This window comes from Armigeres subalbatus, chromosome 3 (genome assembly GCF_024139115.2).
Source record: "Armigeres subalbatus isolate Guangzhou_Male chromosome 3, GZ_Asu_2, whole genome shotgun sequence".
Taxonomy (NCBI): domain Eukaryota; kingdom Metazoa; phylum Arthropoda; class Insecta; order Diptera; family Culicidae; genus Armigeres; species Armigeres subalbatus.
In genome coordinates, this window is record NC_085141.1 from 245595334 (window position 1) to 245660533 (window position 65200).

At 40.7% G+C, this 65200-nt stretch overlaps 1 protein-coding gene and 1 pseudogene across 3 annotated transcripts; both read right to left on the minus strand.

The window, feature by feature from the left end:
* Positions 1-6792: 6792 nt before the first annotated feature.
* LOC134222840 (protein argonaute-2) lies at positions 6793-48465 on the minus strand. Of its 3 annotated transcripts, XM_062701989.1 has the most exons (9): positions 48325-48465; positions 48006-48125; positions 47396-47524; positions 46346-46441; positions 37585-37674; positions 32182-32812; positions 22630-23796; positions 7340-8097; positions 6793-7277 (listed from the first exon to the last, which is right to left on the minus strand). In XM_062701989.1, exons 1-9 carry the CDS (start codon positions 48456-48458, stop codon positions 7184-7186), a joined length of 3219 nt encoding a protein of 1072 aa, XP_062557973.1. In that variant the 5' UTR covers positions 48459-48465; the 3' UTR covers positions 6793-7183. The 3 variants fall into 3 exon arrangements, with proteins under 3 accessions (XP_062557973.1, XP_062557974.1, XP_062557975.1); XM_062701990.1 differs by lacking the exon at positions 47396-47524; XM_062701991.1 differs by lacking the exons at positions 47396-47524; positions 48006-48125 and having other exon boundaries at positions 48325-48455.
* A 7108-nt stretch (positions 48466-55573) lies between these two features.
* Positions 55574-65200, minus strand: part of LOC134222385 (mini-chromosome maintenance complex-binding protein-like) — an 11090-nt pseudogene continuing 1463 nt past the window's right edge.

The window sequence follows — 65200 nt, forward strand, 5'->3', positions numbered from 1 at the left end:
AGATAAAGGTTTGAATTTTTAGTCGCGAACAAAAACTATATGTAGGGGGAAAGACGGCTTTGTCAGGTTTTGTTCTATTATTAGGGGGGGTTTTGTCGACCAAATTTTATGAAATTTGGCCACAACATTCTTTGATATGCAAAGAATTTTTAGGCCAAATTTGAGCATAATCAGTTGTGGTGCCTAAGTCCGGCACTGGGCGAGAGATTAGAAGAAAGGGCAATACGGGCCTGGATATGGGGGATTAAAAGAAAGGGATATAAATAAACATATATTGTTGGATATTATCTGAGAAACAGATTGTGTTTTATTGTCCGTATTTTAGAGAGAACTTCTCGACTGCGGTTACCACATTTGGCGACGAGGGTGAGCGTGCCGTGGGAGAATAAAGGTAAGACCGAGGGAAAGACATTTTAAATAGGGAAAACGGGGAAATTTTATTTGTTTGATTATGGCGTGAATTGAGGTTATGTTTTTGTTTGGTTCTCAGGAGTATACACTAAACTACACCTGTAGTAGCTGCTGTATCGCAGCGGAAACGAAGGCTACCAGATTAGCTACAAGAGCGGTAGAGTCGATACTACACTACCAAAGTGTAGTAGCTGTAAAGAACAGCGATAAAAGCCACCAGAGAGCGGCGGCTGCCTGTCAACGAGTTGTAGGTCATTTGAAAGTGACGGCTCGGAAGCAAAACTATCTACTGAAACGTAGAGCCTATTAAGAGCAGTGAGTTTGATACCATTTCGAAGTGGCTGTTTTATCCAACACAAATCAGATTGGAAGCAAAGGCTTTACTGACTGTCAGTGAAAGAAATAATAATATTGACAAATTGTAACCGATTGGTAAGTTGATTGAAATCACGATGCAAATAATAATAATAAATAAAAAGAGGAAACTTTTAGGATCTCTAAAACATTTCCGGCGATGGAAAAGTAGGATATTCCGCAGTTCAAATTTAAGTCCCTCTCAAGAAATATCGTACGTCTTCTTCTTCTTTTTGGCATTACATCCCCACACTACTGGGACAGAGCCGCCTCGCAGCTTAGTGTTCATTAAGCACTTCCACAGTTGTTAACTGCGAGGTTTCTAAGCCAGGTTACCATTTTTGCATTCGTATATCATGAGGCTAACACGATGATACTTTTATGCCCAGGGAAGTCGAGATAATTTCCAATCCGAAAATTGCCTAGACCGGCACCGGGAATCGAACCCAGCCACCCTCAGCATGGTCTTGCTTTATAGCCGCGCGTTTTACCTCACGGCTAAGGAGGGCCCCACAATATCGTACGTATCGTACGTGATGAGTGGATAAAGTATAAAAGGAACTTCGGCTACATACTATCCGCCACCAATGAGACGAACAAGACACGCATACGAAACATTCTACTAGCGAAGGGCGGACCAGACCTCCAGGAGGTATTCGCATCAATACCGGGTGCCGAGCCGATGTAGAAGAAGATGCAGAGAAATCGATTGATCCGTACGCTGTTGCATTAGAGAAATTAGATTCGTACTTTTCACCGAAGCAACACGGTACGTTCGAACGGAACTATAGTCGTTACAAAGAAGTTGAGATTATGCACAAGATCACGGCTAAAGAAACGGTTACAAGGTTGAACAGCATCTTCACTCGTTTAGGTTACCCACGAACGATTACGTTAGACAATGCAAAACAATTTGTTGGCATTGGACTCGAGGAATACAGCCGGAAGCATGGTATACACTTGAACCACTCGACACTATATTGGCCCCAGGAAAATGGGCTGGTAGAAAGGCAGAATAGGTCACTACTAAAACGGCTGCAAATCAGCAAGGCCCTAGGTAGGAATTGGGTCCAAGATCTACAAGAGTACTTAGTGATGTACTACACCACACCGCATTCAACGACAGGCCGCACTCCAACCGAACTCCTCTACGGCAGGACAATCAGATCCAAAATCCCAGCTTTTTAGGACATCGAGACGGCGCCATCTTTTTCGGATGTTGCAGACAGAGATCGTTTGTTAAATGAAAAGGGGAAGGAAAATGAGGATATACGTAGAAGAGCACGGAAATCGTCGATTGATATCGGAGACACCGTATTGATGCAGAACCACTTGCCTGGCAATAAGCTCCAAACAACATTTTGTCAAAAAGAGTACAAGGTAGTAGATCGTTCCGGACCACGAGTAACAATTGAGGATTTGGAAAGCGGGAAATCGTTCGACCGAATCGTTTCCCATTTAAAGAAAGTACCAGAATCAGCACAAGTTTCTACAGACGTTACAGAAACTCCAAAGGATGATATTCAGCGAGCTATGATCCATGAAGTAAGTGACAACACTTCAGAGGAGGATTTCGCCGGTTTCGAAAATGAGGCAGCATTTTGGAGAGAACTTCTCGACTGTGGTTACCACATCAGTCATAAAAAAAACCCCTGACAATAATAGAACAAAACCTGCCAAAGCCGTCTTTCCCCCTATTTGATTTACGCTTTTTTAGTCTACTCTGTGTTTCGCCTTTGTTTTATTTAAATCCTTATCTAGTGCTCCTTTCCCAGAAGCTTGTTTCATGCTCCTTTCCTTGCATTTCCTGTTCCTTCCTTTTCCTTCCATTTCCTTTTCCATCAAGTAAATTATGAAAAAGAAATTTCCAAATTAGGGGAGCATGCTGATGATACCTGATACCTTGAAACGTTATGACCCCGGGAGTTCTTGCTGTCCCATAAAGGGACTAGCCCAGACTCCAAGCTGCTGGTCTGACCAACGGCACCTTCCGGGGTGGGCGCAAAAGGCCTCTTTTCTCCCAGGTCCTAGGGCGTGCGAGTGTGAGAAGTTTTCGAATAGTGAACAATGTAAATAGAATTTATTGTTTACAGTTTACCTTTATAGTTTATTTAGCGATATGGGCGGCGATGGCAGCGGTGGCACTTTCGCAGATGGCGTTAGGCACTGGCGCATCATGTAGCCGGATGGTCGTCGAATGACCCAGCGGCGTCCGAGAGGCGTTGTTTGTCCACGATCTTATGGCCGAGGTAAATTGCGGAATTTTCATCCGTTGACGGAAGCCGATAACACGGCATTAGTTGACAGGATGCGTGAGAAAACCTGGGACGAACAATAGGTGTCGTTGTCAGGACGCCATATGACAAAATGGCGTTCGTGACGTGCTACCGCCCGTCGGTTCGGACGAGAAAGTACCTTCAGGAATACGTAGAAGTCCCGGCACCTATGGGCAGGATGTTAGTAGGCTCGGTGGTTCTCTCGGTGGCTTGTACACTACGCACCGCTCACTAGAAGTCGTCTGCCGACCGGATAGCTTTGGTCCACGGAAGTCGTCTCGCAACCCCGGAAACGAATGGTAATTCCTGGCAGTATTCGCTCCGGAGGTGCACTTAGGCAAGCGGATAACTATTGGCAACAGGACGCCGACTTGCAAGATGGTTCTTGTGTTATTAGAACCTACAGATGCGTCGAAAAGGCGCAATCACGACACACGCACGTAGCTGGATTTGCACTTAGTTCGTTCCCGAACGTCACAATATTGGACTTATCTTCAAATTCCGAGTTTCACGAGGAATGAAATAAACTTCAAAGATGCGAATTGGCTGTAGGTTCTTAGTATCTCGTACCTCGACTGATCGCTTTCTTCCTTTCTTGCCTTCTTCATCGAAGTCCTGGAGCTCATATTTTTGGTAACCGTATTCATTTCCCAACCACTTTGCCAAAATCCACCGCTTTGATTCATCACCTACCCGTTTTGAAATGACGGTTAGACTCTAACTTGACAAATGATTTCCCAGCATTTCAACACCACACACAAAGTGTTACCATTCGGTTATTACCTGTATCAGTTTGGATTTCGAAAAGGTAAAGGAACAAACGATTGTCCAGCGTTGCTCTCTTCAGATATACAGCTGGCCTTTGCGCACAAGGAGCAATTGGCTTCAATATTCTTGGATATTAAGGGCGCTTTTGATTCCGTTTCCATAGAAGTACTGTCAGACATTCTGCACAGTAGTGGATTACCCGTTATTTTAAATAATTTCTTGTACAATTTGTTGTCAGAAAAAAAACAAACGAACTTCACACTCGGCACTCTGACAACATACCGAAATAGCTACATGGGCCTTTCCCAAGGTTCGTGTTTAAGTCCCTTACTTTATAACTTCTATGTTAGAAATATTGACAATTGCTGGGAAGGACAATGCACGCTCAGACAACTTATGCAGATGATGCCGTGGTCTCTCTAAGAGGTCCATATGGAGACCATTGCAAAGTACCCTAAATAATTTGATTGTTTGTGCCAGACATTTAGGGCTCGAGTTTTCACCGCAAAAAACTCAGTTGGTTGTGTTCACTAAGAAGCGGTACCCTGCTCAACTGAAACTCAAGCTGTTGAATGATGACATCAATCAATCTTTATCTTCAATTTTGAGTATTTGATAAAAAAAATGCCGTTCCAAAGCACCGTTATTGAGAGCTCTCAGTTAGAATACTCCTCAAATGTGGAACAAGTAACACACTTGTTCTAGATAACTTAAAATGCTTGAACTGACTTGTCGTTCAAGATTCCCCAGAGTTTATCTAAACTACATATCGTCAGATCTTTGTCTTCCGTGTTATAATCCACCTCGAGTTCATTTCACCAACGACAGTTCCTCAATTGAATACGATCTGCCCATTAAACACGCTATTCAAGGAATACCAGATTATCTTCGACAAATATCTATTCCCTCCCTTTTTTCAGAAATATATGAACATGTCAATTGCAACAACAGATATTTCACTGATGGTTCTCGCAACAACGGATCCACTGGCTTCGGTGTTTTCAATGACTTCAATAACTTCAACCACCTTCCGAAAACTTCAGGAACCGTATTCGGTTTATGTTGCTGAGCTGGGAGCAATTAACTTCGCTTTGGGGATAATTTCCAATCAGCCCGTAGACCATTATTTCATCTTCTCGGATAGTCTTAGTTCTATCGAGGCACTCCGGTCGATGAAACCTGTTAAACACGCATCTTACTTTCTTGCAAACATAAGAGAGCAGATGCGTGTTTTGGTCGAAAGATCATTCAAGATTACCTTTGTTTGGGTCCCTTCTCACTGCTCAATCTACGGCAATGAGAAGGCAGACTCGCTGGCAAAGGGGGGCGCACAGGAAGGTAAGGTTTAAGGGCCGATGCCCACGTAGCGATTTTTCAACGCTGCGAGCACGTGGCGTTGAAAAAACGCAGGTGTGCATCGGTGCAGCGACGCTGCGTTACCGCTTTTTCCCGATGCACACATGCGTCATTTTAACGCCGTGTGCACGTAGCGTTGAAAATACGCTACGTGGGCATCGGGCCTAAGATAGACAATATTCTCCAGCAACGAGTTATTCCCATTAGTCCGTCAGAGTACTCTCCAAAGTTGACAAAGAAATTGGCCACACAACGAACTTGGACTTCATTCGCGTAATGTCGAGACTTATGTCCAATCACTATTCACTAAACGCACATTCGTACAGAATAAACCTTGTCGATAGCAACTTATGTATGTTATGATGACATCGATCACGTAGTTTGGTTCTGCTCGGGAAATGACGCCTCCAGAGGGCAATTATTGGATACCCTTGTGTTGTGGCCCGAGGTAAACAACCCTTCAGGGAAGTTCGAGGTGTTTTGGGAGATCGTGATGTTGTCTATATGCAGGCCATTCTTCTTCTTCTTCTTATTGGCATTACATCCCCACACTGGGACAGAGCCGCCTCACAGCTTAGTGTTCATTAAGCACTTCCACAGTTATTAACTGTGAGGTTTCTAAGCCAGGTTACCATTTTTGCACCATATATCATGAGGCTGACACGATGATACTTTTATACCCAGGGAAGTCGAGACAATTTCCAATCCGAAAATTGTCTAGACCGGCACCGGGAATCGAACCCAGCGAATATAAAATATCTAGTTTGAATTTTCCACCTGAAAATTAGTTCGGGTCCAGTTCGGGCTTAAGACTGCAAAAAATGTCGGGTTCGGGTTTGATAAGATTTTTCATTCCGGGTTCGGGTCGGGTCCGGGTTTGAAAGGAATTTCCGAATCGGTTTCGGGTCGGGTTCGGGTATACAAAATGTGAAACCCGACCATCTCTAGACGACACGCCACATCGTCCCGGACGCCAAATGCTCGGATGAGAAGCTGAAATTTCCTGATCCTAAATCCTAAGCCCCGTCCATCCTTAAACTTTGTAAACTAACCTCGAGTCACCACGAGTACGCTGGCTTCTATCCCTCTCTTACTAACTGTACAATAAAATGATATTGATTGTATATATCACATGGCATGGTTATACACGCCTGTGCCTACCAAATAAACGAACTTGGAAAAAAAAATAATAATTTGGTTGCAAGGGCGATAACAGCGGAATCTAATCGCGTTAAAAGAATCGACTTCAAAACTATCAATCTTAAATTAACAACAAGAAAACTCTTCTGAAAAACACACAAACTTTAAAAAAATATATTTAAAAAATCCTTATCAAGGCCGCTAGTTGATAGCCATTTAGTACAGAGGTGGCGAATGAAAAAATGTCACACTTCCAACATTTTCTATAGAAAAGTTTACCAAATGGCACATAGAATAGATTTTGTTCCTGTGGTATTCTGTGTTCTCCAAAGTTTGATCAACTGACTACATTCAGTCCTAGGAATTCAAACTTCATGCGGCGCATCTCCTTGGCAATTTATACCTGTGTCACTTCAATCATACGTAAATCAATTTCTAAGGTACAGAAAGAATAAAAGAATTTTCACAAAAAAGAGAACACGAAACATTGTTTCTTTGGCGGAACCACATTAATCAACATAAATGTATTTTATTTAATCTGAGTTCGTTCATCAATAAATATACGCACTCAACATGTATATTCAATTTCTTGGTGTTTAGTCAGAGCGTTCTAAGAAGCAAAATATAAAGAGATAATTATAGCAATTCTTAAATAAAATTATAGTAGCAAACTGTGCTAGCGATTATTTCCTTAGAATAAAAAGAAATCGTTCTGACTTAACAATGATCAAACTAATTCTTTATTATTGGCGATATATTTTTTATGAAGATTGATGAGATTCCTGTTATATATTGTTTATTTTTGTAACATATTTGATTAAACATAAAATGAATTAGTATGTAGTTATAAATGACAATTTTTTTTTCTTTAGATATTTTTACACAAAGAACATTGGATGACCATCCTGGATTTCGGACTTAATTTGCATATTCTCGTACTCTCTCACCAAATTGGTCATATTCAAATTGCGACTGAAGGAAGAAAACATATCATGTTAGAATCGAACAACGTATCCGTATTACAATCTACTCACTCTTTAATGTAGACACGTCCTCTGTAGGCGGCAAGATGGGCGTAATAAGTCGGGGCCGGGTAGGACACGGCTCGGTTGCAGCGCGTGAACATATGACATAGATAGTAAGTCAGTGCCTGCAGCTGATCTGGATTACAATTTTCATCATCGTAGAGGACGCAGTATTTCGTTGGTTTAGCCACGCCTTGAACGGCAGCATGTGACACCAGGAAAAATTGGTACTGATTAGGAGTGGTGATATATTTGTCAACAATAGTTCCTGGGGGCACGTTATTGTTGCGGCCCTCGGTGGGACATTTATCGGTAGGGAAGAAACGAGCATGGTGCCGTTTTTGGACAACAATGAAGGTTATGTTTGGTTTATAATTCGGTGCCACGCTGGCCGCCGCTGCCTGCATTGCACGGAGTTCAACGGTCAGTACCTCCTGAAATTGGCCTTCCGAAACGCCGTCACGATAATACATGATCAGTTCAGGAAGTTTCTGATTCTGCTGTTTGAATTGTCGCAGCTGTTTGACCACGATATTTTGCAAATCCCGGATCATCTCGTCTTTGGCGTTTTGTAGGCGGTAGCAGCAATTGAAGCGGAACCCTTCGAGATCATACGAGGCTGCCACACCAACGACACTCGGAATGTTGGTCTGCTCTGGGGAGGGGTGGGTAACGTCTGCACCGATATACATTACGGTCTTCCGTGCGATCGGAGGCTTGTAGCTACTTGCCAGCACGTGGTTTGAACCGTTCGTCTTAGCATTGATCTGTTAAAAAAAAACACGCCATGGATGGAAATAACGAAAGATTTAATTATAATGTTATGAAGAAAATGGAGATGTTGGGAGAGATGCTAAAATACGGCACTGGCGTGACGCTTTTCGAGTGAAGCAAAATATATTCTGATAAACTTCCCGCACAATTATTGAACAGTTTAGCAAAAAAAAATCACAAACAATTTGGATTATAATTCAGTTTATTGTCTTATATTAATATTAATAATATTGTTTAGAGTTCGAAAATCTAATTCTAGATGGAAAACCATATCATCAACATCAGTTTTGTTGTTAAACAGTTATTGACAAAATGATTGTAATCGATGAAATATTTCATTGTTTTCACATGAGTTGATCTTGTTATGCCTGGTAGAACAGGTTTAACCACATCGTCGAACGAAAGCCGCCTTCAACCACCCATAGTCAGGGCTGGTAGCGATGAATGCCGTTCAAAATAGTGACTTTAGTTACCAACGATGACGAAAAAGTGATCAAATAGTTACTTTCAATTGCAGAAAAAGTGACCAAATAGTGACTTTTGTATAAAGTTTTGAACCGGTATAGAGCTACAAGTTGCATTAGCATTGTTAGGCATAATTCGTAGATTGAAAACTAGTGTTTTATTTTTGAAATCCTTATCTAGAATGCTATCTGAAATCAAGAGAAGGCAAAAACAACATAAGCATGAGGATTACTGGTAATGACCACGCCCATCTTCATCGTGAGGAGAAAGAGGATGGAAGCAAGAGGTCAGTGACTGCGACACTCTCATAAGTACCACGCAGTGGGATATTGAGGATGATATTCGTTGGATTTGCCAGAAACTAGCAATGTGACCATGATACCTCATATTAAGTAACACGCCACGAGAAGGAAACTACCCGGCGTCAAGGGAACTGGTAGTGAATAACAAGTTGCGTCTCGAAATTATGCTTATAATTACAACAACTTTTGTTGTTAAATACGACCTCGAAGTTTTCTTTTTCTAACAGCCAAATCATGATAGAAAATGATCTAATTAATACCTAGACGATGAACAATTTGGACTCAGAAAGCTTATAAATTTTTGGTAGGACCATTTGTTTGAAAAATATAAAGTAATTAAAATAATAAAATACGATATCAACTGTTATCAAACTATGGTTTAATAACAAATTGAAATGAAGTTTTTTTAGATTTTGAGATTTTGAGCTCGTCGTGACATTCTGAGAAAAAAAAAATTGAAAATCCAATAAAACGATAGTCTCTTATTAGATCCAATCCAGAAATTCTAATAAACTTGAATTTCTAAATGGCAGACTTTAGTATTATAGTTATTTTAAAATGGGTGGCCAAATAATTTCGAGTTATTTTTTTTAATCTAAACAACCATTTAACAATCATAATGTACTTTCTGTCATCGACGCCCTTATCGCTCATTATTCTCCCTGACGTTGAGAAACATCAAACATCATTGTCATGTGATGAAACTGAGATTGTTCACTATCTTTGTCACCGGAGGGTATTACCGCTCACCATACGTGGTTCTGGTTCCAATAATCCTCAATTCTGTACACTGAAAACCAAAACTACCCAAAAATGGGTTGTTTGCACTCAAAACCGTGGTTTGGGCCAATAACCCAAATTTGAGTAAAATGGCTTTTCTGACAATAGGTAGTTTGCCTTTAATCCCATGTAAACAACTTACCCAAAGCTGAGTTTAATTTATCCAAAGCGGACCTTTATCAACCCAAAATAGAGAATATTGAATTTACTCAAATTTGGGTTATTGGGCTGAGCAACCTCGGTGAGGTGTTTGCATCTTGCTCTAGTTTTGATAGCAATCATGGGAAAAAAAGGGAAAACTACCCAAATTTGGGTAAATTTTTTCTGCCATATTCTCAATAGTGCGTATATTGAACTCAAAGTTTGGGTTGATTTATCTGTCCGTGTACTCTTTACTTAGGTTAGCCAAATTTCATTCGTGAAGAAAAAGATCATAGTTGACATGAATCGAAAATAACCTCACGATTTCCACAACACTCTTAGAACCTCTTTGATGCATATTTCCCAAATTAACTATATTACTACTACACTGCCCAAGTAACCATTAAGCCGTTAAAATCGACTTCATTTCGGCTCTATAGCCGCAATAAAACCCTTTCAGCAGAGCTAATAAGACCTAAAATATTCTTTAGTGCTGCTCAAAAGCCGCTTTTGGCGAATTATTTGGCTGGTATAGTGCTTGCCCCTACCTATTTTTTCACGCCTATGCCAAAATGTCAAAATTTTTAGACGAGTTGGAACGGAACGAAAAAAAAAAAATGAAATGGAAAATACTTGTTTTCACATTCTGATGCGTTCTTTCTCTTTTATTCCTATTGGGGATTCAAATTTTTTGCTAATTTAATTTAACTCCGGACTTGAACGCTTGGAGCTGTGTATGATGCTTTTTGTTTAGGTTGATCGCTTACTTTACCATGTGATCCAACACGGATCTGCATGGATGTATTGTTTGGAAGGGATAAAAAGCAGAAGGATTTCATCTGCCTCTGCATCAAGGGCGAGAAAGCATTGAAAATGACGGAGGAAAATAATACATTGAGTAATTAATTATAGACGGATTTGTTTGTATTTAAAAACCCCACAGCTCATGAAACATTTTCTTGTATTTTCCATGCAATATGATGCGTCTTGGCTGCAGATTATTATTCATCATCGTAACAATATTGAAAAGCAAACACGACTGATCTCAAGAAAAAATGTTTCTAATGCGAGTAAAAGAGACAGGTTATGAAATTCTAGGTGTGATTGTTATTGATTATACTAAAACGTCATAGATAGTAGCTCTAACTTGGCAATAATAATTCCCTTATTCGGCTTGAATCCACAGGGCTTATATCAAAGCGTTATATACCGATATACGGCTTCTTTTGATGCTCGAAGTTTATACGGCTGATTAGCATTTGAAAATCGTATATACAGCTTATTGGCACTGAAATGTTGTTATATGGTTTATATAAGGTTTATTAAAGTGCTTAATGGTTACCTGGGTGAGGAAAGTGTGCATATTGAACATAAATGCCCGGCACATAGAATATGACCAGTTACTTTTGCACATGTGAAATATGTGCATACATATTGAATTCTCGTCTGTACCATTATCATAACTTTTATGTGCGATGGTATTGAAAGATATTCGATGCCTTATGAGTTTGAAGATGCTGCTGAGAAGCTTTTATCTATAAGATAAACTAATAAAATTCGTAACGCTTGATTTGGGATAGCGGAAAAAACAAACTGTATTCATAATTTCAATTTATTATCATGAGCAATTTCAGATTAAAATGTTTTTTTTTTCACATATATGTCACATAATATCACATAATACACTCGAATCGAAAAAAAAATGCGAAAAACTGAAGATGCATTATGTAGATTCGGCATTGCCAATAAGTGAGCAGGTTCCGTGGTTAAAGCGTCATGATTTTGAGTCCGGTCCGAGTTCCTGGTTGGACTGCAAACAAACTCTGTTGGGGTTAAGTAACATGCGGAAGACATTGCGATAGATCACGTTTCGAAAACACGCTTCTAGTTCAACAATAATGGTTATTCGTGCGAACTGGATACAAGAGATTTTAGACCAGTGACTGCATAAAGTATATTCAAAGAGTCACTCACCTTATAACGATGAAAAATGTTAGATTTGTGAATATTTCAGACAGTTTTTCCTTCCCCCAAGTTGGTTTCTTTGTTTTCACTCGTGATTGGAATCTTGGTGGGAAGCTAATTTATGTGCGGGAATTTATAACCTAATTTTATTAACCATTGCACATAAAATTACTAAGATCCAATAATGCAAATAAATGGGTTCTCACATACTTCGTAAGAACTGCATTTGAATTGGGAAACCTGCGGCTATTTTGAATTCTATGCGGTTTTCGCACATATTATTTATCAATCAATTAATTTGAGTGTAGATTCACATTTGATTTGATTGATAATAATAGGTACAAATGATTTTCATTTTGAACTATTTTACAGCAGGCAATGCAAAAATAGTGACTTTAGTGACTTTTGGATGCAAATAGTAACTTTTTAGTGACTAGACTCAAAATAGTGACCAAGTCACTAAAAAGTGACTCGCTACCAGGCCTGCATAGTTTCCACAAGCTGGTTTTACATAAGTCATGTATAGCAAATAATGGTTTATATGACCGTGAAAAATCAAAAATGTTTATTTGTTTATTTATTAAAATAATTCAACTGACAATGAATGTCTAAATGAATATTAGTTAAACTAATTGGTTACGGTCAGCGGTACGGAAAAAGTCTAGTAACCGATGACGAAACACGTCAACTGATGAATTAAAGTCAAAAATATCGAAGAATTCGTTGAAGCGGCGACTGATGAATCGAATTGGTTCGTGTAGTGCATAGTTGCTAGTCTGTGGTTCTAGAAGCAAAAATAGACGTTGACGAAGAGGTCTTTCAGGTGCATATAGACATATGCCTCCTCGCTCGCATCTGTAAAAACGTGAAGGCCCACCGGCCCAATATCAACAGCAGGGAATCCTGGAAAATAGGCCCTAGGTAGTCTCATCTGACCAACATTTTCAAACAACTTCGTCCATCGAAGCCAGCGCGTACCAGGGCTGGTAGCGACTGAAGCCACTCAAAATAGTGATTTTAGGGACCAAATAGTGACTTTCAGTTGCAGAAAAAGTGACCAAATAGTGACTTCCAATTTCAGTTGCAAGTTCGATGAGACGAAATCAGGCGTTTTTGGGTCGAAGGAGAATATTTTTTTCGTAATTTGTGGCAGAAAACATCTTTCACTCACCACTCTTTTCTCTTAGAACGAACTCAGAAGAGAAACGAAAATCTTACTCGCTAACTTTTATCTACTTAGTGACTAAGTAAATTTGTATTGCCCTCTCTTTTAAACCCACGGAAATTTTACTCAATATCTGTAAAAAGCAGGACAATTCAAAACTATGAGTAGTCTGCAAGCAAAAAAAATGTTTACGCGACTGGAAGTGAGCGAAATATGGGTATCACTCTTAACACCTGTTTTTCTTTTCTGAAAATTATTTTTAGGCTGAAATCTGCGTAAATGAGCATTCTCTTCTCGTGAGAATGAGTGAAAATTTCGATCATTGGATTAGCTGAACACCTACTTAAGAAAGATGCAGAGAACTCTAAGATTTGTCATAGGTGAAATGGATGTTTTTTTAATTTTTAGTGCGACAGGAACAACAGTACGAATAGTTTTAGTAGAAAACGATTCAAAAATTATGGAGATTCATGTACAACGAGCCTGGGATTGAACCCTCGACCTCCTGCTTGTAATGAGGAACATGCTCTCTGAACTTTTAAATATTTTTACTCCAAAATACGCAGGTTTTCCGACTTGCTGTGCGTATTCATGAATGATTTTTGCTATGGAATTGGATAGCGCATGTAATCTTCAAAATTGATGATCGCCTTTCTATGATATCTATGATACTCAATAAATATTTTTTTAGAGCAAACCCTTCATCACATCTGTAAAATCTACAAAAAAAATAGCCGCTTGAGAAAAAATTAAACTTTCTTGAATTTTTTAAACAAAATTTTATATGGATGCCCAATAAGGGAAGTCTGCTCAAATTGAGGCAACAACTTAAAATCCAAATATCCTGAAATTGTGGTAGAATGTTCTATCAGCGAAGATCATTTAGCATATTTATGACTTTATGCTGTGAAAAATGATAGCATTTGGTCATTATTAGGAGAAGTTGTTCAAATTTTGCATGGCCACTAAAAACATCTTTAGGAGGAACAAAACACAGTAAATAAGGTTGTTAATTAAGAAAAAAACTCGCAACATTACAATCATATGTCTACGAGGATCTATTATAAAAAATTGCTATAACAATACTACTTTAGTTCTTGGTAAAACAATGTAGAATCAAGTCTTCCCACCATCCCCTACTGCATAAAGTTTGAGTAAAAAAAACTCGAAATCGACAGGTCTCCTGCTTGCATGATTGTATACCAATTAATAAATTGTGACGTAAAACACCTTCAATTAGCTACTGGTGAAATGCTCATAAGAGCAGCGAGTTAAATTGCTGGTGAAGTTACAGAGTGATCATTTTTCCAAGGTCCGTAATTTCATTTCCGCCATGAACAAAGCATCTTCCAATGGATACACAAAACCTTATAAAAAATCTTAGTCAATAGTTTCAAAATAGTTGAAAATAGTGACTTTTTGCGAGAAAAAGTGACTTTAGTGACTTGAGGTCGAAAAAAGAGACTTTTTAGTGACTAGCCCGAAAAAAGTGACCAAGTCACTAAAAAGTGACCCGCTACCAGGCCTGGCGTACGGACAACTTCGTCAACCTCGTCATCCCACTTCGTCTGGCTACGCCAAGTGTCTTGGATAATCATGCGTCCCTGGATTGTGATGTGCGACAAGATTCCTTGAGAATCAAAGAGGCTCATTACGCAGCGCAAAATGTTACGCTTCGTCAGTGCTATCGCCTCCAGCTGAAGTTCGGTGGAAAAGGCGAGGACGTCTTCTTTCGGCAGCCATAGGAGCCCCAGAACTCGTTCCGCTCCGCTCTCTGCATCAATGTTGATAGCATTCGGTTGGGATTGCTTAGGTTCCCCAACCCGTCGCAAAAGTGCATCGGAAGTAGAGTGCCAGTTTCGGATCTCGAATCCACCACGTATGTGAATCTCTTTTACATCGAGCGCTACTTTGATTGCTTCCGCTTCTGTGTCGAAACTGTCGAGGTAGTCGTCGACATAGTGCTTCTCTATGATCGCTTTAGCTGCCTCAGGAAACTCCACTTCGTTCCTTCGCGTTCAGGTTCTTGATGAATTGGGCTTGAAAGGGAGAACATGTAGCTCCAAAGCTACCTACATCCATAACGAATGTTTTAACTGGTTCCGAGTGGTGTTGCCGATACAAAAACCGCTGGCTTTGCGCATCTTGGTTTCGAATTCTGAACTGATGAAACATTTGTTTCAGGTCTCCGCAAACTGCAACAGGTCGCTCACGGAATTTGCAAAGCACCGAAGCGAGGGGAGTTAATAGATCCGGTCCCTTAAGGAGCATGGTGTTCAATGAAATATCCCCGACCTTCGCCGCAGCATTCCAAACAAGTCTAATTTTACCCGACTTTTTGGGGTTTCTAACAGCACCCAATGGTAAGTGCCACACCCTGCGAGGGTCCGTTGATTCCATTTCCGTCGGCGTCACTTCATGGATGTAGTTGCATTCCAAATACTCGGTGATTTGCCGCTGTACGTTCGCCCGCAGTTCTGGGTCTCTATCCATCCTTCTTTCAAAACATTCTAAGCGACGTTTTGCCATGGGAAAACTATTGGGGAAATTCACACGGTCGTACCGCCACAGCAGCCCCGTCTCGAACCTAGTGCCTACGCGCTTCGTTGTTGTTTCCAAAATCTGACGGGCTCGGTGGTCCTCTTTGGATTCCGGACCCTTGACCGCTGAGATACCAATGCTCTCCACCGTGAAGTGTTGCTTGACGAGATCATGCAGTTCTTGGTCCGCTTGTTGATAACTTTGACATTCGCCAACGTGCAGCGTGAAGTTCCTTTTTTTGTCCCTCAGCGGTGTACCCGTAAATTGACCAGCCAAGGCGAGTCTTGCTGGCTAAAGGATCACCTAGCCTACCCTCACGCAAGTTCAGTGTTGCAATCAAGCTGGCATTATTGGAACCGATAAGGATCCCAGGTGTGGCTGCTTCGTAGCTACTGACTAGTAGGCCCCGAAGATAGGTGTACTGTCGTGCCAAATCTGCATAGTTCAAAGTTTGCTTCGGAAGATTGAGGCTAGCGACCGTCCTTGCATCGTACAGTGTGAACAGTTCGCTTTTTCCGTCTCCAGAGACCTCCAAACGAATCCGTTGAGACTTGGGTTCCTGTCGGGTTACGTTGCTGGTCCGTGTTAGACAAGGGGAAGTGGTTCGCCGTCATCGATGCCTAATCGGTCAGCAATTGATTGTTCGACCAGAGTCATGTCCGATCCGTCATCCAGGAACGCGAAAGTTTCTACACATTTACCCTTCCACACCAACTTAACGGGAAGGATTCGAAATATTGTAGATTTTTTGGTAGCATGATGTGCATTCAGTCCGTCCCTAGGGGTCTCGCATTGCTTCACTGACGTCTGTTCTTCTTTGCGTGGTGATTGATGCTTAGGTGCTCCAGAATGCAGCAGCCGATGGTGTCGTTGCTGACAGCCATCCACGCCACAGTGAGCTTGCAGTTTGCAAGGGCGTCGTCCGTGCTTTCCCAGACACGTGCAACAGAGGTGGTGATTTTGGACGATCTTCCAGCGGCTTTCAGGCTCCCACATCTTAAACGTTGCGCAATCTTTCACCTTGTGGCTGCTTCCGTTACACGCCAGACACAACAACTCTTTGGACTCCTTCCTTTTCAGTTCGTCTTCTTGGTTGCCTCCCTTCTTGGATAGTTCGCTGGCTAGGTGAGCATTGAGAAAATTTTTCTCTCTTCCACGATCCGACCTGCTCGGACGCGACTGCTTACATTCCGTTGTGATGGTGACATCCGAAGCAGCAGTCACCAGCATAGACATATAGCCAGCGAATGTGCGCAAATCAACCGCCGCAAACTGTTGTTTGTATAGCGCCCAATTCAGACGCTGTTGCGCCGGAATCTTCTCTACCAGTTCCCGTATAAGAACTGTGTTACACAGGTGTGCCACTTGCCCAGAAGCTTCAACATGGTTATAAAGGTTCTGGACCGCCATCCTGAATGTACTCAGCATTTCCAACTTGTCCGCCCTTGGAGTTGGAGTATCGCGAACCTTATGCAGTAGCGTTTGGATGATCAGCTCAGGTCTGCCGTATAGCATGTACAAAGTAGAGATTACTTACGGGACACAAGCTGGTAGAAGCAAACGGCTTTCACCGATTCGAATGCCTTACCCTGCAGCGCACGTTGGAGTCGGGCCAAATTCTCCACATCGGAATAGCCGCACGCATTTGTGGAGTTCACGTACGCACTATAGACTAATGGCCAATCTTCTGGATCTCCTCGGAATGGCGGGAGATCCTTTGGCATGATCTGTCTCCCCATCAACTGATGCTGCGAAGGGCCCACCAGATACGATATCGGAGGTGCATGAGTGAAATTTACTGGAGAATGCCCCCCTAAGGAGGCTTGTGGAAAAAGCGGCCTAGGTTGTATTCTGGGAATGTGAGTGCTTATTGCTGACGCACCGTAAGGTTGTGCCTGCGGTATCGAAGCCGTTGGGATGGTAGGGCAGGCAGTAACCACATTTGTCATATTATCATTCGCCACCCTGGGCATCGAAGGAACTTGAGTGCTAATTGTAAATGCACTCGTTTGATGAAAGTTGTTCACACCAAGCGGCGGGTACCCAGACAACTGCGGAGTAGCAATTGTTGTAAGCGAAATTGGCTGAACCGGACCCGTAAGACTATTGGCCGAACTACTCAGCCCGCCAAGAAATATTGAGGACAGCGACGGATCGAATACACTTCGGTTGAAAGAACCCGCAGTTGTCGGGGTGGAACTGTCGTTGAGCACAGGTAGGACTGATGCTGCTACCTGTCCCATCGCACTCGCTGGTGTGATTGACAGATTATTCATCTCGCCGACCATCTCTCCCAGCCAGTCACCAACCTTTCCGATTCCTACCGCAGCAGACTGCTCGTTGAAAGCATTTGATGCCTCACTGCTTAATACTCCCTGCATAGCGTTTTCCGTGATCCGTACTAACATCGCCTTCTTCCGTTCCATTTCTTTTTTTTCATTTCTTCCATGTGCTGCTCAAGCATTATCCGTTGATCTCTGATCCATTGCAGGCTCGCACGCGCCTGTTCCGACAACAAAGACTGGACTGAACTAGTTGCATGTACTGCGACTGGATTTGTAACAGGAGGTTGGAATCCGGAGGGCCCAGCAATTACGGGCGGTAACGATGGGAGTGCTGTCGATGACACGTTGTACGACGCTGCCGTGAAAGCCAGTGGAAATTCCGAATTAATTGAAAATGGCACCGTGCTTGACGATGGGGTCATCGCCGGTAACGATCCAGTGGCTCCCGAGGACACGGTGGTAACAGTGATCGATTTGTCGCCGGCTCCTAGTTCGCCGATCCGTGTGGACGATGGCAGAGCCGAGCATCCAGCGCACATCCAGCTTTCGTTGACCACGGCTGAGGTCACTCCTACGCATCGGTAGTGGAACCATTCCTCACATACCGCGCAGAATACCATGTCGTCTACATTGTTCGACCTCCGGCAGATTTTGCAATCATTTCGCTCTGTCTCTGGCATCTTTCCGGGAAGTGGAATAGTGGGTACCCAAATCCGATTATTATGGGTAAATCTTTGAGATTTTGTTCGGACAAGAGTGAAATCCTTCGTAGCAACCACCGATTGAGTGTTTGTAGCTCAAAGATTTAGTTTCACCCCGACGAAAGTTTATCCGATACAAATTTACCGAGCCGAATTAATGGGTTGTATTCCACTAAGTATTCTTAATTTTCTATTACAAATCGCTTCTAGAGTCTCCTAACGACAGTAGCTCGTGTAACACTGTAATACCTGTGGTAGAGCTTGCTTCTAGCAGATACGGTCACTTATAGTAGTCCAAACTAAATTAACTATTGTTGAAAAACACGTTTCAGTGGTTTTGCCTAGTAATTTCTTCCCCTATTTAGCGGTACACAAACCAAAGACACTGTATCATTACGGGTGACGGTGACGTTCGAGGCTTGACACTTGTAGACAGGATTGGACTGCCGAGGAGTTGTTACTGATGATCCCGCCAGTGCTGCCAGTGGACGTAACACCTACAATAAGGCAAAAGAGTAGATGTCTTCTTATTTAAAAGCACGCGTTTGCCCGGAATAAGTCTAAAGAATAGACGACCTCTTCTTTAAAAGTACGCATTTACCCTGGATAATGCAAAAAGAGTAGATGACTCCTTCTTTAAAAGTATGCATTTTCCCAGAATAATGAAAAAGAGTAGATGACTTCTTCTTTTAAAGTTCGGATTCGCCCGGAATAAGGCGAAAGAGTAGATGACTTCTTTAAAAATACGCATTCGCCCGGAATAAGACAAAAAAGTAGATCATCCCATTTTTTAAAGTACGCATTTGCCCGGAAAAAGGCAACATAGTAAATGACCTCTTCTTCAAAAGCACGCCTTTCCCGGACAGAATACTAAATGACCCATTTTTCTAAAAAACGCAAAAGTCAAAGCGTATATGATTTCTTTTCTAGTCATACGATGGAATAAGATAAATGAGCAGATGATTCCATCTGTGCTATGCATGCATTCGGTTGGAAGAATTCTAATGAGTAGATCATTCCATTGGAAGCATGCATTTGCAAAAAACTTCAAAGATCACATTTTTCAGGAATGAGGCAAATTAGCATATTAGGTATTTCTTCATTTAAATCCATTTACATTGAAATTTACCCGGAATCAGGCCCAAAACGTAAATCACGCATATGCCCAGAATAAGGCAATAATACAGATGTAAATTGAGCTTCTTCTTAGAGTAGTTATAAATCTTTAATTTTTAATTCCAAATGGTCCTAACATCATTATGACTATTTTTCTTTATTATGCCAAAACGGTCGTTATGCCAAATGGCCCATGGCTATTCAACTCGTTATGCCAAATGGCATTATGCCATTTGAGATAGCCCCGATATCAGGTCCCACACTTTTCAGCTATTTTTTACATGTTTTATACTACGAAAAACCATTTTTTTTAAATCAACTTTATCCCGGCTAGATTGGCAAAATACAATACACCCAGGTTTTTTTTTACACGGTTGGAATTCATTAATTTCTCGGTAAACCTGAACTTTCACTGGTTTTTAAATACCCCCTGAATTTTCTTTGATTTTTTGTGAATTATTTGGTTGGGTTAACTCATTGTTTCGTTGACGCTAAAGGTCTCAAACGACTAAAACCAAACCGTGTAAAAAAAAACCTGGGTGTACCCATATGTGCGACATCAAAATCCACAATTACAAGTAAGAAAAGTACTGCCCCCTACTCGCATATCAGTCCCATACCGCTTTAAACTATCAATTACATTTTTTATTTATTTATTTAAGGCCTACATCAACAGACTACTTATGTCCTAATGATGGTAATAAAAAAAAAAAGATTTAAGATATAAGTATACATATCGTCAAAAACCTAAAAAATGGACACAAACACTAAAACAGCTATCTATTGCGAAGTGAAAAATTCTTTGAATCTTCGACGCAGCGTCTGACGAGGCAGGTTGAAGTCGAATATTGTAGAAACCCTGTTGAATATACGCTGTAATCCTTCAATACTACCGTTCATACTGTAGTTAGTCCGACGAAATGGCATTCTTAACATAGCGTTATTGCGAAGTGTTCTCGGCTGTACGTTAATATTAATCTGTTCCAAAATGTCACTACAATCTATTCGGCCTTGCAAAACGTCTGCAACAAGTACAGCTCGAGCGGTGTTACGGCGTTCTCTTAGCGGCTCCAGATCGATAAGCCGACAGCGGCTTTCATAACTTGGCAGGCGTAATGGATCTCTCCACGGTAGTCTACGCAGAGCAAATCGTAGGAAGCGTCGTTGCACGGACTCAATTCGTTCGGCACCGTTCGTATAATTGGGATTCCAAACGGCGGAGCAATACTCCAGTATCGACCGCACCAGTGAGCAATACAAAGACTTTAGACAGTAAATGTCAGAAAATTCTTTACCCATCCGAAAGATGAAGCCCAGGGTTTTGGAAGCCTTACCTACAACGTATGAGATATGCATTTTGTACGTCAGCTGGGAATCCAAAATTACGCCCAAGTCTTTGACATGACTCAGACGTTCTATGCTGGTATTCAAAAGCGTGTAGTCGAATCTAACGGGATTTTTAATCCGAGAAAAAGTGATCATCGAGCATTTTGCCGGATTGACTATCATACGGTTGACGTTACACCAATTGGCAAAGGATTCTAACTGATGTTGAAGGAAATAGCAATCTTCGATGGATTGGATTTGCAAGAATATTTTCAGGTCATCAGCATACGATAGGCGGGGAACTTCGAGTACAAAATTCACGTCATTGAAATATAGTAGGAAGACTAACGGACCCAAATGACTTCCTTGGGGTATTCCCGATGTAGCCACGAAGGAATCAGACCTGCAGTCGCCGATAGCAACCGTTAGTTGGCGGCCGGATAGATATGATCGGAACCATTCCAATAGAGTGCCATTTACTCCTAACTTGTCTAATTTGGCGATAGCAATGCAGTGGTTTAACTTATCAAAAGCAGCTGACAGATCTGTGTAGATGACATCTGTTTGAGCTCTTTTCGTCATGCTGTTCGTGATGAAAGATGTAAGGCACAATAAATTAGTACTAGTGGAGCGACCGGCTATGAATCCATGCTGAGTTTCAGACAGATACTGCTTGCTGTGAGAAAGCAGAGGATCCATCACAACGAGTTCGAACAGTTTTGATATTGCACTCAGCGAAGTTATTCCTCGATAATTGTCCACGTCACGTTTGTTCCCTTTCTTGTGCACAGGAAACATTTGTGCAATCTTCCAACATGAAGGAAAGATGCCACTGGATAAGGAAAGCCGAAACAGGAGGAGCAACAAATACTGCAAACTGGAAATGTGTCTTTTCAGGAAATTGAACGGAATACCATCAGGACCAGGTTTGATCGATGACTTTAGTTTTGATGCAGCAGAGGAGATCATTTCTTCGCTGATGTCGATAACACCTAGTACATGGCCATATAGGGGAACATTGTCTGCTGCGTGATGTACTTCGTTGTCGGTAAGCTGTTCATCGGTAAAAACGTCAACAAATTTTAGCGAAAACAGTCTGCAGATCTCCTGCAGTGATGATACAGTTTCGCCCTTAAATGTCATAGAGGAAGGTAGGCCAGATTCCCCGCGTTGCTTGTTGACATGATTCCAAAACAGTTTAGGATGCGTTTTGAGATTGGTTTGGATCTTACTTTGATATCGGGAATAGCATATACGACTGACCCGTTTATAGGCGTTGTTGAGTCTGACGTAGTGATCCTTTAAGGAAAACGTGCGGTATTTAGTGTATTTCCTTAAGGCGGCTCTCTTGGCAGTTTTAAGTTTGGGACCGCTTGTTCGCATAATGATATAATAGCCATTGAAGTTCCAAATCGCATTTCCCATATAAGACTTTTTTTTAATTTAATTAATTGAAACATCATCGGATCTTGTTGAAATTTTGCTGAGTTGTTTATCACTCGATAGAACCCCTAGAAACAATTTAGTTTTATTGAATCATTGTTTGATTTCGTGCAATCAGGTCATGTAAAATCTTATTGGGCCAGTTATGCGGGTACTTTCAGTTTGGAACGCTCATTTTTTCACTACATGGTACATGGTCGTAATTTTTAATATGATTTATGGAATTACATTATAAATGAGCATTGGATTAAATCAAAAGTGATGAAAAGTCAAATGGGACTTAAGCCAAACTCACCTTAAGCCAAATGTTGCTAATCGTGCTCGGATCTCCTCGTTTCCTGTCTAGAGTGAAGCTCTTGATACACTGGGTAAACAGTCCAACGCACAGTTCGGCCTTCTGTTTAACTTTTGCGTAGACGTCTCCGTCCCTACCTGGATTAGGAATTATTACAAACGCCAAGTCGATACCGCTCTGTTTTATATCATTGAGAATAAAATCCAATTCCTTTATACAAGTCCTCATGTCTCTTGGTTCGTAGAAATTGTCCCGCATAGAGAACGGTTGCAATAGAACGTTTTGCTTTTGTGACATCTGATAGATATTCCGACCAAATTCTTGGATCGCATCTGGGCGAGTTCTTTGGTCCAGATTTAGTATTGTCCAATTCAATGAACGTCTTGTAACGGCAGTACTCGGAACAATGTAGCCCAGGTTATCTGCTCGCCATACGCCTTTGGATGGTCTGACGTTCTTATTGTTGGCGTATGACAACTCGGGTGGATCGATGATTCGGCCATCAACCGCCTCGAAATTATTCCCAACTCCCACACCAAACTCCTTGATGGTTGGAGCGTTGTTGTAGTTGATTTGATTGAACAAATCCATGATCTTTCGTTTTCGGGTTGCGGTATCGGTAGCCGATTTCTTAATTATGTGTTGGGTGCAGCTATCGGGATGCTTCTTGTTAAGAGCCTGTCCAGGCGGAATACTGCACAGCTCTATTGGAAGCATTATATTTTTAATGGTGCTACCCACATGTAGTGCTGGTAGATACGGATACTTGAGTTGCATTTTTTTGGAACGGAAATATTGATCAATAGTCATTACGGTTCCGTCTTCAAGTTTGAATTTTTGTGTATTCGCCGGCAATTTAATTGCATTGTACTTGAAAAGCTTGGATACTCCATCAGGACCTGTGTATGCCAACTCCATCCCTTTCAAGAAATCATGTAGTTCTTTGCTCATCCAATCCATGATCGGCCTATCCGGAATCTGTCCTCGATTCAATTCTCTCAGTACGTTCAAAACTGGTCCACCGGATGGGAATGCTTTGTGTGACACGTCAATATTCAAGAACGGTTTGGCGCCCAACAACGCAGATTGAAACAGGCCATACCACAGTTCGTGATTGCTTCCAAGGTCGTCCGGTCTCTCCGGTTTTACGTAGATCGATTTTTTAAACTGCAATAGAAGGAAAAGGTAATTAATTGTGCTACATATGTATATAATATCAGTAAAGTAGAGGTAAATATAATGATGAGCTCTTATAAATACTACCGTGACATGCCCTATTACCGTGGGGTTAAGAACGTATTCACAAAGAATTCGCTTCATAAAATTTAATCTGAAACAATCACCCTTGAAAATTATGTCGCTTTAGTCAATATGCATTTGAAGGAAAACATATGTTTGTACTTCAACTCATAAAAATAAAGAAAATAGTGTTCGAACAATAATACCGCGTAGGGGAGGACGGGGCAAGATCGCCACCCGCAAGATGAGCAACCCATAATTTTAACGTTATCATGCCTTTTTTCTCTAAATAACCCTCCACACTTGTAAACTATAGTCCAACAAAAGACTTAACATTAAAAAATATTATGAAAATGAAATGAATCTGAAACACAGATAAATTAGCAAAAGTTGATGAAAATTTGGTTTTTCTTATAAGAAATAGGCATTGAAAAATAAAGTTTTTGAAACATAAATATTTTTGAATGAAAATCTTGACTAAGTACACACATTATACATATGTCTTCAAAGAATATTTTAGGGCCATTTAAAATATTTACAGTTAAATGTTAGACCATGCTTAATTTGATTTGTATACTTCATCTCAGATGGGACAAGGAGCACCCCATTTTAAACAACCAAATAATACACAAACCTATTTTGTACAACCTACAATTAACCTTTCCCGTCAAAAATGTTTATTCGCTCAATCAATTCTTTATCTTATTCAAGGTCAACTTTCCCAAAGAACCTATATTTGTTTACGCCTCGTATTTTTAAATTTAAAATAAAAAATCGAAAAAGTACTGTTTTTCAAGATTGGCCTAACATTTTCCCGACTTTGAACGAACATCGGGTGAATTTCTCAGAACGGTTCACACGAGCAGCACTTTTCGGTCTTTGTTTTCAAATTTTAAAATAGTTAAAGGCTTCCAAAATTATGGGTTTTTCGGCAAAGTTGACCTTAGATAAGCCAGAGAATCGACTGAGACAATAAAATCAAGACAAAATTTCAAAACGACTTATCTGCTTTTGTAAACAAAGATTCAAACGACGATTTGACGAATCTGATAGCTCACCCACGCAAACCAACACCATCAATAGGTAGGGGAAGGATTCCGCTACCTGTTGATGGTGCTAGTTTGCGTGGGAGAGCTATCAGATTCGTCAAATCGTCGTTTGAATCTTTGTTTACAAAAGCAGATAAGTTGTTTTGAAAATTTTGTCTTGAAATGATATACAAAAAGGTCAATTATGATTTACTATGCGCTGAATCTGTTGAGCGTGTGATTTTGATGGTATCAAAAATGTTTTAACATGGCCAGTGCGCATAAAAAAGCTATTTTTTCGATAATACCGTGCACGCACCATACTTTGCGCAGTTAAGGAAATGCAAAATTGAATCAAATCGTACAACTTACAGAAAGTAGCTATCTGCCTGAATTAGTTTCCATGATGTAGTATTATTATCATATTATTGTTTGAGAACTAAATTTGGTACAAAAATTTGAAATAAATAGTAAATTGAACTTCAAAGCAGACCCCTTATTATATGCCTGACTTTGCGCACATAACTTAGAAAATTGCTAACACGAAGCGTCTATCATATAATTTTTCATCCAAAAATTTATTTTTTCAGCTTTTACTACTATTACAATTCATGTTCATTCCATTTGTAGGCATATTTGAGAATATGAGGATGCCCAGCATTATTTTCTTATGGTTCGACATACTTAGTATTTTTCACGTCTGTTGGTGTATGTACTGTACAGCCTCATTTATGTACATTGGCCACAGCTAACAAAAGTTCTTTTTTGTGTAAACCCAATTCCGACGAGGTATATCGTAAATTGAAAATATCGAAGAAATACGAGTTGTGCGCAAAATTAGGTACGCCGAATTGAAAAATTGTTCCTAACATTGCACATCATAGGGTAACGATGGTATTTTGGACATCTGAATATTTTTTGGACTTTTTGCTGTATTTTGTTTATTTTGTTACATAAATATGAAAACAATATCAATAAGTTTTATTGGAATTGTAATACATCCGCCATTACGCATTTTGGTCCGAGGTACCCCCTGGGGCCGGCAAAAGTATCCCCAGGGGTACATGTACCCCAGGTTGAGAACCGCTGTCCTACTGAATATTCTTATTTAACGTCAAATAGAGATAACATAATTAGCTTTCCGATTACTATCAATTTGGTTGAACAGCAGTGATTATTACTTTGTTTTCAATTTAAATTCCGTTTTATTTATACTTTCCTTGCGTTGAAGAAATGATGCCGCGGGCGCCTCATCCGAAATTCAAATGAACAATCGCTCATTTTGAGCGATTGATTGTTTATTCTCGCGAAGGATAAACAATTGAACAAATCAAGGAAATGCTAATACTGTAGTAAAGAAGTTGCATAGTCACATCACTTTCCATGGTGAATCCCGATCTATGTTACTGACTACCCCACTCAACTAACACAACTTCCTTTCCGTGGTAATTGTGGAGATGCAGAGGTATTCTCGGTCTCTAGTAGCAACAATAACCACATACTAACATTCCCTCCCTTCCCCAACTGACTGTAAGGACTTGGCCGGCGCCGTTATTGATCAACATTTGAGAGCTGCTGAAACGTGCACTTCGAGAATAGATGGTAAACCCCAACCACTATTCACTTGGATCGTAGTGCAATTTGCACCAGTTCTGATCAATCACGGAGTAGCAACCATTGATATGTACAGTCAGTCTAAGCTAAGCTAAGCTAAGCTAAGCTATTTTGTTTATTTTGTTACAGAAATATGGTTCGAATTGTGATAATGAACGAGGCAAAACAGACACATGATTCCTATTTATTTAACAAACGCTAAGTAGAAAAACACGCAAAATATAACTAAAAGTCCAAAATATATTCAAATGTCCAAAATACATCATTTACCCTATATTTTAATGAAAAATGTAAATAACAAACCAAATTCTCATGAGATGGCTTCAACAACGTTATAATTACACTGGATTTTGTTTATACACGATTTACATTTTTTTTTAATTTTGCACTCATCCTGAATGTTCAACGCATATTAATTATCATGTGATTTTTCTTTGATTTATTCTGGATTTTTTTAAACATGTTGCGAAGATTTTGGTGGTAAGTTGAAGTCACACGATCAAAAACACGAGCGAAAAAAAATCGTGTAAAAACAAAATCCTGTGTATTGGGTTTATGTTTAATCAGTTGTCAGCGAATGTAAAAATTTACAAAAAATACAGTTTTTCGGGTAGACCGTCACTTGTCATTCGTGCTAAGAACACGCCATTTTGGTAATTTTCACTGTTTTCAGTACAGCATCCATTCGCTAGCTGGGCTAGAACATCAGTCCAGTTAACGAGCGCCGCTTTTTAACTGGGCTGTCAAGGAGATTTACAATGTATTGTTATGATCAATGTTTTACATGAAACGACAACAATATACCATTTAGACTCCCCTCGCAACCTAGTGTTTGTTTTTGTTTTTTGACGGATAACTGCTTTTTAACTGGGCTTTGGCCCAGTTAGCGAACGCCCAGTTATAAAATAAAGAAGTCCAGTTAAAAAGCGCCCAGTTAGCGAACTGTTGCTGTACAAGTTTCGACTATTAAAATGAAATATGTGTCATTTAACAGCGACAAAATGTATATTGTAAACATGTATATTGTGCTGACAAGTTATAATTTTATTTCGAAATTCAATTTAAACGTATTCTATTACAAAAATAACCGCCAAATGCGCAAAGTTGGGTGCGTGCACGGTATTGATGCTCTAATACATTTCAGTTGGAAAAATTGTTTCTAGAAGGGTGCCCTTCTTGCCCCATTGTATATTTGAACAAGTCCAAAAAAGGGTTTCTAGTCACATTTATCGGGATAACCGTTCTTTTTGAAACTCCATGTAAAATGTGTTCTACTTTACAATAAAAAAAAAAAGTTCCATTTTTTAATTTTGTTAGATTTGTTTGTTAGATTAGGTACTTGGGACGCTGTAGAACACGAAGGGGCGGATTTAGCCGATGGCCATTCGCTGAAAGCTCTAGCAACGATCTGCCTAAGTATAGAACCTGTTAACTATAGTCTGGTTCAGCTGTGGCAGCATTTCTCCAGGGTGACCTTGCCGAGGAGGAGATTTATATGGTACAACCAGAAGGTATGTCGACTTCGGAAAGCACTCTACGGACTAAAACAAGCTACAAAATTTTGGAGCTGGAACAGATTTCGTGAGAACATCCGCCTTCTGTTGTTTTGATCCAACGTGGTTGATTTCAATTTTCTTCATTTGGAGTTGTTCCCTTACGAAATGGTGTCTCAAATCGATATGTTTGCTTCTGGGTGAGTAGCCAATCTCATTTTCCGCCAAACAAATTGCGCTGCGATTATCGCAAAACATTGGGATCGGTTGCTCTATTCCAAAACTCCAACACTAGGCCTAGGTATTTCCCTTCATCGGATTCTACTTCGTGACCACAGGCAATAATTTTACTGCTCGGAAAATGTCTTTGGCTCCGTCGGTTTATGAAATAGATAGCTTGTGTTTTGTTCGGGTTGATTTTAATTTTCCACTGGCTTTGGAACCCCTCGAGTGCATTCTGAGCAGCTTGCAGGCTGGTTATCACTTTGTTTAGGTATGAGTCCGTAGCTGCGAATGCTGTGTCGTCTGCGAAGATAAAATAGTGTACCCTATCCATCATTACAACATCGGCCGTGAAGATCCTTGTGGTACCCCACATGGAATACTTTTCATTTCAGAAAGGTTCCTGTTTACGTTAACCTGGTAAGTACGATGTTTTAAGAAATTTTGACGAGAATTGTTGGAAAACCAGCGACAGCCATCTTGTGGAGTATTGCATCTTGACACACGGAATCATAGACCTTTTCCACATCCAGCAACACCATGCCGGATGACTGTTTCGTAGCTAGTCCCGATTTTACTTTCTTAACTAGTCGAACTAGCTGGTGGTGTGTAGACTGTAGAGTGTCCACGCCTAAAACCAAATTGCTGATTTGGAACTAATTGGGATGTCTCGATTTGTCGCTCCAACAACTTGTTAATAGTCGGGAGCAAATTTATTGGTCGGTAATTTATTTTTTCACCGTAATGGTAGGCTGTATTTGCATTTCTTGCGAAGCGTCTATGTCATTTTCCACATTCTGTCTTCCCCGGTGTCCAACGTACTGATATCTTTGCCGAACCTCTTGAGACGGGGCTGAGCACATTCCGTCCGAATGCAATTGTTCAAGGATTGAACAACAACTTCGAAGAACGGATCTCTTGTTCTAGTTTTTCACTGTTTTTCACGACGATTTCTAAGGATGATCAAACCCTTAGTATGAGACTAGATTTCCGGTACAGCATAGGCTCAGACAGGTATTTTTGGTACTGCTACATTCTCCGCTTGAATGATGGTAATGGAGAAAAAATCAATTGCAGCATCTATTTAGGCCGTTAGGATCCATAAGTAAGTAAAGTAAATTTAGGCCGTAACGAGTGGTACAACTAGACTATTGTTGACGGTACTCTGGAACCTGGGCCAGTCGGCAGTGCACTTTCTTTTTGGGTAACGTTGAAATTGATCTACCTACCTCGATCTACTACCTCGTTGCAGTATGCCTGCGCTCAAAACTCTCGACGGTGTACAACACGCGTCGAAGTCGGACGCCGCGGCTTAACATTGGGCGGCTACAAGACGGTAGACTAGCCCAAGAATACGCGCAGCAGCTGGAAGTGGCACTCCCAACGGAAGAGCAGCTAGGCGCAGCGTCTCTTGAAGATGGCTGGAGAGATATTCGATCTGCCATTGGTAGCAGCGCAACCGCTGCACTTAGCACGGTGCCCCCGGATCAGAGAAACGACTGGTATGACGGCGAATGTGGGCAGTTAAAGAAAGAGAAGAATGCAGCATGGGCGAGATTGCTGCAATACCGCACGAGTGCGAACGAGGCACGATATAAACAGGCGCGGAACAGACAAAACTCGATTTTCCGGAGGAAAAAGCGTCAGCAGGAAGATCGAGACCATGAAGAGACGGAGCAACTGTACCACGCTAAAAACACACGAAAGTTCTATGAGAAGTTGAACCATTCACGTAAGGGCCACGTGCCACAGCCTGATATATGTAAGGACATAAACGGGAACCTTCTTACAAACGAGCGTGAGGTGATCCAAAGGTGGCGGCAGCACTACGAATAGCACCTGAATGGCGATGTGGCAGAGGAAGATGGCGGTATGGTGATGGACCTGAGGAAACGCGCGCAGGACATAATTCTGCCGGCTCCGGATCTCCAGGAAATCCAGGAGGAGATTGACCGGTTGAAGAACAACAAAGCCCCTGGGGTTGACCAATTACCAGGAGAGCTATTTAAACACGGTGCTGAGGCACTGGCTAGAGCGCTGCACTGGGTCATTACCAAGATTTGGGAGGAGGTCATTGCAGAAGTGTTGCCAATCGCTATCATGTTTAACATCAGGGAAGTAAATCGCTACTATCTTGATTTTTCTGACCAGGTGGATTCCGATTGCTTCGATTACTTTCATGGAAATATCGATCTCCTCAATTACAGTCGCCTCTCCACACCTCGCTATTGAAGGGACCATCCAGTTAGGGAGAGATCGAGCAATTGAAGAAAATTGAAATGGGTACTAGATCCAAAAAGCTAGTTGCTATGAAAAACGACAACAAAACAAATGTCGTTTCCTGTTGTTGATTTGTTTGTTATTGTTCAAAGATGGTCTAGTAGCCTAAAAATTTGAACATATCGACATAAGGAGAGTGAATCCTGAGCAAAATATGATCAGAACACATCGAGATAGAGAGATATCGAGATAGGGAGGTTATCGAGATGTAGGAAGCTTAAATGTATGTAGATTGAAGGGACTGAGGAAACCATCGACATAGGGAGAGATATCGAGATAAAGAACATCGAGATGTATGTATTAGTTTTTTCTTTATTGATAACATTACATCTGCATCCGTGCGGTTTCTATCCATTCGAAGAAAGACAGTGGTGATTTGGGTAAAAGAATGAATTTGCAGATTTGAGCCATGTTTCAGTTATGGCAGCCACATGAGCAAAGTTAAAGGGTGAGCATCCAAGCTAGACTCACATGGCGCGTAAAGGGTGAGCAGAGCACCCAAGTAAGAGAGCAAGAGCTTCAGGGTGTGTCAGAGAGAGCATTCAAGTGAGCCTCATACGGGATGAGTGCCTCTGCGAGTGTGAATGAGCGAGTACTGCCTATCCCCCAGAAGTGATGCTGGGAGGCAGTTCCTGGGGAAATTATGACGGAGCCCAAGATTAATTTAGTCGGTATTACCTGGCACTGGTAATTTGGCAACTACTAAGCACGCGTGCTGGGTCGTGCGTAAATGCATTCTCCCTTGAAAGAAAAATACCCTAGGACTACAGATTACGAGTTATTTTTTAAGATCCATGTTGAATAGATAAATCAAAATGTTTTTTGTTTTGATGCATTGAGGGTTCGCCTTAGGCGACCCATCTTGCCCCATCCTACCTTACCTATACGAGAATGGAAATACACCCAGGTTTTTTTTTACACGGTTTGGTTTTAGTCGTTTAAGACCTTCACCGTCAATGTAACAATGAATAAACCCCACGAAAAAATTCACAAAAAATCAAAGAAAATTCAGGTGGTATTTAAAAAGCTGTGAAAGTTCGGGTTCACCGAGAAATTAATAAATTCCAACCGTGTAAAAAAAACCTGGGTGTAAACCTTTACTCGAAAACACATTAAAACATTTGACAAGATTGTGGTACTACCGCATTTTAAGATTCTTAGATTTGACCCAAGTTAGTTACATCTACAGTGTAGATTCTACACAGCTAGAAAAAAGTTTTAAATTTAAGTTCGCTGGTTCAGTATGGGAAGCCAAAATAAGGTAGCTTTTGTAAACATAATATTACCACAGATAACAGATATTTAAGCTAGAACAATTTTTATTGAAAATCCTGTGTAAACTTTTGAATTGATATACGTTGACCCACTACTGCCATCTACTCAACTGATTGCGGCAGTACATACGGACGCAGCTGATTAATAACCGTCTAACGCAGCCAATGGATTTGACAGCCGCATTCGGGCTGCGTTTTCAATAACAATGATCCTTGCGCCATCTCCAATCGAGTGCTAGACGCGGTTCCAATTTAAAATACATTTGAATTAACGGTTGCCCATGTTTACACACGATCGGATGCCAGCTTCAATATCTGTTATCTGTGATATTACCCACGAGTAAATAGCAATTACCGTACAGAATGCAACCAGTATGACTGCATCAATAATGTTTGACTTACCTTGATGAAGCGAGGATTATTTTCGTAAGCTGTCCGGAGCACTATATCCAAACACTGAATAGCCGACATCGGCTTATCGAGATTGGTGCCATTGCCGTTGGTCATGTAAGTTTTAAGACAGGACATGTCTAGAACGGCTGCCTCCTTCATGGCAACGGTAAACTTCCGGTCGCGACCATCTCCACGAACCTTAATCTCTTTTTCATAGTGGTCTGCTTTCAAGCGACGTGCTGAATATGCATTTTTATGGCCATCAAATGCCAAACCATGATTCGGGAACATTTCCCTGCAGAATTCACTGAACGCCAACCGTTGCCACTTGCGGGACGCCGGCGGTTGAATATCTACGTCGTAATGGTACGCAGTAGGTATCAAGCGATCCACAAACAGTTGTATATAGTTGACTTCCACTTTTATCATTTTTCCACGGGTACCGTGCGCATTCGCCCTGACCAGTACGGGCAGCAGTTTGGACGAGTGAATTTTCTGCTTGTCGATTTTTATGTTGCAGAAATCTTCTGCTACTCGTTCCAAAGCAGCGGCATGCGATGGAGATGATGAGTGTGATGATGGCGTTGTCAGTCCCGACGATTGTTCTTGTGATGGGTGTTGCTGTTGTTGTTGCCTTTGTCTGTAAGAGTTAAACATAGCGGATTACATATTTCTCTTTGGCCAGGGCCAAAGTGTGACAAAGAGTAAAGAATGCGGAGTTCAGTACCATAAAGATCGGGTGTTGAGGTAAAATTTTATGTTTTATGCTTTCCCCAGAAACTAGAATTAAGTTGCCGAGTATTGCTGGCATCAGATCGATGATACGTAAGGACTTCACATTTGTTTCAAGAAAAAGTACGATGTATGCTTGTGATCTTTCAGCATGGCCTTGGGCCCCCACAAACCTTATGTAGGGTTAGGCGGGGCAAGATGGGTCACGGGGTAAGATGTGTCAGGGCCGTTTTTGAGCATCGTATACATTTTAATGTGGAGATTATGACTTTGTAGGAGGAATAATTTGGTTCTACTTTATTATCACTCGATTTGATGATAAAATTTTGATTTGGTAGAGTATGGCAAGGTAAAATATTTTTCAGCATTGTTTCTTATGCGAAACACACTTTCTATAAAACGTGTAATCTCGTCGAACAATGTAAAATTTATAAGTAATGTATGTGATGTTATACTAACTGCGTTGAAATAAATAAATTTGATCGAAAATTATACATTCTTAAACGAACTTACAAATGGGGCAAGATGGGTCATCACATACTGAAGGGCATAGTTCGTATTCAAAACATATTTTCCATTGCTGGTTTAATCATTTTAAGGTTACTTTTGACATAATGATGTTAATTTGTTTATTGAAAATTTCTATTTTTCGTCTTTAAGAAAGCAATACTTAGACGGCTTGTTTTCCCAAGAATTTGATAAAATTTTTAAATGTAGAGCCAACTCTTCATCCAAGGCTTTAAAATTTTTTATTCAATATAATCATTGGCAATAAAGCTATCTATCTGTATATAATTCAATATTGGGAATAAAAACAATATTAATTGCAGTATTTAAAGGTGACCCATCTTGCCCCGCTGTTTGACCCATCTTACCCCGCCATTTTTTGATTGACAGAAAAATAGACTTCTACTTTAATTACTCGAAATGGAATAAAAAGTGGTATTTTTGTTATTTCATACCCCTGGCTTACAAATTATGAGCTATTTTTATAGATCCATGTTGAACAGTTGAATTAAAATGTTTCTGTTTTGAGATATTCAGGGTTCGCCTTAGGCGACCCATCTTGCCCCATTATACCCTACCAAAACCAACCAATTGCAACCACAATATCCCATAACGTTTCGGATTGTTTGCGGATTAACCCTGACATTCATATACTTTCTGCGTCACAAGCTTTCGTCAATGGGAACTTTCCTTAGGATTTTGCCTAATTTCCAGGAGAATAATGCGATTGTGACGGTCAGAAAACTTCGGGTGACAACCTGTTACAACCAGTTCGGGAACAGTTTCGAGTGATTTTGCTCTTCGAAAAGTTTGTATCACAAACTTTACCAACAATTGCGACCGATTACTAAGAGTAAAATCAGCAGTGATTCAAATCGTTCGGGGCTGTCAGTTTGAATATGAATCTGAAACATTAAGTTTCCCAGCAGCTGTTCTAGATTAATTTTTTATACCAGTCAACTGTCAAAAAAATAAAACTGGTATAACGCTCAGTTCTATTTTCTGCAGATTTGAACCACGATTGAATCACGAGATTCAAATATTTTTCAATTGTTTTGGTGTATGAACGCGTCACTTCATCTACGGATCACTCCACTTTGCAGTTACGGCGCCTTTCTTGGCAGCAACATAATAATTTTAGTTAATTAAAAATTTGAAAAAATGAATTTGTTCTATTTCGCTCCAGATTCAAACTAGAATAGTGGTCGAAAATTTGGAATGAGACTGAATCACTCCTGATTTTACTCTAACTTTCTTCCGAAGTTTTATTTGTCAAACTAATTGATGCGTTGTTTAGCGCATCTTTAGGCGAAACCAGCGCACTACTTCCAAAGTTGGGAAAGTTGCCTGTATCTGGAGAAAAATTCAACTTCGGTATAAATTTATTCCGGATAGACAATATCTCCGTTATTGATCAGAATCAGTGAAATTGCACAAAAAATCAATTGAATAATTGACTGGGATTGTTTTAGTTTCTGTTGCCAACACTGCAGCAGCGGGAACAGCTGTGACCGCTGTGACGTCATACACTGAACCAAAAGTTCCGACAGCCAATGTATGATTTTTGCCTCATCCAAGCCCCATGACAAAAATCAGTTGATTTCAAGAAGACTGTCATTCAAACCTATTCAAACCGCCACATGACAAATCAGTAACAAATTAAATCATTGTTTTCTGGAATGCGAATTATAATCATTCAAAAGAGATTCAAAATAAATGGATAAGTGGATGATTTTTATCCAACAATGGAAAGGTTTACCCGTCAGTTATTTAACTACAGTGAACGTTCGCTAATTGTGTTTTTTCTAGTTGGGACGCCATTTAATTGGGGGTTCGCTAGTTGGGGCGAAACTCAATTAAAAAGCAGCTAAACGTCTAAATGTGATGTCAAAAACGGATTCTCCCGATTTTTCAGCCTTTCGAGTTTCAGCCTTTTGTCATTTCAGCCTTATGTGAGATTTTTACTTTTCAGCCTTACGTGTTTTCAGCCTTATGTGATTCAGCCTTTCGTGGAAGACCCTTATTATCAAATTTAAACGAAGTTTTTGAGATTTTGAGCTCGACATGGCATTCTGAGGAAAAGTTTGAAAATCCAATAAAACGATGGTCTCTTATGAAGAGTCTTATCAGAAATCCAGGAATTCTAATAAACTTCAGTGGCAGTGGCAGACTTTAGTAATAAAGTTAAATAAAAATGTATGGTCCAATAATCTTGAATTAAAAAATCTTTTAAATCTAATTATTGTTGATTTCAATAATTTCAATCAAAAGTTTAGAATTTAGTGGCTGGAATTATTTCTGAAATAACTTGCTCTACATTTTTTTTATTGAGACTTCATCTCGAAGAGTCACATGGCGGATTTAACAATCAATGTACTTTCTGTCATCGACGCCCTTATCGCAAATTATTCTCGCTGACGTTGAGAAACATCAAACATCTTTGTCATGTGATGAACCAGAGGCTGTTCATTGTCTTTGTCACCGGAGGGTATTAACGCTCACCAACAGACGTGGTTCTGGTTTCAATACTCTTCAGTTCTGTACTCTTTACTTGATGTTAGACTTTCGCATTTTAATAAATTCCATTTGTGAAGAAAAAGATCATAGTTGACATGAATCGGAAATAATCTCACGGTTTTCACAAAATACTTGGAACTTCTTTGATGCATATTTCCCAAATTTAATATATTGCTACCAGATTCACATTTGAGTTGTTTGATAATAATAGGTATCCATTTTTTTTTATTCTGAACTTTTTTACAACCGTTAATGCAAAAATAGTGACTTTAGTGACCATTTTCCGAAAAATAGTGACTTTGGTGACCTTTGGATGCAAATGGTGACTTTTTAGTGACTAGACATAAAATAGTGACTAAGAGTGAAATCAGTAGTGATTCAGTTTGGTTGCAAATTTTCGAATACTATTCTAGTTTGAATATGAGCCAAAATAGAAAAAACTAACAGGCTTCCACAGCAGTGTTCTATTCATGTTTGATTTTTTTTCCATTAAATGAAATGATTATGTTGCTGCTGAGGAAGGTGCGGTAAATGCAAAGTGGATTGATCCGTACATAAAATGACGCATTCATACACCAAAACAATTGAAAAATATTCATAAATCATTATGGTTTCTCGATAACAACGATTTTATTTCAAAATTTTCATCAGTGCGCAGAATATTGAATCTTGAGGAAAGTGCATAGATTTTTATTAGGTGGCGCAGATCAGTGCTGTGCCCCTATTTGTCTCTTTTACTCTCCCGCTGATCTTAAAAATAGTGACGTCACTATTTGCATTGCATAAAATGAGCGGGATAGTGAAAGAGACAACCAGTGGCACGCAGCGCTGATCTGCGCCACCTTAGTAAAGTCTAGCTCATTGCCTTCGCGGTACGAATACCACCAGTGGGTCATTAGTAGGGATCCTATATAATGAGAGATATGCGAAAGCGGCCATTGTGAGCCAATCGAGCATTGAGAACTGTCAAAACGTGAGCCAAATGAACGTTGTTATTGTTGCAGATTGAGAGGTATTGAGATTGCTATGAAATAGATTTTATGAAAAGTTTCATCGAATAAACAATTTGTTTTTCTTCTGCATAAGTATAAGTAATCTAGAGTATGTATCGTGTTTCGCTCATTTGTAATGCACTTTTCTTTTAGTGACAATGCTTATTAATAAACACTGTTAGTGGACAGACAAACAAATTCCAAATTGCTATCAAATGCAAAGTCATATACAAGCTTCAACATTTTGCGCTGCGGCAAGTGCTGGAAGCATTTGCCAACGAAAATAAACAGTGTTGCTAAATCGTCTGGAAAAGTATTTGCATATCTCTCATTATAGGATCCCTATGTCATTAGTAATAGGATGTGCAGCTGCTAATAGTTCAGTATGTGACAAAAGATATTTTAGTTACTAGATAAAGATTGTCGCTTCGGTTCCCTTTGTTCTGCTGTCTGGAACATGTTGGGTACCAAGCTGTCAAATCGTATGGATTTTCCTTTTTTGACATTTAGCTCCCCTATCCTGGCCAGCAAAGATGTTCCGGACAGCGACGACAGCGACAATCTTTATCTAGTAACTAAAATATCTTTTTATGTGACACAACAAAATTGTCAAGCAAAGCTGGGTACTTTCCGCTAGTCGTGGTGTAAATACATTTGAACCTACTTGTAAGGATTTTTTCCTTGGTCAGATTGCGGTTTTTGTTGTTGCTGCTGCTGTTGCTGCTGTTTCTGCTGTTTCTGTTGCTGTTTTAGTCTGTGGAAAAAAGTATTCAAACATAGCTTTTTACTAATTTAATTTCATTTGCAGTAAAACGAATGATTATTATAACACTGGGTAGCTTCTAACGCGGATAGATTTCCCTCAGTTGAAAAGACATATTGTTGTATAAGCCCTAGTTCCCCGGTGGCCCTTTACGGATGTGAAGTGAGGACTTTAAAAGTGGAATATAGGAAGGCGTTGTAGCTATTAAAGTGACTTGAAGACTCGTCCCAAAGAACGAATTTATTATAAAAAAAACCCAGATCAATCCACCTAGCGTTGGTGACGCCTTTCTCGCGCATTAAAAAAATAAAAAAACACATAAGAGAGGTCGAAATAGCACTTCAGGGGGATATATTTTACTTTTTCCATTAATTCATATGCATTTGCGGTCATTTGAATGCATTGCTGCAATCTTTGAAAAAAATTTTTTTTTTCGTTTTTGAACAATGTTTTTTCAATAACTTTGGAACGCAATAACCGATCGGGCCAATTTTCAATAGGAAACAACTAGACCGCAATCCGCGTCGACTGCAACTTGTTGCGAGCAAATCGAATAATACTAAGTACCAAAAAGTGTGTCTCACATTTTTGTACACACACACACACATACAGACATCACCTCAATTCGTCGAGCTGAGTCGATTGGTATATAACAATATGGGTCTCCGAGCCTTCTATCAAAAGTTCGGTTTTGGAGTGATCCTGTAGCCTTTACGTATACTTTGTATACGGCCCTCCGACGAGACAGGAGGTTTGCGCTGGCCCAATAAACCGCCTGAAAAACCAATAATTGCGAGCAATATAAGAGATAATACGACTCTATATAATCGGCAAAGACATAGGCGACGAATAAAGGATCACTATTGAAAGCTTGTAACATGGAACTACAAGTCGCTAGGCTTCGCAGGCTGCGACAGGATGATCTACGATGACAACTTCGACGTCGTGGCGCTACAGGAGATTTGCTGGACAGGACAGAAAGTGTGGATAGTCTGCACACTGTATCGAATGATAACGGCCAACGATGCATAAACTTTGCAGCTTCCCGCGGAATGGTAGTCCGTAGCACCTTCTTTCCCCGCAAAAATATCCACAAGTTCACATGGAGATCACTTAACCAAGAAACCGAAAACCAAATCGACCGCGTTCTAATCGACGGTAAATTCTTTTCCGACATCACAAACGTCCGCACTTACCGCAGTGCGAATATTGAATCCGACCACTACCTCGTTGCAGTATGCCTGCGCTCAAAACTCTCGACGGTGTACAACACGCGTCGTAGTCGAACGCCGCGGCGTAACATCGGGCGGCTACAAGACGGTAGACTAGCCTAAGGATACGCGCAGCAGCTGGAAGTGGCACTCCCAACGAAAGAGCAGCTAGGCGCAGCGTCTCTTGAAGATGGCTGGAGAGATTTTCGATTCGCCATTGGTAGCACCGCAACCGCTGCACTTGGCACGGTGCCCCCGGATCAGAGTATGACGGCGAGCAGTTAGTGGGAAAGGAGAATGCAGCATGGGCGAGATTGCTGCAACACCGCACGAGGGCGAACGAGGCACGATATAAACGGGCGCGGAACAGACAACACTCGATTTTCCGGAGGAAAAACGTTTGCAGGAAGATCGAGACCATGAAGAGACGGAGCAACTGTACCGCGCTAATAACACACGAAAGTTCTATGAGAAGTTGAATCGTTCACTTAAGATCCACGTGCCACAGCCTGATATGTGTAAGGACATAAACGGGAACCTTCTTACGAACGAGCGTGAGGTGATCCAAAGGTGGTGGCAGCACTACGAAGAACACTGAATGGCGATGTGGCAGACGAAGATGGCAGTATGGTGATGAACCTGGGAGGACATGCGCAGGACATAATTTTACCGGCTCCGGATTTCCAGGAAATCCAGGAGGAGATCGGCCGACTGAAGAAGAACAAAGCCGCTTCGGTTGACCAGCTACCAGGAGAGCTATTTAAACACGGTGGTGAAGCACTGGCTAGGGCGCTGCACGGAGTCATTACCAAAATTTGGGAGGAGGGAGTTTTGCCGCAGAAGTGTATGGAAGGTGTTGTGTGTCCCATCTACAAAAGGGGCGATAAGCTGGATTGTAGCAACTACCGCGCAATCACATTGCTGAACGCCGCCTTCAAGATGCTCTTACAAAATTAATGCCGTCGACTAGCACCAATTGCAAGAGAGTTCGTGGGGCAGTACCATGCGGGTTTTATGGGCGAACGCTCCATCACGGACCAGGTGTTCGCCATTCGTCAAGTACTGAAGAAATACCGCGAATACAACGTGCCCACGCATCATCTATTCATCGACTTCAAAGCCACATATGATACAATCGATCGGGACCAGCTTTGGCAGCTAATACACGAACAAGGATTTTCGTATAAACTGACACTGAGCCACCCCCCGAAAATCGGACGACTGCGGTGGCCCGGGCACGTAGCCAGAATGAAGGACAGTAACCCGGTGAAAATAATTCTCGACAACGATCCGACGGGCACAAGAAGACGAGGTGCGCAGCGGACAAGGAGGATCGATCAGGTGGAAGATGACTTGCGGACCCTCCGTAGACTGCGTGGTTGGCGACGTTTAGCCATGCACCGAGCCGAATGGAGAAGACTCTTTTATACCGCACAGCACAGGCCACTTTGGCCTTAGTCTGAATAAATTATAAATAAATAACATTTTAGACGTCATTTGTTTAAACTGTAGTATAAACAGCATTAATATAGCATAGTATTTCAAACATATAGGGTAAAATGCAATGCCCAATAGTAGACCCCCTAGTAGCGAAATTGTGCTCTTTTTGTCATAAGGAGTAGAAATTTTCAACATATTAATTCACTTCATCTGATTTTTATGTTCCGTTTCGGGACGTTCTTCTTCCCTATTATGGACCCCCCAAAATATTCCTATAATGGACACTCTCGTGTTTATTTTTTATAGAATTGTGAAAATCCTTTATTTTTACTTTCCATAGCATTTCCAATGCATGTAATCAAATCATAGGACTGTAAGGTAGATTCTCAAGATGGAATTGTATTGGTATTGGTTGTATTGGTTGGGGGTCCACTATTAAGTACTTTACTTTTAAAACGCAAAACGCAAAATGCTTCTAAACCGCGGTGAAAAGAGCATTATTCGGCGGGGTATAATCGCCATGTAAAAATGCACCATTACCTATTTTTCTAGTGTTGTTTACATTCGCACTAGTGTATTTCGATGCGGTTGTATTATGGACAGATGGGTTTTTATATTTTTTTGTACATATTTTTTAATGTACATACATATTCACTTATGAGTTTTCAGAGACGAGCTCGGTGGTCTAGTGGCTATCGCTTCTATCTTATAAGCAGGAGGTCGTGGGTTCAAGTCTAGGCTCGTCACTTTCCTACTTTGTATTTCTATCTAAGTTCTTTCTGTGATTCACGTTCTACCAAAACGATTCCCGACTAGAAGGTCATATCAAAATTAAATCAACCTATGTTATTATGTTATACAAAATTTCTATAATAAAAGTTGTTAAAAACTTGATGCAGGATGTTGTTAAAATATCTAAATTTATATCAAAATTACACTACTGGAAACAAAAAACTATCAAATTTTGTTACAATTTTATCATAAAAATAACATATTTTGTTAGAAATTTATAACAGAATCAGATACAAGATATATTATTTCTGTGCAGTTGCAAATTTCTACAGCTCATGACAGGTCTCCAGATTGTGATCAACAATCAGAAATTTTTGTTTTTGTCTGAACAAATATATTTTTCGAGAACATGAAATTAACAACATTACAAATAAGGCAACCTTTGCAAATTATATTTGCGTTGTGAGAAAAGATATTTTAGTTACTAGATAAAGATTGTCGCTTCGGTTCCCTTTGTTCTGCTGTCCGAAACATGTGTGGTACATACCTGTCAAATCGTATGGATTTTCCTTCTTTGACATTTAGCTCCCCTATCCTCGCCAGCAAAAGATGTTCCGGACAGCGACGACAGCGACAATCTTTATCTAGTAACTAAAATATCTTTTGTTGTGATATCCATATGGCTGGAAGACTTTGCTACACCTATTTTAATTGCCTACTGTTGGGCAATTCGGTGTTAAGCATTTTTTAAATCATATTATGATAAAATCCTGTTACAACATTTGAAAGATAATGGCTACTAAGAACAAAATTCTATCAAAATAAGTTATAAATATCACAATATGTTAATATTGTGTTCAATTTCAGTTATGCTCTCCTAGTCGGGATTCCTACTGTTATAACCTTCCACACAATCCCAAAACATCCCGTGGCACCTATGAGAGGTCGTAGAGTTCTCTGCATCTTTCTTAAGTACGTGTCCAACTAACCATCCTTCCCCTTCCTCAGCATTCGCAAGGACGTAGCCAGCACAGATCTCGACTATTGGAGAGTGCAATGCTTCCATCTAAGAGATAAGAGATAGTGATTAGTCCCGAATCAATATCTGAGGTAACGGATGAAAGTAATGCTGCTACTCTCATACAATAGTCTTGGCTTGTACCACCTACGAATTTGTGCAAAATGCTCAATGCTAATGCTAATATTCACATATGAGTTTTCAGAATATTGGAAAATAATTTCCAAGTCGGGTGGTTTAGTCCCCGGAATATAGACAATAAACTTTGATTGATTTTTTTTTTAATTTTTGAGTCATACTGTAGATTATTTTTCGGGGAATAAAATATTATGAGAAATTTGATGCTGTAGAATGGATCGTTCTGGGAAATGGATTCTTGAAAATGCCGTTCTGGGGATTGGATTTCTGGGGTATGACACACAACCAGGCTTCATGTCATTTGACTAATTTGTTCATAACTTTCTTTAGAAGCCAAATTTATTCCATAATTTTAGATGTACTCATAACGCTTGAGTAGGCCTATATTTTTGTCCAAGGGTACATTGCTCTAAATATAACATCTGTGCCTGGGGAGTGAAAACTCTCCAAAATGTCACGTGTCATTTGACACAATGTCATTTGAATGACATTTTGCCTCCCACGCCTTGGATTACATATTTACAGCAATGTCTTGTTCGACAAAGTTGTAGGCACATTTAAGCGCTATAAGTTCGTCATACATCATGAAATAATAGCTAAGGGTATGCGATAAGACACTTTTTCCTAACGAAACGAAACGAAACGAAATTTCAAATGTCTATGTTGATTCGAGACGAATCGAAACGAAATATAGTTTTACTTTCGAGACTTCGAAACGATACGAAATCAAGATCCATTTAATTCGAAATTTTACGAAACGAAACGAAACTTAATTTTTTTTTCCGCGGAATTTTTATTGAATTGATTTTACATTAATTCTGATTTCATGTTTTCAAAGTCAAATAACTGCTTTGCGACCAATAGGGTTATAGTAACAGAAGAAGCAGTCTGTGATAAATCGCCGCGCTCCCGTTATTGGCAATAAGGCAATACCCCTGCATTTGTGCCACTTTCAAAGAAATACATCGTGCAGTGTGTGCTTCCGAATCTGATCTGAATCTGATATAGAAATTGTGGGATTTTTTTAGTATTCTGATTCAAATTCTGTTAAAAATCTTATTTCACTTAAAATTATGTATTAAGCTGAAGTATACTTCATTGGGGCCCTCCTTAGCCGTGCGGTAAGACGCGCGGCTACAAAGCAAGACCATGCTGAGGGTGGCTGGGTTCGATTCCCGGTCCGGTTTAGGCAATTTTCGGATTGGAAATTGTCTCGACTTCCCTGGGCATAAAATTATCATCGTGCTAGCCTCATGATATACGAATGCAAAAATGGTAACCTGGCTAAGAAACCTCGCAGTTAAAAACTGTGGAAGTGCTTAATGAACACTAAGCTGCGAGGCGGCTCTGTCCCAGTGTGGGGATGTAATGCCAAGAAGAAGAAGAAGATACTTCATATTGACTTATCAACGTGGTTTATGGTATTGAGCTAACTCAAAACCAGAAAATGAATTTATAGATATTGTTTTTATAAATAATTTTTCCTGTCTCCTACCAAAACTTGTAACAAAAGGATATCATTTCCTTCCAAATTCATCCTTTTCATAGGAGGCTCGGAGACCCATATAGTCTTTTATACAATTAACTAGACGAACCAAGCAATTGTCTGTTTGTCCATGTTTATGTGTTTGTATACATATGGGGCATGCAAACATTGTTGTCAAAGAATGAGCTAAGAAAGTAAGAATGCTGATGAGTAAGAAACAGCTGCTATGGACAATATGAGCCGGTCACGCCCTTACAGTCAATTTAGGATTAGGAGAGGAAAATGAGTTTGACACTCATCACTCTAAGAGACTGAGGAATGCTCTGCATCTCCGTGAGCTCCACAGGAAAGGAATCGTTATTTTTTTAAAAAGTAATTCATGTGAAGCCACATTGGTAAGCAACTAAATATTTATTGTGAAGTTATTTTGAAAACTCGAAGACGCAAACCGTGTTTCAAATCAATTCAACGAATCAATGCGCTTCGTTTAATAATAATGTTTTTCTTAGCGGTGGCTCTTAAGGCCTAGTTATGCGCTTAAATCTGGTTTGAGGCCTAAGAGGTGAAGAAGTCAGCCTTTAATAAGAAAGAGGCGTTCTAAAATACGTCACAAGGGCCCTAGGAATCCACGCCACGGTTTTGCCTCTTTGACAAAGTTGTATGTACTGATCTGATTCATACAGTAGACGTTCGATAACTGCAAGTCATTCAACTGCAATGATTTTTAACTGCGATTCGATAGTTGCAACAGTTTTGCAGTTATCGGACCGCTAAACTTCAAAACTATGTCAAACTCAATGACAGCTGCATTGCGCTGCACAATCAGATGCACTTTTATTTCATCTGACGTCGATTGACAACCGTTTGATGTCTAAAATACGTCGAACGGCATTCGCTAACTGAAAAGTTAACATGTTGTAGTAGACTAGCCCAGCTTAGTATGGGGAGAAAAAAATGTTGTCGAATTCCACGGGCACCCCGCAGGATTTTGTCTTTTGGTGAGAAAATCTATTTCTCAAAATTTCAGCTCAATCGCTTGTTGCATAAGCTGGTGCAATTGATTTGAAGTTGGTATGGAGATTTCAGCCAAAATATATAGGAAAATACACCGCTGTCACTCATTCGATCTGGAAATTGGTTCTGATTGCTGGATTAAGTTGGTATTGTAGTTGGTATGTTACAGAACAATTTCACAGAACATTGTACGACGATTAAATGAATTTTGCTTCAGCCTCCGGCTGATGTATTAGCAGCTGGTTTGTGTATTTCTGGATTCAATGATCGATTTGAATCAGCCGAAAACTATATAAAAGTTTTATCATCGTACAATGTTCTGTGAAATTGTTCTGTGACATACCAACTGCCTTTTTGCAAATCTGAGCTTAATCGAGCAATCATAACCTATTTCCAGATCGAATGAGTGACGGTGGTATATTTTCCTATATATTTTGGCTGTAATCTCCATACAAACTTCAAATCAATTGTGCCAGCTTATGCAACAAACTGATTGGGCTGAAATTTAGAGATATATTTTCTCACCAAAAGACACAATTCTGAGGGGTTCCCCGTGGAATTCGACAATTCTTTGTTTCCTGGGCCAGTCTTGTTGTAGCTATCGAACGGCTACTGTGTATGATTGACTAAAACGAAAGCTCCCCCTAATTAATTAGAGATTTTCCATAAAAAATTTGGAAATTGCCAATAAAGAAATCAGGGTGTGAGCAGTAAATAAATATAAAATTTCCAGGAATACAAAATTTCCACAAAAAAACAGATTAGCACTTTTAAAAGCGAAAATTGCAATTATAGAAGAAGAATTTTCCATGAAGATATCAAAATGTTCCACGAAAAAAAATACAAATTTCCATAAATAAATCAATATTAGTAATAAACAATTACAAAATTTTCTACAAAATAAATATTTCTTCCATAAATAATAAAAAAAATCCACAAAATATATGAGGAAATATATAAGGAAATATGAAAAATCAATTAAACTGAGCCTGGGATTTTTATGGAAAAATTCTTATTTAACATTGATGTTATATTTGCTGTCGTATATGATTGCATTTACACTCTGAGCCTGACGTCTTAAATATTGAGTCAGATCACTTTGAAAAAATAGAATAGAATAGTTAGATATTTATCTTTTCCTGTTGGGCATTTCAAACAAAACACTGCAGTTATGAACTCTATGAACTTATGTAGAAAGCGTTATTAGAAAAATTTGTATAACATTAGGATTTGAAAACACCTTTATGATTTTGTTCAGCGGCGCAGCCAAAATTTTTGATAAATCACGACCGTACGAGGCAGTATGGTTTTAGTCTAAATTTGTTTCGAAATTCCGCGGAATTCCGTTAAATTTCGTTAAAAGCTAGTTTTTTCTAGCGAAATATTTGTAATTTTACGAAACCAAACGAAATTAAGAAATCAGATTTCGCCATGCTCAAATTCCGCGGAATTTCATTTCGAGCAACCTGAAACGAAATTTTTTGAAATACCGCATATGCTTAATAATAGCTACCTTCTGGAAAAAGTACTGAGAAAATTATACAAACGAATGCAAATGACATTTTACAACACTGCACACAACCATTTATACATAATCAGAGATTTTGGGATTGTTTGACTCACTTGTATGACATTTTGCCTTGATCTTGAGTTGGCTGCTGTTGCGTAGCTTCACCGGGATGATCTCCTGTTGTTTGTTGTTTTTGTTGTAGCTTTTGTCTATAAGAATAAATGAAAGAATTTTGAATAAGTATAAAATAGAATTTGACTGGATGGATGATCTGTGCATGAGAAAATCAGTCATCGGAAATAGTGGTCACTCAAACATGACGTCCAGAATTTGAGAGAAGGGAGGGGGTCCAAGATTTTGTGACAATGCAATACTGGGTATGCCGAAACACACGTGACAGAAGAAGGAGGAAAGTTTGAACATTTTTGAAAAGTAGTGGATGTCATTTGAATCACCTCAGATATAAATAAAGTGCGAAGATAAAAGCACAGACAAACAGACATAACACAGTGAGCATTTACTCATCAAATTCATCGTTGTACAAACACTAACGACATCAGTTGTTTTCACTAAGTTGGGCAAATTAAGAACCAGATGGTGGTAGTGAACAAACGTTGAAATCGAGCAAATCCGATGCGATGAACTAATGATTATTCAAACTGACCAGTAATATTGATGAATATTTAACGAGTGTTATGTCTGTTTGTCTGTGATAAAAGATAGAATGCGCACGATAGCAGTATGGTAATAAGCATGAGTAGAAATAAAAATACCATAATATGATGATAACGTCTATTAGCGCACGCAATGCAGATCGCATGTAAAGCACCATGTCGTTAGTAAGGCAATTAGAAGATTCAGAAAACCAAGTGTTTAAAGCGCAGATCTATCGATCGAAGGTAGTTGTAAATTCCTCACAAACTAAATCCAGGAAGTATGTTCATGACGATCTGATTGCATAAAACCTCGATTAAAAGTAGGCATTCTTTTTAAAAAATTTGACAATTCTTTTTTATTTTCGTTTCGATCGACAGCTGTTGCACTATCGTACAATAATGATTCACGACAGATGCCTGATATCTGTTTACATAGGTAGATCTGATGTTCAATCGTAACGCGTTATCAAGTCAGGTTGTACTTGCGTTTCGATTTTGTGTACTCACTTATATTTTCCCTTTGGCTGCTGTTCTGTAGCCATTTGCCTTGGTTCAGGATTTTCCACAGTTTGTTCCGTAGGGGATGAGTCTGTCTGTTGCAGTTCTTGTTCTTGTTGTTGCTGTAGCTTTTTTTGTCTGTGTAATGACGAAAAGCACCAACAAGCGATACGTATTGTTAATTTTTGTTAGGTTACAAGCTATCGGAACAAAACTGTACTAAGGTCTTTAAAAACAAAATATTTTTATAACGAAAAAAAAACTTCGATGCTAAAATTTTGTTCGCATGTATGTAACTTGTTCTTGACTTAGGTGCGCAAAAAAACGTGTCCCCAACGCCAAATAAGCCAGGATGGCTCGGCGGGACCGCTTTTCGTATTCTTTTTTGCTCTCACTTATATGAGATTGCAACGAATTCTCCAATTCTTTATATGTAAAAATAAGAAGTTTCAAGTCGTTTCGGAAGCGACCGTGTCACCAAAATCAAATTAAAAATCTTAGCTAATATAATATTCTTAGCTAATTCTAATATTCACAAAAAAATGTGATCGTAGATCGGAAGACACAGTCGAAACGCATCAATGAAAATGTGATCTACAAGCGTTACGACTTTACTTACTTATATTTGCCCTTCTGAGCAACATGTTGCTCAGCCATTGGATCTGGATCCGGCTGCTGTTCGGCGGTCGATTCCGTAACCGGTGTACCTTGTTCTTGTTGCTGTTGTTGCTTTTTTTGCCTACGACACGACGGGAAACATCGACAAACATTTGAATGTTAATTTTTAGTTTAACAAACTGCACACTAGTTTTAGTGAGAACGTTTATGTTATTCGTATCAAAGAATAAACTGCTGGCTGGATTTGATGAACATTTAATTCTCGTTACGCACCTTGAAAAGGCTGACCTCCCTCCGTACCATTACGGGGTAATACTCACTTATATTTGCCTTTTTGTTGGGGCTGCTGTGTAGCCATCGGCTCTGACCCTTGCTCTTTCACAGATGATTCCGAAGGTGTTGGTTGGAGCTGTTGCTGTTTTCTGTGTAAATATATGAACAATTTTAAAAGCATTTTTCCATTAGTTGGGTGAGCTCTGACATTATCTTTATATCAAGGATGTTAGCTTAGCCTTAGCTTAGACTGACTGTACATATCAATGCTAGACCCACATTTGAAAAGGGCGTAACAGCCAAAATGTATTCGTTCCTATACTTTGCCCACATATATAGCTATATATGTATGTAGACGAAGAATCAGGAGGAATACATTATGACTGTTACGCCATCTTCAAATGTTGGTCTAGAATGGATGCTACTCCGTGATTGAACAGAAGTGGTGTAAATTGGTCGGGGTTCTACCAAATCACACCTAGTGACTTTTTGCCTGACTTGTGCTATTTTGTTCGTACAAGGACGGAAATCGTTTTATATCAATTCATGCGTACAGTTGTTGTAGGGTATCCTCAGTTATGGGATTGACTTACTTACTTACTTATGGATCCTGTACACCTTCGGTGGTGCAAAGGGTCGACTTGAAAGATCTCCATCCTGAGCGCTTCTCGGCTATCGGTTTAACCTGTTGCCAGGTTAGATTTCGGTCGACTTCTTTTATTTCTTTATTGAGGCCAAGAACCTCTGGGTCTGCCTCTGCTGCGATGTCCCGCTGGGTTCCAGTCTAATGCTTGTTTACAGATTTCGTTTCCTCCCCTACGTAGAGTGTGGCCGACCCAGCCCCACTTCCGATCCCGAATTTCTGTTGCTCTCGGCCTATGGTGACAACGACGATGGAGCTCGTTGTTCGAGATCCAGTTGTGAGGCCACCAGACCTGAATTATATACCGCAGGCATCTGTTAATGAACACCTGCAGCCGTTGAGTGTTCTCCACTGATACACACCATGTTTCGCTAGCGTATAACAGCACAGATTTCACGTTAGAGTTGAAAATTCGTATTTTGGTGCGTTCACTTATCTGCCTGTTTTTCCAGATATTTCTTAAACTCGCAAAGGCAGCCCTTGCTTTCTTGATCCATGCGCCTATGTCGATCTTGGTACCGCCGTCTGACGCCATTTGGCTACCAAGATATTGGAAGCTTTCAGCATTCTCCACTGGTTGCCCGGCTACTGTGAAACTGGAAGGAGTCACCGTGTTTAAATCCAACGATTTGGTTTTGTTGACGTTGATGACTAAACCTGCCGAGGAGGAGCGCTCGGCAAGGTCGTTGAGCTTACTCTGCATATCAGAGCGCCGTTGCGCGAGGAGTGCAACGTCATCAGCCAATACGAAGTCGTTTAGGTGCTCCATGGTTATAGGCTGCCATAACAGCCCGCGGTTTGGTTCACGGTCAATTGCATCTACCAGAATCTCATCGATTACGATGAGGAACAGTAACGGTGATAGAATACATCCTTGCCTCACACCAGCTACGACCCGGATAGGGTCGGACAGGACCCCATTGTGCAGCACACTACACGAAAAGGCCTCGTACTGTGCTTCGATGAGGTCGATGATTTTCTCAGGAACCACCTTGCGTCTCAGGGTGCCCCACATATTCTCGTGATTGAGACGGTCGAAAGCTTTTTCGTAGTCAATGAATACCAAGTAAAGGGGCTCTTGGAATTCGTTGATCTGCTCCAGAATGATGCGGAGCGTGACAATATGGTCCACACAGGATCTTCCGGCACGGAATCCGGCTTGCTGCCGCCGGAGAGTCGCATCGCTCTTCTCCAGAATCCGGGCTAGGATAATTTTGCACAGAACGGTACACAGCAACATAATGCCCTCGCCAGTTATCGCATACAGTCAGGTCACCCTTTTTGGGCACCTCCACTAAGATACCTTGCATCCAGTCGACCGGGAAAGTTGCGGTGTCCCAGATATTACGAAATAAACGATGCAGTAGTTGAGCGGATTTCATGGGGTCAGCTTTGAGCATCTCGGCTGATATGCGGTCGACCCCTGGGGCTTTATTCGATTTCATGCTTTGGATGGCTGTTTGAATCTCTAGCAGTGATGGAGCTTCGGTATTGACGCGTGTTATACGTCGGATCCTAGGCAGATCATGCCGAGGTGGTGATGGCCAGGCTGACACCTGAAAAAGTTGTTCGAAGTGCTCGAACCAGCGTTTCAGTTGGTCAGTTGGGTCGGTCAATAACTGATCATTCGCGTCTTTCACAGGCATCGTTGCATTCATCTTCGCCCCGCTTATGTCCCCGGTTGCGGCGGCTCTCTCTCCTTCGTCGGCCAGAAAGTCTGCCCACGCTCGCTTGTCCCGTCGACATGAGCGTTTTACTTCCTTCTCAAGAGCCGCGTATCGTTGACGGGCTAAGACTTTGGCTCCTCTGGTTTTCGAACGCACTATTGCGGCTTTAGCTTCACTTCGCTCCTCTATATTCCTCCAGGTCTCATCGGTGATCCATTGTTTTCTCTGGGTGCATAGTTCGCCCAGATTGTTCTCGCTGGTGGCGATGAAGGCATTCTTGATGGCGGTCCTGGTCTTTCACGCTGCCACCTTCCGGAATATCTGCAGCACGCGTCTCCAGTTCTTCAACGAAGGACCGTTTCACCGTGGCATCTTCCAGTCGGCGTGTGTTGAATCGTCGTCCAACTCTTTCATCCTGCCGGCGAATCCGCGCAATGCGCAGGCGTATTTCGCCGATGAGGAGGTGATGATCAGACGCGCTATCGGCACTACGTTTATTCCGTACATCAAGAAGGCTCCGTTTCCATTTTAGGCTGATGCAGATGTGGTAGATTTGATTTTCTGTAAAGCCGTCACGGGAGACCCACGTGACCTTGTGAACCGGTCGATGAGGGAAGAGCGATCCCCCGATCACCATGTCGTTATTACCACAAAATTCTGCGAACAGCTCTCCGTTTTCGCTCATTTCTCCGAGACCATGGCGTCCCATAATGCGCTCATGGTTCGAGTTGTCGGATCCGATCTTCGCATTGAAGTCGCCCAAACAGATCTTGATATCACCCTTCGGAATTCTATCTACGACGGCATTGAGTTGGCTGTAGAAGTTCTCTTTGTCTTGCAGATCGGCAGCATCGGTTGGCGCATAACATTGGATTATAGTAATATTTCGGACCCGTGTTCTAAATCTGGCAACGATTATCCTTTCACTTATAGGTTCCCACTTCATAAGCGCAGAGTGTGCCTGAGCGCTTAGTAGGAAGCCAACTCCGCGATGCCGGGGAGCTTGTTCACCTCGTAAACCAGAGTATAGCAGAACTTTTCCCGACGGCGTTCTGTGTTCTCCAAAGTTTGACCAACGGACTTCACTCAGCTCCAGGATCTCGAGCTTCATGCGGCGTGCCTCATTGGCAAGTTGTGCCAATTAACTCTGCTTGGCTAGGGTTAAAACGTTCCATGTTCCTATTCGTGTCCGTTGTTTCGCGCTAAGATTCGTCGCCGTAAAATCAGTCCGTATTCTCTCATTATCGGATTCTCGAACAAATTGATGTTTCGGGAACAGTAGGTTGTTGGCCCAAGGTTCCCTATCCACCGGGATGGGGCTGCCATCTTAGGTATAGCTTCCGGGGAATAGCATTTCATACTCAGCCGCTGGATGCCAGAACAGACGCTGTTGGAGCCGCACCTCCTTGGTGGACAGACGCTCGATCAGTCTTGTCAAATTTGTTTAAAGTCCCACCTAACACCAGGACTAGGCTAGTGTGCAGCTTTTTATAGAAGTTCAACAGAGCCCACTGTCGAACCCCACCACATCCTAGGCAGACCCCCCGGGACGCACCCTCTCACTCTAGCTGATGTCAGAAGGACAACAGTGCCCAGGCTGCACTACCAGCTAAGTACGCAACCCTTACCTGGCGGTTATTTGTCATCGGAAGACCCGTGGAAGCGTGTGTATTGGAACTTGTGAGGACCAGAGCTATGTTAGGCGCCCCTTACCGGATGTCAACTCGCCATTTTGCAGCCCCTTATGGGATTGACGATTGCGGTTATTTGATACGATTCACGAACAATTAAATCTGTTAAACGAAAGAAAAATTGTTTGATTGTAAATCAATAGTTAATTGATTGTTTTCAATAGTTCAACTATTTGTGTTCAAAATTGATTATATGTGAAGTCTTATGGAACAATAAAGATGCGCCAAATATTCCTTTTTGTTGTTGAAACAATTGACCTTTCCCGTTTAAAATTTTTCGATTCTTTGGCTTATTTAAGGTCAACTTTGTTGAAAATAAATTTAGCGTGCAATAAGGCATTTTATGAGACAGATCGAAACAGCTGTTTTTCTCAAGTTTATCTACTTTGACAATTAGTGGGAGCCCGTTTGTTTGGTAATTTCGCGCCGAACATTCCGATGGGTCCCATCATCAATTCTGTCTGTTTTACTTTTTGTCTACCAGGGTTTTAGAACATAGTTTTTCATATGATTCTTAAAATGTATCGTTGGATAATTCATACCATTGCATTCTAAGCATGAAATGCTGAAGAAAACACTAATGAAAAGTAAAACGTTACAAACATTATTTTGTGTTCGGACCTAACGGAATGTTCACGCAGAATCATACCAAAACAAAACATTAGAAGTAAATAAACGGGCCACCGCGAAACGTCTCATAAAATGCCTTATCCTCACCCCTCACAATCGAGATTATGCAATATAGGCGATATAGACACACCATGACTCTTGTTGTGTTATCGAAGTTATTATTGTTTATAGAAAATGTAAATAAATCAAAATCGTTATTCGTTCGTGTAAAGTCCAACTGAGTGGTTGTTTTCTTTCTTCCGTTCCGACGTTCCCGCTTCGCTTTATCGGTCCGCTGTACGTTTGTTGTCCACTGTTGCGCGCTCTCCAACAGGTTATTGGCCCAGGTATGGACGATAACGCGTTCGACGGATCCGGCTTCCACAACTGGAGGTTCCGGATGGAAACCATTCTCGACACTTTCGATCTGCTGGATTGCCTCCACCGGGAGATGAGTGAGATCGACGAGTTTAAATTGGTGGCGGACGATTCCGCTAGTGTAAAGTCGGAGAAGAAAAAGAAAATGGTGGAACGAAGATCCGCGGAGAAAAAGTGTAAAGCTGTGATAATTCAGGCGATTGCTGACAGCCAGCTTGAACTTGTGAAAGACTGTGTGACACCGAAGAAAATATGGGACACGTTGAAAGCGGTGTTTGAGCGTCGCGGTGTTGCCGGACAATTATTTATCCGGAAGCAGCTCCTCACATTAAAGTATGTGGAGGATGCGAGTGATAGTTTGTCGGAACACCTGCTGAAGTTTGATCGGTTGATTCGGGAGTTGAAGGAAAGTGGTGCGGCTGTAGAAGACTCCGACGCGGTTTGTCATTTATTGTTGACACTGCCACCGTCGTTTGATTCAGTAGTTACTGCAATCGAAACACTTCCGACCGGTGTTACAATGGCGTTTGTAAAGAAGCGTTTAATCGATGTGGATATAAAACGAAGAAATCTACTGGCCCCTGGGGGCGATGATAAGGGTGTTGCCATGTTTAGCAGACAATGCTGGAGGAAGTATAAGTGTTTTCGGTGCGGTAAAGTTGGGCACAAACAAGCCGAATGCCATGTGAATATGTCTATGGGATCAGATCCGAGTGATTGTGATTACGGTAGAAATAAATACACCAGAAAAATCCAGCATCGTAGAGCGGACATAGCTGTTGAAGAAAATCGTTCGTCGGATCGTGTGGATGTGGCATTCCTGGCATCAAAAGAAGAAAAAGAAGAAATTGTGAAAATGCAGTGGTTCTTAGACTCTGGAGCGACGGACCACATGGTAAACGACCGAAAGTACTTCAGCACGATGCGGCGTCTGGAGCGACCGGTGGAAATAGCAGTAGCAAGCGGTGAAAAGTTGTTAGCGGAATACTGTGGCGATGTAGTAGTATACTCAGCTGTTGGAAACGTCAGAAAGAAATGTGAAGCGAAAAATGTGCTGTTCGTACCTCGTACCTCAGTACCTCGTAATCTCAGCTGTAATTTGTTCTCTGTGAACCGTGTTGCGAGAGCGGGTATGAATGTCAGTTTCATCGGCAATGAAGCAAAAATCACAAAATGTGGTGCGGTGATGGCTGCCGCGCACTACAATGGGAGGCAGTATGGGTTAGATGTAAGCCATTTGACGCGAGTACAGCAATGGTGAGCATCATCGTACTACAGAGTGCCATGTACTTTAGATGAGCAGGAGAAGTAAGATGACGAAGAATTTAGAATCAGTAGTTGGCGGAAATGTGCTAAGAGAAGATTTTTTTTTGATTATGCGGATCGACGAAGCTTACGGCTAGAAGGGGCTGATAGTTTAATAAAAAAAAAATAAGGAATACGGAAAAGATTGAGATTGAGCTTTGCAGGAGGACTTTTTAGGATTATTGAATAGTTTTACCTTGAACTTGAAGATCAAGTATTCGAATTAAAATGTGTAGTGACTATTTACAAGTCGATCTGTGATTATTGGATGTACTGCTCGGGTTGTCGGCTTGAGGAGGGGTGTTGAAAATAAATTTAGCGTGCAATCCTCACCCCTCACAATCGAGATTATGCAATATAGGCGATATAGACACACCATGACTCTTGTTGTGTTATCGAAGTTATTATTGTTTATAGAAAATGTAAATAAATCAGAATCGTTATTCGTTCGTGTAAAGTCCAACTGAGTGGTTGTTTTCTTTCTTCCGTTCCGACGTTCCCGCTTCGCTTTATCGGTCCGCTGTACGTTTGTTGTCCACTGTTGCGCGCTCTCCAACAAACTTTCCAAAAGAAAAAAATTTAAAACAAAAAACGAAAAAGTGCTGTTTTTTTTCAAGATTGGCCCGATTTTTAACGAAAATCGGGTGAATTCTTAAGGCCGGTTTACTCGTGCAGCACTATTTTGCTTTCGTTTTTGATTTTAAAAATAGTTAGATTCTTCAAAAAATATGGATTCTTTGGAAAAGTTGACCTTAAATAAGCCAAAGAATCGATTGAGACAATAAAACGAGATACAATGTTTGACCGGATTGGTCAATGCAATGAAGGTTAGAAGGTGCAAAATTTGATGGTGCTCTACAAACACCATGGGCGGGAGAGGATTAACCGATTCAATCCAGCTTTTCGCGCACGGTAATGGCGGGTCTGTGGGTTTGAAAGTGTATCCGTCCCTATACTTCTTTGACATCTGACTTGGGTTTGACATTTCGATTACACTCTCCCCTCATCCTGGAACAGTAGGAAAACGGAAAGTCAAACCCAAGCCAGATGTCAAAGAAGTACAGGGACGGATACACTTTAAACTCACAGACCCGCTATTACCGTGCGCGAAAAGCTGGATACGGATGGGTCATAGATGACCCAAGACGAAAATCAGCTGTCAAAAATCAGTTTTGAGAGATAGAGCATAGCTTTCTTCAGCAAAAATGTTAAAAAATAACTGCTCCATCCAGAAAAAATATTGCACAGGTCAGGTTACGGCCACTACAACGATCTAGAGCATCCAAACTATCCTTGAGTTGTAATTTTGATGTTCTTAGGTATCAACACCATACTTTACCATATTCCAGTTAAATAATTGATATTGAAATACTTTATGATAAAATTCTGCGCCTGTCCAGCGGTATAACAGATCTTTTCAATATCTACTCCAAACCGTCCTTGAATCCAGATCCTAATATTCAAATTGATCCTCACTATTTTTATGAGTTAGAATAGCTCCACAGTACCTCGTAACACCATTACAGAGACATTACAGTATTCACTCGACTCGACAACTCTCCAAACTAGCTTTGAGTACAGATCTCAATATTCAAATCGATCAACATGAAGATCTTTGATGTCCTTTCTAGTTTTATGAGTTGGAACAGCTCCAATGTACCTCGTAACACAATTACAGACACCCCACATAATTCGATTAATATCTACGACACTTCAAACTATCCTTGAGTACAGATCTTAATATTCAAATCGATCAACATGAAGATCTTCGATGTCCTTACTAGTTTTATGAGTTTGAATAGCTCCAAGGTACCTCGTAACATAATTACAGAAACACCACAGAATTCGATCAATATCTACGACACTCCAAACTATCCTTGAGTACAGATCTTAATATTCAAATCGATCAACATGAAGATCTTTGATGTGCTTACTAGTTTTATGAATTGGAATAGCCCCTCGGTATCTCGTAATACCATTTTAGACACATTACAGAATTCGTTGAGTTTCTACGACACTCCAAACTGTCTTTGAGCTCTGATCCTAATATTCAAATGGATTAACAAAAAGATCTTGGATGTCCCCACTATTTTTATGAGCTGGAATAGCTCCACGGTACCTCATAACGGTACCTAATTACAGACACACTACATACTTCGCTCGACATCTACGACTCTCCGAACTACCCTTGAATACAGATCTTAATATTCCAATCGACCAACATGAAGATCCTTGATGTCCCTACTAGTTTTATGAGTTCCAAACTGTCCTTGAGTACAGATCGTAGTATTCAAAATGAAAATCTTCGATATCTCAACTATTTTTATGAGTTGGAATAGCTCATTCGTGGTATCGTAGATATTCTGGGCATGTTATGATTTGTATAATATGCTGGTGTAATGATGTCCCGTGGGCTTCACCAACTAACACACAAGCTCGGAAATGTATGAATCACGCTGTTGGTCTTGTAGACCTCCAATATCTGAGCTCAAGAATGCGTTGGAGTATCGTGGATATTCTGGGTATGTTGTATTATGTTTATACTGGTGTAATGAAGTCAAATGGGACTTCATCAACTAACACATAAGCTCTGAAACCTATGAATCACTCTGTTGGTCTTGTGGACCTCCAATATCTGAACTCAAGAATGATTTGTTGTACCGTAGCTATTCTGGAAATGTTGAATTTCTCATATACTGATGTAATGATGTCCCGTGGGACTTCTCCAACTAACACACAAGCTTGGGAACCTATGAATCACGCTGTTGGTCTTGTAGACCTCCAATATCTGAACACAAGAATGATTTGGAGTAGCGGAGGAACTCTGAGAATGTTGTGATTTGTGTATACTGGTGTAATGATGTTCCGTGGGGTTGCTCCAAGTATCACACAAGCTCAGGACCCTATGAATCACTCTGTTGGTCTTGTAGACCTCCAATATCTGAACTCAAGAATGATTTGTTGAACCGTACACACTCAGTTTTTATTTCTGCAGCTCGGCAAAAATCCGCACAGCCGTGCGCCAGCAAAATAAATAACTGATATTCCGGCAAAAATAGCGTTTGTTAGCTGATTTTCGGCAAATTATTTGCTGGTTATCAGCAATTTTGACAGAAATCTCGGTAAAAAACATGTTTGCTGGGGCACGGCTGTGCGATTCTCGGTAAAAGTTCAACATTTTGCTGAGATCCCGGTAAAAAAATAAGTGTGTAGCTATTCTGGGAATGTTGAATTTCTTATATACTGATGTAATGATGTCCCATGGGATTTCTGCAACTAACACACAAGCTCAGGACCCTATCAATCACTCGGTTGGTCTTGAAGACCTCCAAGATCTGAACTCAAGAATAGTTTGGAGTACCGTTGATGTTCTGGTATGTCTGCGATTTGATAAAGACAGTTTAATTATGTCTCAAGTACCATTTCAAACTTCATATTAGCCTAATCCTAATAATTAGGATTGAGGCCCCGTAAAACGCTTTGTTGTTTATGTAGATCATCAAGTTCTGTACTCAAGAAGGGTTTGAAAGCCCTAAAAAATCTAAAAAAATCCCCATCTTATATATAAAAATGAAATGGTCTGTGTTCGTATCCGCATAACTCGAAAACGGCTGGACGGATTTTCTTCATTCCTTCAGCAGATATGTTTGTTATCCTTTCCGACGGGTTTATATGATATTTCCTTATGCGAAAATCACGGTTAGGTTGAGTAAATCGTGAAAAACTAAATTTGAGATTCGTATGGGCATTCTGCATGGGTAGAACAGAACGCACATTTTCGCCTACTATGCAGGACAACGTCTGCCGGGTCGACTAGTATTTCTACATTTTATGGTTTGTATCCGTTTTTGAAGCAGTATGTCCAAAATTTATGTTGAACTACGACAAAAAAAAGATCCGTATTGAATCGGTTAAACGATATAGCAGAAAGATAGTTTATTCAACTAGCTTGAGTGGAGGTTTGACGAGGAATGAAAAAACTTGCAAACTTGTTTATTTTAGGAAAACTTAGGTTTCCAAGGAGACCTCGGTTCACTCCAACTACCCTGAATCGGTAAGTCCTAGGAGGGCCTTAAGTTCACGAAAACGTCCAGATTCCAAAGGCGTGGTGAACGTGTCCGCCATCTGGTTTGCTGTGCTAATTGCTTCAATTTGAAGTCGACCTTGTGCTACATGGTCGCGTAGGAGAAAATTTCTCTTTTTCATTTAATGATGTTTCACATCTATATGTGCTCTATTCGTTTGATTTCTGAATTTGAGGCTTGGACTAGGTCCTCGAGGATACCGTGCAACCACCCACATCCCTTCGGATGCAGCGGCACTTAAGCTGTATACTCTGCCTCACATGATGACAGTGCAACAGCTTTGAAATTGCTGCTATATCAAATTTTACTCCTGCTGCGACTGCAGAGAACCGAAAGTGCAAACCCGGGTAGAAGAAAATAGCAAAAGAATAACAAATTTTACCATTATTTTATGAATAACAGAAAACAAAACAACTTTGTTTACAAACGAGCTATATTTTCGAACGAATTCAAAATTCTGTTCGAATCATTTTTCCATTCCGAAATCAAAATTCCTGGCGTAAACTATAGAATGCGCATGAACTTTCAATCGTAAATATAATTGCATTATGTAGCCCCATTAGCCCCTTTCACGATCGCTGTTAAATGCGCGAGCGGTCGAAGTGCGCGAGCAGTCAACTTCACCATGAGCAACAAAAAAGGGGGGGCAGCATGAAAGTGCGCGAGCAAAATAAAGTGCGCCTGATGTGCTTCGTTCAGTTACGTATTGCTATCAATATTTCTCAGCCCCTTAGCCTAGCCCGGTAAACTAAACCACTTGGGACCTTCAAGTACTTCCCGATAGAGGCCACGGGGTGACTGAGTGCCTAAAACGCTCAACTATCGATTATTTGCAATAGTTGTCCTCTCCATATACCGGTGCTATGACAATTATGCGACTATTTCTCAGCCCTTAGGCTAGCCCGATAAACTAAACCACTTGGGACCTTCATTAGTACTTCCCTTGATGAGGCCACGGGGTGACTGAAGTCCTAAAACCTCTAACTATCGATTATTTGCAGGTCCTATTCCATATCGGTGCTATGCAATTAGACGACTATTTCTCAGCCCCTTAGGCCTAGATAAACTAAACCACTTGGGACCTTCATAGTACTTCCTTGATGAGGCCAGGGTGACTGAAGTGCCTAAAACGCTCTAACTATCGATTATTTGCAATAGTTGTCCTTTCCATATACCGGTGCTATCAATTGCGACTATTTCTGCCTATGAGCCTAGCCTGTAAACTAAACCACTTGGACCTTCATAGTGTTTCCCATGAGGCCACGGGGTGACTGAAGTGCCTAAAACCTCTAACTATCGATTATTTGCAATGTTTGTCCTATTCCATATACCGGTGCTATGCAATTGTGCGACTATTTCTCACCCCTTACAGCCGTAAACTAAACCACTTGGGACCTTCATATTTTCCCTTGATGAGGCCACGGGGTGACTGAAGTGCCTAAAACGCTCTAACTATCGATTATTTAGAATTGTCCTATTCCATATGAGTGCTATGTCAATTATGCGACTATTTCTCAGCCCCTTAGGCCTAGCCGTAACCTAAACCACTTGGGACCTTCATAGTGTTTCCTTGATGAGGCCACGGGGTGACTGAAGTGCCTAAAACGCTCTAACTATCGATTATTTGCAATATTGTCCTATTCCATATACCGGTGCTATGCAATTATGCGACTATTTCTCAGCCCCTTAGGCCTAGCCGTAAACTAAACCACTTGGGACCTTCATAGTACTTCCCTTGATGAGGTACGGGGTGACTGAGTGCCTAAACGCTCTAACTATCGATTATTTGCAATAGTTGTCCTTTCCATATGAGTGCTATGTCAATTTGCGACTTTTCTCAGCCCTTAGGCTAGTAAACTAAACCACTTGGGACTTTCATGTAGCTTCCTTGATGAGGCCACGGGGTGACTGAAGTGCCTAAACTCTAACTCGATTATTTGCAATAGTTGTCCTATCTCCATACCGTGCTATGTCAATTAGCGACTATTTCTCAGCCCCTTAGGCCTAGCCGTAAACTAAACCACTTGGGACCTTCATGTACTTCCTTGATGAGGCCAAGGGTGACTGAAGTGCCTAAAACGCTCTAACTATCGATTATTTCAATAGTTGTCCTATTCCATATACCGTGCTATTCAATTTACTATTCTCAGCCCTTAGGCTAGCCCGATAAACTAAACCACTTGGACCTTCATAGTGTTTCCCTTGATGAGGCCACGGGGTGACTGAAGTGCCTAAAACGCTCTAACTATCGATTATTTGCAATAGTTGTCCTATTCCATATACCGGTGCTATTCAATTGTGACTATTTCTCAGCTTAGGCTAGCCCGTAAACTAAACCACTTGGACTTTCATAGTGTTTCCCTTGATGAGGCCACGGGGTGACTGAAGTGCCTAAAACCTCTAACTTCGATTATTTGCAATAGTTGTCCATCTCCATATACCAGTGCTATTCAATTGCGACTATTTCTATTATAGGCCTGGCCATAAACTAAACCACTTGGGACCTTCATGGTGTCCCTTGATGAGGCCACAGGGTGACTGAAGTGCCTAAAACGTCTAACTCTCGATTATTTGCAATGTTGTCCTATCTCCATATACCGGTGCTATGTCATTATGGCTATTTCTCAGCCCCTTCACCCTGTAAACTAAACCACTTGGACCTTCATAGTTTTCCCTTGATGAGGCCAGGGTGACTGAGTGCCTAAACATCTAACTATCGATTATTTGCAATAGTTGTCCTATCTCCATATACCGGTGCTATGTCAATTGTAGCGACTATTTCTCAGCCCCTTAGGCCTAGCCCGTAAACTAAACCACTTGGACCTTCATAGTGTTTCCCTTGATGAGGCCACGGGTGACTGAAGTGCCTAAAACGCTCTAACTATCGATTATTTGCAATAGTTGTCCTATCTCCATATACGTGCTATGTCAATTTGCGACTATTTCTCAGCCCTTAGGCCTAGCTAAACTAAACCACTTGGACTTTCTTGTTTCCCTTGATGAGGCCATGGGGTGACGAATTGCAAAACGCTCTAACTATGATTTTGCAATAGTTGTCCTATCTCCATATACCGTGCTATGTCAATTATGCGACTTTCTCAGCCCTTAGGCTAGCCGTAAACTAAACCACTTGGGACCTTCTAGTACTTCCCTTGATGAGGCCAGGTGACTGAAGTGCCTAAAACGCTCTAACTATCTCGATTATTTGCAATAGTTGTCCTATTCCATATACCGGTGCTATGTCATTTGCGACTATTCTCAGCCCCTTAGGCCTAGTAAACTAACCACTTGGGACCTTCATGGTACTTCCTGATGAGGCCACGGGTGACTGAATGCCTAAAACGCTCTAACTATCGATTATTTGCAATAGTTGTCCATTCCATATACCGGTGCTATTCTTATGCACTATTTCTATTTATGGCCTAGTAAACTAAACCACTTGGGACTTTCATAGTGTTTCCTTGATGAGGCCATGGGGTGACTGAATGCCTAAAACGCTCTAACTATGATTATTTCAATATTCCTATCTCCATATACCGTGCTATGTCAATTATGCGACTTTCTATTTAAGGCCTAGCCGCTAAACTAAACCACTTGGGACCTTCATAGTACTTCCTTGATGAGGCCACGGGTGACTGAAGTGCCTAAAGCTCTAACTATCAATTATTTGCAATAGTTGTCCTATCTCCATATACCGGTGCTATGTCATTATGCGACTATTTCTCAGCCCTTAGGCCTATGTAAACTAAACCACTTGGGACTTTCATAGTGTTTCCTTGATGAGGCCACGGGTGACTGAGTGCCTAAAACTTCTAACTCGATTATTTGCAATGTTGTCCTATCTCCATATACCGGTGCTATGTCAATTGACATTATTTCTCAGCCCTTAGGCCTAGCCGTAAACTAACCACTTGGACCTTCATAGTGTTTCCCTTGATGAGGCCAGGGTAGCTGAAGTGCCTAAAACGCTCTAACTATCGATTATTTGCAATAGTTGTCCTATCTCCATATGGTGCTATGTCAATTGTGCATTTCTCAGCCCTAGGCCTAGCCGTAAACTAAACCACTTGGACCTTCATTGTTTCCCTTGATGAGGCCACGGGTGACTGAAGTGCTAAAACGCTCTAACTATCGATTATTTGCAATAGTTGTCCTATCTCCATATACCGGTGCTATGTCAATTATGGACTATTTCTCAGCCCTTAGGCCTGGCGTAAACTAAACCACTTGGGACCTTCATAGTTTCCCTTGATGAGGCCATGGGGTGACTGAAGTGCCTAAAACGTTCTAACTATCGATTATTTGCAATAGTTGTCCTCTCCATATACCGGTGCTATGTTCAATTGCGCATTATTTCTCAGCCCCTTAGGCCTAGCCGTAACTAAACCACTTGGGACCTTCATAGTGTTTCCCTTGGAGGCCACGGGTGACTGAAGTGCCTAAAACTTCTAACTATCGATTATTTGCAATGTTGTCCTATCTCCATATACCGGTGCTATTCAATTATGCGACTTTTCTCAGCCCTTGAGCCTAGCCCGTAAACTAAACCACTTGGGACCTTCATAGTTTTTTATGATGAGGCCAGGGTGACTGAGTGCCTAAAACGCTCTAACTATCGATTATTTGCAATAGTTGTCCTATTCCATATACCGGTGCTATGTCAATTGACACTTTTCCAGCCCCTTAGGCCTATGATAAACTAAACCACTTGGGACCTTCATAGTGTTTCCCTTGAGGCCAGGGGTGACTGAAGTGCCTAAAACCTCTAACTATCAATTATTTGCAATAGTTGTCCTATCTCCATATACCGGTGCTATGTCAATTATGACTATTTCTCAGCCCCTTAGGCCTAGCCGTAAACTAAACCACTTGGGACTTTCATGTGTTTCCGATGAGGCCATGGGGTGACTGAAGTGCCTAAAACCTCTAACTTGATTATTTGTAATGTTGTCCTATCTCCATATCAGTGCTATGTCAATTGACTATTTCTCAGCCCTTAGGCCTAGCCTGTAAACTAAACCACTTGGGACCTTCATTGTTTCCCTTGATGAGGCCATGGGGTGACGAAGTGCCTAAAACCTCTAACTATGATTATTTGAATGTTGTCCTATCTCCATATACCAGTGCTATTCAATTATGCGACTATTTCTCAGCCCCTTAGGCTAGCTGATAAACTAAACCACTTGGGACCTTCATAGTGTTTCCCTTGATGAGGCCACGGGGTGACTGAAGTGCCTAAAACGTCACTAACTCGATTATTTGCAATGTTGTCCTTCTCCATATCCGTGCTATGTCAATTATGCGACTATTCTCAGCCCTTAGGCCTATCGTAAACTAAACCACTTGGGACTTCTATGTTTCCTTGATGAGGCCATGGGTGACTGAAGTGCCTAAAACCTCTAACTATGATTATTTGTAATGTTGTCCTATCTCACACCAGTGCTATGTCAATTGTGACTATTTCTCAGCCCTTAGGCCTAGCCAGCTAAACCACTTGAGACCTTCATAGTGTTTCCTGATGAGACATGGGGTGACTGAAGTGCCTAAAACGCTCTAACTATCGATTGCAATAATACTTGAAGTCTAAATACTTAGGTGGATGTCAAATCAGGTTTGGTCCAATGGCCAATGTTTATTGCGGTCTTAGGACTATTCTACGGTATTAACAAAATGTACAACTTTGTAAGAAATCAGTGTGACCAGAATGATGTACTTTTGTCTGAATTTCAAACTCATGGCGGTCATTGTATCTGTGAAACTGGTTTTTGTATCCCATATTCAAATCTGATTTGGCATACTTAGTACTTTTGCTCATGGTGATGTTGATGACCACTTAGCAGTAATACCAAAATTAATAGGCAGAATACTGTCATACTCTGTTATTACAATACCAAACATATAAATTTATTATTCGTTGGGTATTATCCTTAGCATGTTATGCCTGAAGTTTTGCATATTAGTTTTTGGTATTTTACCTCTTTGCAATGCTAGTTCATATCAACTTCTGCTATCGAGGTCGTCACTCCTGCTCGGTACTCTAGTATGCTACCTCTATGTATCACTGCAAAATTTTCTATTCTTAATAGTATTTTGGATTTTTGTTTCGATTAAATCGTTCTAAATTTAAAACAAAATATAATGTTTGTCGTTTCTTCCTCTTCCCATATAGCTGCGCGAGAAAGACATTATCACCTTTTGGGTGGATTAACTTCGGGACTCGCTTCGTTGTAAAAAGTACAACACCTTCGAAAAAGCTCGCTTGTCGTTCACAAGAGGGGCGGTCTGTATAGGTCTGCATGAGTGTCCAGGACTATCGTGTCCCGGAAGGTCAATCATTTTTTGTGGATCGATCCATCAAGTAGAGAATAATATAGAAAAGAATGATTGGGTTTCAGTTTTTTGTACTACATCCAATTTTTATTATTATTTATAATTTCTTTATTAATTAAACATACCTATTAGATTTAATTAGCTCAACATTGCGGCAAATTTGAAGATTTGCGAGCATCTTGCATCGATGTACTATGCTCGAGGCACAACTGCTC

Coding starts and splice junctions, on each gene's coding strand:
- LOC134222840 (XM_062701989.1), bottom strand. CDS start 48,458: ATGCTTTTAAAATTGTTCATATATTTACACAGAAAACAGCAACAGCTC. Junction 48,126..48,324: donor CAACAAAAAGGCAAATATAA/GTGAGTATTACC, acceptor GTCGTGTCGTAG/GCAAAAAAAGCAACAACAGC. Junction 7,278..7,339: donor GGACGTGTCTACATTAAAGA/GTGAGTAGATTG, acceptor TTCTTCCTTCAG/TCGCAATTTGAATATGACCA.